This window comes from Pan paniscus, chromosome 4 (assembly GCF_029289425.2).
Source record: "Pan paniscus chromosome 4, NHGRI_mPanPan1-v2.0_pri, whole genome shotgun sequence".
NCBI lineage: Eukaryota > Metazoa > Chordata > Mammalia > Primates > Hominidae > Pan > Pan paniscus.
This window is the reverse complement of record NC_073253.2, coordinates 56,795,672-56,867,760: the sequence shown is the minus strand read 5'-3', so window position 1 is coordinate 56,867,760 and position 72,089 is coordinate 56,795,672. Positions and strand designations below refer to the sequence as shown.

Sequence of the window (72,089 nt, the reverse complement as noted above, 5' to 3'; positions counted from 1 at the left end):
GGACTACAGGTGCGCACCATCACACCCAGCTAATTTTTGTATTTTTAGTAGAGATGGGGTTTCACCATATTGACCAGGCTGGTCTGTAACTCCTGACCTTGTGATCCTCCTGCCTCGTCCTCCCAAAGTGCTGGGATTACAGGTGTGAGCCACCGCGCCCGGCCGTAGTGTGCATTTAAGAAGTTTCCCAGCTGCATCTTGATTTTTAACTACTATGGTTTATTGTTATACAACCCTTAATTTTGAGACAATGGTGCCTGTTTTACTTGTTTGTTTTGAGAAATTTTATTTCTTCATTGTTACAAAAAGTTCAATCTGAATTTCCTCATCTACATTATAACCAATCTTTATTGTAATCCAAACTCAACAAGTGTAAAGCAATTGTCAGATTCTCTTGGAATTGGGAAAAATACATCTGTTTTCTTCCTTTCATAGGCTGCAGTTGTAAAATATGTGGTGATTATACCTAATTCCTTTTTCAGTATTTATCGTGAAAAAACATTAACCTACACAAAAATAGAGAAACATCATCCCAAAACCATCCCCCACTACCCGGTCTGTGGAAAAATTGTCTTCCATAAAATCAGTCCCTGGTGCCAAAAAGGTTGGAGACTGCTGCTTTAGTCTATAAATGGGTAAATTATTTAAAAAACTACCGGATGTGCAACAATCTTGCACTCCTGGGCTTAAATGTTAAGATTTTCACATGTGTGCTTATAATTATATTAACCTTCTTAGGCTGACCAACTGTCCTTGTTGGCCCAGAACCATCCATCCTAGTTTTAAAACAGAGGTCTGGGCCGGGCCTGATGGCTCACATCCATAATCCCAGCACTTTGGGAGGCTGAGGCAGGTGGATCACTTGAGGTCAAGAGTTTGAGACCAGCCTGACTAACATGGTGAAACCCTGTCTCTACTAAAAATACAAAAGATTAGCCGGGCATGGTGGTGCAGGCCCATAATCCCAGCTACTTGGGAGGCTGAGGCAGGAGAATCGCTTGAACCTGGGAGGTAGAGGTTGCGGTGAGCCGAGATCACGCCATTGCACTCCACCCTGGGAAACAAGCATGAAACTCCGTCTCAAACAAACAAACAAAAAGAAGGTCCCACATCCCAGAAAACCCTCAGTCAAACCAGGATAGTTACTCACCTACCTATGATTATTTTTTCTTATACTGTTTCTGTTAGGCAGAATAATCATCCCCTAAAGATGTCCACGATGTAATCCCTGGAACCTGTGAATATGTTATGTTACATGGAAGGGGGAATTACATTTGCAGATGAAATTATGTTTACTAATTAGCTGACTTTAAAATAGAAAGATATTTTTGTATTACCTGGATGGGCCCAGTGTAAGCACAAGCGCTTCAATGTGGAAGAAGGAGATGGAAGAGTCAGGGTCAGAATAGCGCATGTGAGAAAAATTCTGCCAGCCATTGCTGGCTTTGAAGAGGAAAGGAGGCTAGCAGCCAAGGAATGCAGGAAGATTCTAGAAGCTGGAAAATACAAGAAAATGGATTGTCCCCTAGAGCCTTCAGAAAGAACACAGCCCTGCCAATGCCTTGATTTGAACCCAGTGAAACTCATTTCAGATTTCTGACCTCCAGAACTATAAGATAATAGATTTGTGTATTTAAGCCACTAAGTATGTGGTAATCTGCTATAGCAACAAAAGGCAACTAACTAATACACTGGGCTTACTCAGTTTAGGCATTAGTGTTATATTTATCTCACAAAATAAGTCAAATATCTTCCCACCCACCTAATATCATACTTTAAAAAATTACTTTTCTGAGTCAGCTTGATAAGAGAATAATTTATTTCTTAATAAAAGTGACAGTATTATAGAAATCACAAGAATTGTCTAGGCCTAGTGCTTTTATGGAAGGTGGTGAAATGAAAGATATTTTTGAGTATATTTCAATCTTACTCTTAGGTATTGGTTTACTAAAGTTTATGTTTCTTTCCATCTGGTTTATCTAACTTTCTTCTAAATTGTTAGCAGATTATGCCAGTACCATTTATTATATAAAAGGTCCTTTTCCCACTTAACTGAAATGTAATCTAACATTAGGTTGGTACAGAAACAACTGGCAAAAACCACAGTTCCTTTTGCATCAACCTAGTAATACCCTATGTACACTTAGATAATTTCTATACTCTTTATACATATTTCTCTATTTCTTTACTGTTTTGATTACAGATACTTTACAATAAGTTTTACTCTCTGATAGGACAAATTCTCCTCCATAGTCTTTTATTCAAATATTTCCTAATTATTCTGGCATATAACACTCTATACAAAATTTTAAATAATTTTTTTGAGGCAGGGTCTCTGTCTGTCACCCAGGCTGGAGTGCAGCGGCAGAAACATGACTCACTGCAGACTTGACCTCCTGGGCTCAAACAATCCTCCTGCCTCAGTGTCCCCAAGTAGCTGAGACTACAAGTGTGTGCCACCATGACTGGCTTATTTATTTATTTATTTATTTATTTTGAGACGGAGTCTCACTCTGTCGCCCAGGCTGGAGTGCAGTGGCGCGATCTCGGCTCGCTGCAAGCTCCACCTCCCAGGTGCATGCTATTCTCCTGCCTCAGTCTCCTGAGTAGCTGAGACTACAGGCACCAGCCACCACGCCCGGCTAATTTTTTGTATTTTTAGTAGAGATGGAGTTTCACCGTGTTAGCCAGGATGGTCTTGATCTCCTGACCTCGTGATCTGCCCGTCTCAGCCTCCCAAAGTGCTGGGATTACAGGCGTGAGCCACTGCACCCGGCCTAACTTTTTTTTTTGAATAGAGATAGCATTTCACCATATTGCTCAGGCTGGTCTTCAACTGCTGGGCTCAAGCAATCCTTCCACCTTGGCCTCCTAAAGTGCTGAGGTTACATGAGCCCCTACACCTGACCAAATATTTTTAATTAATATAATTTTGCTTAGCTTCATTAAAAAAACAAGATTCCAATTAGAAGTCCATTAAATTTATATGTTAATTAAAGAAGGATTGGCATTTTTATAATATCGACCCTCACAGCCATTATTAAGCTGTATCTGACACTCCATTTTTATGCCTTTAAATAAAGTTTTAGTCTTTTAAAATTGTCCCTATTTAATTTGTTCCCTTGTATTTTATAATTTTTGTCTCTATTGTGAATGTTTTTCTTCATCTTTAATTTTCAAGTGATTATTCCTAGTGTAAAGGTAATAATAGATTTTTATATACCTCATTTGTATTTAACTACATTACTCAGCAGCCTCTAGTTAGTTTTAATAGTTTTTAAATTGAGTTATATTTTCTGGATGCATAATCATATTATCTTCAAATTCTGTGTCTTCTTTTTGAACATTTTTATTTTAATATTATTTATTTTATGCCTTACTCCCTTAGCTAAAACCTCCAAAACAATGCTGAATAATAATTGTGCTGGCAAGTATCTCCAGCCTGTTTCTGATATTTCTGGCAACAGCTTTCATTATTCTTTTCTTTCTTCCTTTCTTTTTTTCTTCTTTTTTTTTTTTTTTTTTTTTTTTTTTGAGACAGGGTCTCCCTCCCATCACCCAGGCTGGAGTGCAGTGGAGCACTCTTGGTTCATTGCAACCTCCAGCTCCTGGGCTCAAGTGATGCTCCCATCTCAGCCTCCTGAGTAGCTAGGATCACAGGCACACGCCATAACACCCAGCTAATTTTTAAATATTTTGTAGAGATGAGGTCTCCCTGTGTTGTTCAGGCTGGTCTCAAACTCCTAGGCTCAAGCAATCCTCCTGCCTCAGCTTCCCAAAGTGCTGGGATTACAGGAGTGACCCAGTGCACACAGCCTAAACAGTTTTTTTTACGTAGTCAAATATGTTTACATTTTCTGTTGTTGCTTCTGGGTTTCCAGTCTGGGTCAAGATCCCTCACACCCTTAGATGGTTCAGGTAGACTCTTACATTTTCTTGCAAGACTCTTCAGATTTTATTGTTTATAATTATGCCTTTGATCCAACCAGTTTATTTTTTAATATTATAAAATACAGGATTAGTTTTATTTTCCCCCAATTGTACCAACACTACTTATTATATAAACTATCACCTTTGCCATATATTAAATTTTCATTTTATACTGCATCTATTTCTAAATTTTTCTACTTTCTTCCTTCACCAGTGCCATATGAATTTAGTTTTATATTAGCTTTATAGTATATTCCCAATACCTGGGTAGGCAAGCTCTCCCACAATGTTGCTGTCTTTCTGTTTCTTTGTTTTTTTAGAGACAGGGTCACTCTATGTTGCCCAGACTGGAGTGCAGCAGCTATTCACAGGTGTGGTCATTGTGCACTACAGCCTGGAACACCCAAGCAAAAGCAATCCCTCTGCCTCAGCCTCCCAATAGCCGGGACTATGAGTTACGCCTTAGTCACATACCACTGTGCCCAGCATAGTTCCTCTTAAGTAAAAAAATTTTTTCGCATGCCATTTATTTGTTTAAAAATCAGGTTGCTTGTCCTACAGAATATTCCAGATTCTGAATTTGATTGATCATTTCCTTGTAGAGTTGTTTAACTTATTCCTCTTTTCTTCTCATTTTTTGTAGACTGAAAGATAGAGGCCTGATATTTGTTTAATTTTTTTGTTGTTGAGTATTTTTCATAGGTGGTGTGATGTATTTCATATTGTATCACATCATGATGTTCTTAATTTCTGGTTGTTCCACTTATAGTGATATTGAGATTGATGGATGAATTCAGGTATTGTTATACCTGATCAACTCATTATAAAATTCCCCTCCCGGCTGGACATGGTGGCTCACACCTGTAATCCCAGCATGTTGGAAGGACGAGGTGGGTGGATCATCAGAGGTCAGGAGATCGAGACCAACCTGGCCAACAGAGTGAAACTCCGTCTCTATTAAAAATACAAAAAAATCATGGTGGTGCGTGTCTGTAGTCCCAGCTACTCAGGAGGCTGAGGCAGGAGAATCATTTGAACCCGGGAGGCAGAGTTTGCAGTGAGATGAGATTGTGCCACTGCACTTCAGCCTGGGTGACAGAGTGAGACTCCATCTCTAAATAAATAAATAAACAAATTTCCCTTCCAGCCTTTCACCTAATGGCTTTAGCAGCCATTTGTGAGCATTCCTTATAGCCCATGTTCACCAGAGTTTGCAAAATGGTGACTTTATGTTTTATTTTTATTTTTTAGAAACGGGGTCTTGCTCCATCACCTAGGCTGGAGTGCAGTGGTGCCATTATAGCTCACTGCAGCCACAAACTCCTGGGCTCAAGCAATTCTCCTGCCACGGCCTTACAAGTAGCTGGGACCACAGGTGCATGTGACCACACCTGGCTAATTTTTTTAAAACTTCCTGTAAAGATGGAGTCTCACTATGTTGCCCAATCTGGTCTCAAACTCCTGGCCTCAAGCGATCCTCCTGCTTCCACCTCCCAAAGTACTGGGGTTAAGGTGTGGGCCACCACGCCCTACCTCAAAATGACCTTTCTAAACTACCCATTGCGGCCGGACATGGTGTCTCATGCCTGTAATCCCAGCACTTTGGGAGGCCAAGGCGTGTGAATCACTTGAGGTCAGGAGTTGGAGACCAGCTTGGCCAACATGGAGAAACCCCATCTCTACTAAAAATACAAAAATTAGCCATGCCTGGTGGCACATGCCGGTAATCCCAGCTACTTGGGAGGTTGAGGCATGAGCATGGCTTGAATCTGGGAGGCAGAGGTTGCAGTGAGCTGAGATCATGCCACTGTACTCCAGCCTGGGCGACACAGCAAGACTCTCTCTCTCAAAAAAAAAAAAGAAAGTACTCATTTGATGTCACTTTTTTCCTTAAAAGAGTAATACATGTCATAGGATACATGAGTATCTACAAATCTGCTCAAACTCCTTAATATGATTGTACTAGTTTCTAAGGGCTGCCATAACAAATTACCACAGAGACAACATAGTAGAAATTTATTCTTTCACAGTTCTGGAGGCTAGAGGTCTGAAATTAAGGTGTTCGGCAGAGCCATCCTCCCTCCAAAGGCTCTGGGGAAGACTCCTTCCTTACTCCTTCCTAGTTTCTCATGGCTCCCTGAAATCCTTGGCATTCTTTAGTTTGTAGCTGCATTGCTGTAGTCTCTGATTTAGTCTTAACATGGCCTCCTCTGTGTCTCTTTGAGGCTTTTTTTCTTTTTTCTTTTTTTCTGAGACATAGTCTCACTCTGTCTCCCAGGCTGGAGTGCAGTGGTGCGATCTTGACTCACTGCAACTTGCGACGCCCAGATTCAAGTGATTCTTCTGCCTCAGCCTCCAGAGTAGCTGGGATTACAGGTGCTTGCCACCATGCCTGGCTAATTTTTGTATTTTTAGTAGAGACAGGGTTTCACCATGTTGGCCAGGCTGGTCTCAAACTCCTGACCTCAAGTGATCCACCCGCCTCAGCCTCCTAAAGTGCTGGGATTACAGGCATGAACATCGCACCCAGCCAGAGTCTTTTCTTCTTATAAAATCAGGAATCACTGGATTTAGGACCCACCTTAAGATGACTTTTATCTTGAGATTCTCAATTAATTACATCTGCAAAGACTATTTCCAAATAAGGTCGCATTCTGAGATTCCAAGGGGATGTGAATTTTGGAGGGACAATATTCAACCCATTACAATTGCCTACAGGTCTTTTATGATGTGGTACCAACTCACTTCTCCAGCCTCATCTCTTACCACTCTCCACCTGTCATTCCAAGCTAGTTGTATTAAGCCACTTGCAGTTCAGGGACCATAAGGTGCTCTTTCTCATTTCTAGATCTTTGCTTTTTCTGCCCACCTCTGTTTGAAATGTCTTTGCCATATCCTTTTGCTTGGTTCTTACTATTTTGCAGATTCAGCTGCTCAAGGAAATTTTCCCAAATCCCACCTAGCATTGCTGTATTCCTTCCCCCTCCCATCTCTCTCTTGCATCCTAGGTTTAGCTCTATTACAGCATGTATCTCACTATTTAATAATTTTAGTTGATGTCCCGCTTCTTTCCTAAGTCTCTTTCTCCAACTCTTTGCCATCCAAATAATCAATAAGGGACAAATCATTTTTTGTCTTATTTTGATTTACTTTTGTATTCTTAGTGCTTAACATGGTTCCTAACAGGCAGTCTACAAATGATTATAGAATACGCGAAAAAATGAATGTCTTTGAAATGTAGTTCACATGTGGTAAGAATTTCCAGGTGTTAAAATTGATAGGCAGCAGCATCTGTGGTGGTTTTTTTATTCATATTTGTCCTTTATAGAGAAGAATAACTTTGAAGAAATTGAGGGAAGTATTCCATGACTGTTGAATATTATATTAGACAGTATTAAATTACCTCATTTAGTTTTGGTGTCGCATGTGTTGAAAACTCACTTTGATCTGACCATAGCTCTATTCATTTTTATTATCCTTAGATCAAATAATGTAAGATTCTCAATACAGCCATAAATTTGAATGATGGAATTACCATATGAATGGATTTGAATTTCATATTAATATTAACTTTAAAGAAAATGATGTGGGTTTTTTTTTGAAGAGAGAAAAGCCTCTATTGAAATCAGAAAATGTATATAGCTATAAGTGAAAGAACTAGAAATAAGAAAAGAGAAAAGTTAAGGTAGATAGTGTTGATTATCTTCAGATAACTTGCCATTCTCATCACCAATAGAATTTAAATTATGCACCTTGAATAAAATGAGGACAGAAAGCTGTTGTTAGAAAGACCACATTTCTTTTAGTGAATCATTTTTGGAATAAAAGGCTTCCAAGATTCCTGAATGTTTTCCTTTTTGGTTGACACAACATCAAGGACTATAGAAGTATGTAGCATGCTGGCTGGGTTGACTGGAAGAAAAGGACCTGCAAGCTAGTGGGTTGAAGCACATCAACAAGAAGGACATCAATTGTGGGGACAGTCCTGGAGGTTCTTGGCCTCTGGAGCAGCTCTGTGGCCCAGTCAGTAGAATGGATAAATAAATGGTAGTATGCAGCAATCAAGATGGATAAGCTTTCAGCTACATGGAGCAATAAGGATGAATCTTAGGCTGTTGCACAACAGAAACAGGACACAAAAGAACATGGACAGTATGGCTGCATCTACATAAAATTCAAAAGCAAGCAAAACTAAGCTATATTATTTAAGGGATGCATACATAGAGAGTATGTATCCATATCCTGGGTGCGGTGGCTCACGCTTGTAATCCCAGCAACTTGGGGGGCTGAGGCGGGTGGATCGCCTGAGGTTAGGAGTTCAAGACTAGCCTGGTCAACACGGTGAAACCCTGTCTCTACTAAAAATACAAAAATTAGCCAGGTGTGGTGGTGCATGCCTGTTATCCTAGCTACTTGGGAGGCTGAAGCATGAGAATCCCTTGAACCTGGGAAGCGGAGATTGCAGTGAACAGTGATTGCACCGTTGTGCTCCAGCCTGGGAGACAGTGAGACTCAAAAAAAAAAAAAAAAAAAAAAGTATGTATCTATACTTTTTTAGATAGCTAAAGTGAAAAAGTAGTGATTACTTTAAAATCAGGAGAGAAGTTAGCTCTGGGAGAGATGAGAGGGGATGTCATGGGGAAGAGTTACAAAGCTGGTGGATACTTCAGGGGTGTTACCATTGTCTTATTTCTTGCTTTGGAGGACGATTACACTACTGTTTGTTTTTTCTTTTCCTAGTTGAATGCTTATACTTGTATTTGCTTTACAATTATGGGGTGTACATTTGTATTTCACATCACACAATATACATTTGTGTTTCTGTAATACTTCACAGTTGTTTAAATAGCTAAGCAAACTAAATACCATTGCTGTATGCAGGGTGGCCAAGAGGTGAAGGGATCGATTTTGACAGTCTTGGAGTCTCTAGCTCCTGGCACAGTATCTAGTCCCAGGCAGCGGATCTATAAATGTTGGCTGAACTAAATTGGCCCAGGCAATGTGGCATGATTCAAAGGAAGAAACATCATGCAGAGCCCACAGTCTGCATCTAAAATTCTCATATTCACTCCATGTCAGACAAGATGCTGTTGGGGTTCTGTGGTTCTGATGATCTTACTATGCATCATTAATTTCTACTGAGAAAAAATAATTACTATTCCCTTTGGGGACACGAAGTGTTTTTAATCGGTTTGTTTATTTAACTTAGTATTGACTTTTAATTTCTTTTTTTCATAAAAATTGTATATATTTAAGGTATACAACATGAGGTTTTGATATACATATATATAGTGAGTGGTTATTACAGTCAAGCAAATTACATATCTGATATGGTTTGGATCTGTGTCCCCACCAAATTTCATGTTGAATTGTAATCCTCAGTGTTGCAGGTGGGGCCTGGTGGGAGGTGGTTGGATCATGAGGGTGGATTCTCATGAATGGATTAGCACCATCCCCTCAGTGCCATTGTCATGATAGTGAGTGAGTTCTCAAGAGATCTGGTCATTTAAAAGTGTGCTGCCCTCGCTCTCTCTTGCTCCTGCTCCCACCATGTGAGATGTTTTGCTCCACATTTGTCTTCTGCCATGATTGGAAGCTTCCTGAGGCCTCCCCAGAAACAGAAACCGCTATGCTTCCTGTACATCCTTCAGAGCTGTGAGCCAATTAAACCTCTTTTCTTTATAAATTACCCAGTTTCAGGTATTTCTTTATAGCAGAGCAAGAACAAACTAATACAGTATCCATCTCCTCATGTAGTTGCCTTCTGTGTGTGTGTATAGTTATCTTCTGTTACTTTCTGTGTGTGTGCGGTAAGAGCACCTGAAACCTACTTCTAGCAAATTCCCAATATAGTGTTACTAACTATACAGAATGATTATGATGCAACATCAGTAACTGTACTCCTCATGCTGTTTATTAGATCTCTAGACTGATTCATCCTAACTGCAACCTTGTACCCTTTGACCAACATCTCCCCATTCTGTTCTACTTTGTTTCTATGTATTCAACTTTTTTAGAGTTCACATATAAGTGAGATCATACAGTATTTTTCTTTCTGTGTCTGGCTTATTTCACTTTGCATAGTGTCCTCTAGGTTCACCCATGTTGTCAAAAATGGCAGGATCTAGCCCGGCGCAATGGCTCACTCCCGTAATCCCAGCACTTTGGGAGGCCAAGGCCGGTGGATCACCTGAGGTTGGGAGTTCAAGACCAGCTTAGCCAACATGGTGAAACCCCATCTCTACTAAAAATACAAAAATTACCCAGGCGTGGTGGCACACACCTGTAGTCCCAGCTACTGGGGAGGCTGAGACAGGAGAATCACTTGAACCCAGGAGGTGGAGGCTGTCATGAGCCGAGATCGTGCCACTGCACTCCAGCCTGGGCAACAGAGCAAGACTCCATCTCAAAAAACAAACAAAAAAAAGACAGGATCTACTCCTCTTTTAAGGCTGAATAATATGCCATTGTGTATATGTACCACAATTTCTTTTTCCATTCATCTGTCAATGGACACTTAGGTTGATTCCTCATCTTGGCTATCATGATTAATGTTGCAATGAATATGAGAGCACAGATACCTCCTTAAGGTACTAATTTTGTTTCCTACGGGTACACTTGGAAGACGAATTGCTGGATCACACGGTAGTACTATTTTTAATTTTTTTGAGGAACTTCTGCACTGTTTTCTATAATGGCCATACCAGTTTAAATATCCACCAACAGTGTACAAGGGTTTCCCTTCCTTCCTCCCTCCTCCTCCTTTTCTTTCCTTCTTTTTCCTTCTTTCTTTTCTTTTTCTTTGTTTTCTTTGCTTTCCTTTCTTTCTTTTCTTTCTTTCTTTTTTTCTTTCTTTCTTTCTTTCTTTCTTTCTTTCTTTCTTTCTTTCTTAGGTATGGCTCTCTCATCCAGGTTAGAGTGCAGTGGCACAATCACAGCTCACTGCAGCCTCAATCTCCCAGCCTCAACAATCCTCCCACCTCAGCCTCCTGCAGAGCTGGAACTACAGGCACACACCACCACACCCAGCTATTTTTTAATTATTATTTGTTGTAGAAACAAGGTCTCACTGTGTTGCCCAGACTGGTCTCAAGTTCCAGTGATCCTCCTGCCTTGGCCTCCCAAAGTGCTGAGATTACAGGGTGAGCCACTGTGCCCAGCCAAGGGTTCCTTGTTCTTCACACCCTCACCAACAACTATTTTTTTTTTGTCTCTTTGATAATAGCTATTTTTTTTTAGACCAAGTTTCACTCTTGTTGCCCAGGCTGGAGCACAATGGCATGATCTTGGCTCACTGCAACGTCTGCCTCTCAGGTTCAAGCGATTCTCCTGCCTCAGCCTCCCTAGTAGCTGGGATTACAGGCACCTGCCACCACACCCGGCTAATTTTTGTATTTTTAGTAGAGACGGGGTTTCTTCATGTTGGTCAGGCTGATCTCAAACTCCCAACCTCAGGTGATCTGCCCACCTCAGCCTCCCAAAGTGCTGGGATTACAGGTGTGAGCCACTGCACCTGGCCTGAAAATAGTTATTCTAACAGGTATGAGGTGATAGCTCATTGTGGTTTTGATTTGCATTTTCCTGATGATAGTTGACGTTGAGCACCTCTTCATATACTTGTTGGTCATTTGTATGTCTTCTTTGGAAAAACGTCTATTCATTTCTTTTGCCCATTTTTCAATCATGTTATTTGATTTTTTTGTGGTTAAGTTGTAGGAGTTCTGTATGTATTTTGGTGATTAACACCTGATCCAAAATATTTTTAGTTTGCAAATATTTTTTCCAGTCCATAGGTTACTTTTTCATTTTGTTGGTTGTTTTCTTTGCTGTGCAGAGACTTTTCAGTTTGATGTAATTCCACTTGTTTATTTTTACTTTTGTTACCAGAGCTCTTGGTGTTAAAGTAGTCCCTCTTTATCTGTTGTTTCTCTTTTCATTCAGTTACCCATGGTCCACCGGGGTCCAAACATATTAAATGGAAAATTCCAGAGATGCGCAATTCATAAGTTTTAAATTGTATACTATTCTGAGTAGCATAATGAAATCTCGTGTTGTCCCACCCAGGCCGTAAATCATCCCTTTGTCCAACCGATTCACACTGTCTGTGTGACCCACCCAAAAGTCATTTCGTAGCCTTCTCAGTTATTAGATCTACTGAGGTATCAGAGTGCTTGTGTTCAAGTCACCCTTATTTTACTTAAAAATGGACCAAAGCACAAGAGGAGTGATGTTGCCAATTCAGATATGCCAAAGAGCAAAAATAAAGTATTTCCTTAAGTGAAAAGGTGAAAGTTCTCAACCTAATAAGGAAAGCCAAAAAAAAAAAATTGTATGCTGAGGTTGCTAAGATCTATAGTTGGAACAAACAGCAGCTTGGCGGGAATCACATCTCAAACTCCAAAAGTTACATCCAATGTGTGATAAGTGCTTAACTAAGATAGAAAAGGCATTAAATTTATCCGTGAAATACATAAACAGAAATGTGTTCCTGTTTATGGCAATTGGGTTTGGTACTATCCATGGTTTCAGGCGTCCACTGGTGAAAGGAGTTAGCTAGCTTACTTTAGGAAGATAGTAAGGGAAGGGCCCCCAGAGACTCTCCAACCTGCCCCACAAGTGTTTATACCAGATGTTTTATGCAGATAAGGGAAGCTGCACAAGGGGCTTGCCTAAACATGTCCACAGTGGAAAATTCCATTCCTTAACAAACATACAGTAAGGGGAAATACATCAATATGGAGTGGCTCAGATTAAAACCCCCCATGCACACTGGAAGGACAAGGTGGAGCCACCAGGAATTCATGCCTTATACAAATAGGGAACTCAGCCCCATGAGCTTGGATAAAAAAAAGCTCTTGTATTCAACTGTGAAGGGGGGCAACTAGAAACCTGCTTTCAGGACCCTGTTCTTTACTGAGAATTCTCCTTTTGGTTAATAAATTCTACTCCACTCACTCTTCAATGTCCGCATGCCCAATTTTTCCTGGTCATGAGAAAAGAACCTGGGTTTAGCTGAGCTAAGGAGCAGAAAAATCCTACATTACTAGGAGTCTTGGAACATCTTCCACAGATGAGTGGGGACTACTTTATATCCAAGAAATCATTGCCAGTGACAGTGTCAAGGAGCTTTTCCTCTGTGTTTTCTTCTAGGAGTTTTACAGTTTCAGTATTGACCTTTAATTTCAAACCTCATAGAAAATTTTCTAGATTGAGATAGAATAATGGACTTGAATCTCTAGCAGAGCCAAACACTGAAAGTTTGGGAATATAGACACATAGTATATGTATGCTACGGATTTTTCCTGTTTCTCCCAAAAGAGATCAACCAAAGAACACTCTATCTGTAGATTTATTTTCTTCTAATTGAGAATTTACTATTAATGTATTCTGTGGCATGCAACTATATTAAAATTTTTATTATTCACTTTAGATAATAACTGTATCTTTCTCATAGTCAACAACCAATATGATTTTTACCTGCTTTAATTCTATCTATGTTAATAACCAATTCTCTGAAAATTATAGCCTCAGATGCAATTACAAAAATGTTGAGACCGGCTGGGCGCGGTGTCTCACGCCATAATCCCAGCACTTTGGGAGGCTGAGGCAGGTGGATCACGAGGTCAGGAGATCAAGACCATCCTGGGTAACATGGTGAAACCCCGTCTCTACTAAAAATACAAAAAATTAGCCTGGCATGGTGGCAGGCACCTGTAGTCCCAGCTACTTGGGAGGCTGAGGCAGGAGAATGGCATGAACCCGGGAGGCAGAGCTTGCTGTGAGCCAAGATAGCACCACTGCACTCCGGTCTGGGTGAAATTGTGAGACTCCGTCTCAAAAAAAAATTGTTGAGACATTATACTAGTTTTCAATGCTTTTAAACATGGAACTAATTGACGAAAATCTTTTAATTTACATATACACTATAATGTAGTTTTTTTAATAGCTAAATTTTATTCATTTATTGTACATGATAGCTATAACAGCCTTAACATAAATTGAAATAAAAGAAAATTTCACCCATAATTCTAATATCACCATAAATCAAACTGTTCTCAGTTTTAATTATACTGTAGACAAAATTTGATTTTCTACTTTTTAAATTAATGTTATTTTAACCTATGCTCTTTTATAAACTAGAAAAAAAGTTTCATATTTTTCATTTTCCTATTTAGTTCAAGTTAACTGTGTTATAAATAAATTTTTGGTGCCACCAAAGAAATAGCACTCAAAGATAAATTTAATTTTCTCAGCAAGGCAATTTTTACTTCTATAGAAGGGTGCAACTTGAGGATGGAGCAATGGTGAGAGCACACGTGAACAAGGGAGGGGAAGGGGTTCTTATTCCTGATGCAGGTAGCCCCTGCTGCTGTGTCATTTCCCCATTGGCTAGGGTTGGACTGCACAGTCCAGGCTAATCCCAACTGGCTATTTTAAAGAGAGCAGGGGTATGAGCCAGAGTGGTGGGGTGAGCAGTTTGGAGGGAAAGACGGTTACAGAACAGGTAACTAAAGGTGACTTAAATCATAGCAGGTGACCAGGGGTGACTCAGGTCAAAGCAGGTGACCAGGATGAGTCAGCACAGAGCAGGTGACCCGGGGAACAGATGTGAACTGCTGATTAAAACTGGTGGAAAAGGTTGTTTACTGAAACTATGAGGAAGTTAAACTTTAAAATGGAGGACAAAGAACTGAACATAGTGACATACTGCTTCTTTGAAGAGAAATTTAGAACTCACAGTATCCAACACCTGAAGGATTCCCAACAAATGCTAAAAACTATGCATTCTCTTTTACCCCAGTGTAAAAATTGTTCTAAGTGCATTCACCTGTATGAAAAAATATGAAATAAAACATATCAAATATAAACTAAAATGAATAAGTGACTATATTTATCTCATGTAAACTCTAGAAACAATATGTATATTCTAAGTTGTAGAGTGCTCTCATAATGTATCCTTGTATCTTCTATTCAATTATTGAATATAAATAACATTTATTTAACATTATAGAAGGCACTAGGATTTGAACCCTGGCAATCTAACTCCAGAGCTTATCTTCTTAATGTCTCAGGTACCTGAGTGTCCATCACCTGTTTTTAGGAACTGGGTTCTTAGAGGGGGTCTGTAGGATCATGATCTGCTTTAATCAGATAGCTCTGTAGACAAGGAGGAAGGGTCAGAACTTTGGGGAGTGTGAGTATGGGTCAAGCCTAAGAAACCAAGGTGACCAAGATGACTAAAAAGCTTCCGTATTGAATCCTGGACAATGCAATCCTTTTCTTTATAAGGTGTCCTAAACTAGTTTTCCTACAGAGTGAGAAGAACAAATGTGAGTGTGAAGCCACCCAATCAGAAAGTCTTTGGAGAGAGCAATGGATTAATGCATCTGGATTAATGCATCAGACTAAGGAGTGAAGGAACCGTCCTCGAATACAAGCTCTGATTGATCAGTGAAGACAAAATCAGCCCCTCCACAATAAAAGACAGCAAATGGTGGCATTGAGAGAATGAGAGTTGAAGTCTCAGTCAAATGGTGAATCATTTTTTTCCATTTATTGTGTTTTATTTTTTCTAGAGACAAGGCCTCACTATGTTGCCCAGGCTGATCTCAAACTCCTGGCCTCAAGTGATCTTCCCACCTCAGCCTCCCAAGGTGCTGAGATTACAGGTGTGAGCCACTGTACCTGACCTAGACAAAGGAGTTTCTATATCATTTTAATAAAGGATGATAAATTGTAGAGAAGTGACTAGATAAAGGAAAGGAAGTTTTGGCTTCTAGGGGTGGAAAATTGTGGAAAAGTGACTAGGCAATATATGGGGGAAACTAATGAAAGGTAAGAGTTATTTGAGTAAGGTTTGTTTCTGCAAACTTATCTCAGTGTTAGTTCTCTGTTTGATGATAAAGGTTTTTCTCTTCATCCTGGTACAGGAATGCTGGGGGAGATTTATGCCAGCTTCGCAAAAGAAAATGTATGCCCTGCTTTTAGGCAGATGGAGGAAGGGCAGAGTCTCTTCCTGCATCTGTTATTTCTCAATTGCTTTCAGCTCAAAATAATACCTATGCTAAAGTGGCATATTTGGGGGTGGTATATTCTGGACCCATTCATCTACAAAATAGATGGTATCCCAGACTACATTGTAGGGTTATTTTCAGGGTTAAATGAGTTATTGTATGTAAAATACTTGGAATAGTGCCTACCAAGTGTTAGCTATTATTATTTCTTCTCAAATATTGTCACTAATTGTTGGTCATTCTTCACTATTGTCATAATCCCTCCCCAGAGGTTTACCTTGTGATAATGAAGTATCTGCAGCCTCTTGCACATTATCAGAGGTTGCTCTTAACCCCCAGCTTTGGGTTGTGCTGACCAGTGGATCAAGGTCTTTAGCTGGTCAGTCAAATCCAATTTCATTTTGTCTCCTCCTTTCTCTCTAGCTTTGTGGTTTTCCAAAGTTTTCATCTTGTTGAGTAGTTTGTTATCTTCATAGATAACCCACCTCCCATCCCCAGACATTTATCTTTATGTTTGATTTCTTTGGTACTTAGAACCATACTTTCTCCAGTCTTTTCTTTTAAGATGGAGTCTCGCTCTGTCACCCAGGCTGGAGTGCAGTGGTGTGATCTCAGCTCACTGCAACCTCCGCCTCCCAGGTTCAAGCGATTCTCCTGCCTCAGCCTCCTGAGTAGCTGGGATTACAGGCGTGCGCCACCATGCCTGGCTAATTTTGGTATTTTTAGTAGAGATGGGGTTTCACCATGTTGGTCAGGCTGGTCTTCAACTCCTGACCTTGTGATCCACCTGCCTTGGCCTCCCAAAGTTCTGGGATTTCAGGTGTGAGCCACCATGCCCAGCCACCACCAGTCTTTTTATATTTGTTACCTGTCTTGTTTTTCCTAACTTCTTTTTGACACCGTCTTAGGCATTATAATAGTATTTTCTAAAGGCTCCTCAAGTGTAGCCAGGGTTGACAACCTGTGAAAGAAACTGACTCTTACACATGCATAAATTGGAATGCAGATTCAAGTGTTTCATGAAAATAATTATCTCTGATGAAAATAGAAGAATCATTAAGAACCATTAAGCTCTGACATTGGTCATTGATGAAAGCAATCAACTTTCTTTCCCAGAAAATACTTAAACAGAATTAGATTTACAACTATTTAGGAATCTAAGTAGTAAAGATACAGTTAGAGAGTCTAAAGCTAGGAGGAAGGTCTAAATGGTCAGTGGTCTTTGATGAATCTAACATATTTTTTAACTTTTCGTTGAGATATAACATTGATGTAACATTGATGCAGCTTGATGTATTTGTTTGCTTTTGAGATAGGTGTTTCACTATGTCGTTCAGGCTGGCTCAAACTCCTGGGCTCAAGCAATTCTTTCACCTCAGCCTCCCAAGTAGCTGGGACTACAGTCATGCACCACCACGTCCAGTCTAATTTTAAAGACTGATGTCAGTCTGGATGAGAAATATCTGCATCCAGTGTAATGTTTCTGTATGCATTCCTCACCTGCTTATTCCTATCAAGAAATAAAGGAACATTTTCTCTGGACTTTATTTCTTTCAGGCTTGACCTGACCTGGGATGGAAAGAATGGGAGGAATTTAGGGAATCTTTGTCAGAGTACAGGGAAGAGGAAGAGGGAGGAAAGGAGGGGTCACTGAGGGTAGGAATACCTAGGTCTTCCTCAATAGCAGAAGTGGAGCCAGAAGGACACACAAGTTGAGGGAGGTGCTTGCTGGGTGGGATCATATAGAATTTTCCTTGAGAGGCTTCCATCAGCACACTCATATCTCAGAAGGAAGAGCTGTCTGCCTTATCTTGCAAAAAACTTTGGTCATGAATGTAAGTAACTAGAAAATATACTTTCAAGTTATGTTATGTTAAAACAATGAATAGGTCTCTGAGAAGGAAATATAATAATTGGTGTGGGCCAGATGCAGTGGCTCACACCTGTAATCCCAGCACTTTGGGAGGCCGAGGTGGTCAGATCACCTGAGGTCAGGAGTTCGAGAACAACCTGACTAACATGGTGAAACCCTGTCTCTACTAAAAATACAAAAAATTAGCCGGGTGTGGTGGCACACGCCTGTAATCCCAGATACTCAGGAGGCTGAGGCAAGAGAATTGCTTGAACCTGGGAGGTGGAGGTTGCAGTGAGCCAAGATTGCACCACTGTACCCCAGCCTGGGCAATAGAGCAAGATTCCATTTCAAAAATAAATAAATAAATAGTGTGTGAGAGACATGGTGAAGAGAGGAGGGAGAGAGAGGCAAGGAGAGAGAGAGAAAAGAAGGAGGAGGAGGAGAAGCAGGAGAAGGAGGAGAAGGAGAAGCAGGAGAAGGAGGAGGAGGAGAAGCAGGAGAAGGAGGAGGAGGAGAAGCAGGAGAAGGAGGAGGAGGAGAAGCAGGAGAAGGAGGAGGAGGAGAAGCAGGAGAAGGAAGAGGAGGAGAAGCAGGAGAAGGAGGAGGAGGAGAAGCAGGAGAAGGAGGAGGAGGAGAAGCAGGAGAAGGAGGAGGAGGAGAAGCAGGAGAAGGAGGAGAAGGAGAAGCAGGAGAAGGGGGAGGAGGACGAGGAGGAGGAGGAATCCTTTAGGAACTCTACCAGAAAAAAATACTAATGAAATGAAAGACCAAATTCAGTGTCATCTATACTACAACATATTGGAGCATAAAATACATCATTATCAGTCCCTAGATATTTTTACACAACGAATAACTCATCTAAGGCCATGCATATTAAATAGAAAAGGCTTAAGTTGAAGCACTGAAGTAATTTAGAATGAACATAAACAGCTTCTGATACTAGGTGCACTGAGTGTGACGTGTTTTGGGAACACAGCGATCTTTGTTTTTGACAAGTACTACATCTGAGATGACATCTGAATAATTAATATGTTTAGCCCAGTTGATATATTTTCAAAAGTAATGTGCTACTCTGGATACAGATTTTCAAATTACAATCAGCACTTCTTGTTGCCACCTCCCATTATGTGTCTTTCATCACCTGTTTAGCCAGCTGTGCTGCTAGGTAGGCAAAATCAAACATTAAACAGATGTTCCTTGAACTGAAAGTAGGAGGTGTTTTCAAACATGGCTAGCTACATTGATTAGGGATGAAATATATCAACTGGAAAGCAGATTAATTTACCTATTAAGAATAACAGATTGTGGGCCGGGTGCAGTGGCTCACACCTGTAATCCCAACACTTTGGGAGGCTGAGGCAGGCAGATCACCTGAGGTCAGGAGTTCAAGACCAGCCCGGCCAACATGGTGAAACCTCGTCTCTACTAAAAATACAAAAATTAGCCGTGCATGGTGGCAGGCGCCTGTAATCCTACCTACTTGGGAGGCTGAGGCAGGAGAATCACTTGAACCAGGGAGTCCGAGGTTGCAGTGAGTTGAGATTGCGCCATTGCGCTCCAGCCTGGACAAGAGCAAAACTCCATCTCAAAAAAAAAAAAAAAAAGAATAACAGATTGTGGAATCAAAGTCATCCCCTGCTATCCATGTGGTCTTGGGCTAAGTTAACTTAAACTTTTTAAGCCTCACTCTTCTCATCTATAAAATGATAAATTATCTGAATTAATGGCATCTACTAGGATGGTTATCTGTAATCTCAACACTTTGGGAGGCCGAGGCAGGTGGACCACCTGAAGTCCAGAGTTTGAGACCAGCCTGGCCAACATGGTGAAACCTCATCTCTACTAAAAATACACAAATTAGTCATGCGTGGTTGCAGGCGCCTGTAATCCCAGCTACTCTGGAGGCTGAGGCAGGAGAATTGCTTGAACTAGGGAGGCTGAGGTTGCAGTGAGTCGAGATCGCGCCATTGCGCTCCAGCCTGGACAAGAGCAAAACTCCATCTCAAAAAAAAAAAAAAATAGAATAACAGATTGTGGAATCAAGTCATCCCCTGCTATCCATGTGATCTTGGGCTAAGTTAACTTAAACTTTTTAAGCCTCACTCTTCTCATCTATAAAATGATAAATTATCTGAATTAATGGCATCTACTAGGATGGTTATCTGTAATCTCAACACTTTGGGAGGCCGAGGCAGGTGGACCACCTGAAGTCCAGAGTTTGAGACCAGCCTGGCCAACATGGTGAAACCTCATCTCTACTAAAAATACACAAATTAGTCATGCGTGGTTGCAGGCGCCTGTAATCCCAGCTACTCTGGAGGCTGAGGCAGGAGAATTGCTTGAACCAGGGAGGCTGAGGTTGCAGTGAGTCGAGATCGCGCCATTGCGCTCCAGCCTGGGCAAGAGCAAAACTCCATCTCAAAAAAAAAAAAAAAAAAAGAATAACAGATTGTGGAATCAAAGTCACCCCCTGCTAGCTATGTGGTCTTGGGCTAAGTTAACTTAAACTTTTCAAACTTCACTCTTCTCATCTACAAAATGAAAAATTATCTGATTAATGGCATCGTCTAGGATGGTCATGATGATTAAATGAGATTGTCCATATACCCTTAAGAGTATATCTGGCACAGAGTAAATGGTCAATCTATTTTAGCTATTTATTATTTCACTTTTATCGAATTGCATACTTAAGAGCTTTGGAAAGTAAAGAAATGGTTTAAAGTAAGGAGGTTGGTTTGGTGCACTGGTTTTCAAACTATGTTCTCACAAAGAGCTGCTTCCAAGGCTGCGGCTTGGGGGCAAAAAAGAGGCTGTAGGTGGAGCTTTAAAACCCTCACTTAATTTTAAAGCACAGCAGTTCATTTTGTATGCTCTGTATATTGAGGTTCTGTGTGAGTCTTGCCACAGGCCGGCGGTCAGAGCCTGGGACCGTGCCAATCATGCCCCCTCCACACTCCCTGCACCACTGGCCTTGCCGCTGTCTCAGTACACCTCCCGCCTGGACTTCAAGAGAGCATTGGACAGAGCTCCCGAAACCAACACTGAGGATGACAAACCGAGGAGGGTGTGCCCATGCCCAAGAACTACCTGTGGCTACCATTGTCTATATAAAATTCTAATTTAAAAAAAAGTATTACATAAGCTGAGCATGGTGTCTCACGCCTCTAACCCCAGCAATTTTGGAGGCTGAGGCAAAGGATTGTTTGAGGCCAGGAGTTTGAGAACAGCCTGGGACAACATAGCAAGACATCCTTTCTATAAGAAATAAAAAACCTGGCCAAGAAAGATGGCTCACGCCTATAATCCCAGCACTTTGGGAGACCGAGGCAGGTGGATTACTGGAGGTCAGGAGTTCAAAACCAGCCTGGCCAACATGGTGAAACCCCGTCTCTACTAAAAATACAAAAATTAGCCAGGTGTGGTGGCGGGCACCTGTAATCCCAGCTACTTGGGAGGCTGAGGCAGGAGAATCGCTTGAACCCTGGAGGTGGAGGTTGCAGTGAGTCGAGATCCCGCCATTGCACTCCAACCTGGGCAAAAAGAGTGAAACTCCATCTCAAAAAAAAATAAATAAATAAATAAATAAAGGCTGGGCACAGTGGTTCACATCTGTAATCCTAGCACTTTGGGAGGCAGAGGCGGGTGGATCCCTTGAGTCCAGAAGTTAGAGATGAGACTGGCTAACATAGTGAAACCCTGTCTCTACTAAAAATACAAAATGTACAGGTGGTGCACACCTGTACCCCAGCTACTTGGGAGGCTGAGGCATGACAGACTCACTTGAACCTGGGAGGCGGAAGTTGTAGTGAGCCAAGATGGCACCACTGAACTCCAGCCTGGGTGACAGAGCAATATTTTGTCTCAAAAAAAAAAAAAAAGAGCTGCCTATGGTAACACACCTGCAGTCTCATCTACTGAGGAGATCAAGGCAGGAGGCTCACTCAAGCCCAGGAGGTCAAGGCAGCAGACAGCCGAGATTGTGCCACTGCACATCAACCTGGATGATAGAGTGAGACCCTGCCTAAAAACAAACAAACAAGCAAAAAGTATTACTATTTTTAAAATAAATTAAAATAATTGACAATGAGTAGAGCATCTGATTACAAATGTGTACACTACATGATAAAACTCTTTAAAAGCTAGGGATAATAGAAAACTTACATAATATGATAAATAGCACCTACAAAAGATCTACAGTAACCATATACTTAACAGTAAAATGTTGAGATTTCCCTTGAATAATAAAAGGATATCTGCTTTTCATTCAATATGGTACTAGCCAGTGCAATAAAGCAAAAAATCGAAAATTGAGTAGAGATTGGAAATAAAACAATGAAAGTATCATTAACTTCAGGTAATATGCTTTTAAACCTAAAAATCCAAAATAAGCTATGGATAAATCATTAGATTTAATGAGTTATTTAAACTTGATGGATTGCAAAGTCAATTTTAGTTGTTTATACCAGCAACAAATAGAAAATAAGCATTTAAAAAGACACCATTTTGATAATTTCAAAAACATCAAATATATGGTAATGAATCCAGTAAGTATATATTATTGAAATAAATTAAAGACAACCTAAATAAATAGGGGGATATAACATATTCTTTGTTTGGAAGACTCAATGTTAAAAGGATGTCAATTCTTGGCTGGGCATGGTTGCTCACGCCTGTAATCCCAGCACTTTAGGAGGCCAAGTAGGGTGGATCACTTGAGGCCAAGAGTTTGAGACCAGCCTGGCCAACATGGCAAAACCTGTCACTACTAAAAATGCAAAAAATTAGCTGGGTGTGGTGGCCCACACCCATAATCCCAGCTACTTGGGAGGCTGAGGCACGATAATCACTTGAGCCCAGGAGGCAGAGGTTGCAGTGAGTCGAGATCATGCCACTGCACTCCAGCCAGGACTCTGTCTCAAAAAAAAAAAAAAAAAAAAGCTGTACAATTTTTCAATTTTACTGATTTCAGCTTTAATTCTTATTATTTCTTTTCTTTTGTTTACTTTTGGATTTAATTTACTCTATTTTTCTAGTTTCCTAAGGTGAAAACTCAGGTTATTGATTTTAGGTCTCTCTTCTTGTCTAATACAGACATTCAATGCTATACATTTCCCTCTAAGCACTGCTTTTGCTGCATCTTACCAATTTTGATAAGTGGTATTTTCATTTTCATTCAGTTCAAAATATTTTTTCATTTAATCTTTGACCCATTTATTATTTAGAAGTCTGTTGTTTAATCTCCACAGATTTTGGGATTTCTCCAGTTACCTTTCTGTTGTTGATTTCTCATTTAATTCTACTGTGACCTGAAATCAGAAATTGTGTGATTTGTATTCTTTTAAATGTGTTAAGGTGTATTTTATGGCCCAGAATGTGGTCTTAGTGAATGTTCCATGAGAGCTTGAAAAGAGTGTGTATTCTGCTGTTATTGGATGAAGTTGTCTATAGATGTTAATTTTATCCAGTTTCTTGGTAGTGTTTTTTGGGAGTTGTTTGTTTGGTTTCTTTTTTTGCTTTTTTGTGTTTTGTTTTGTTTTGTTTTGTTTTTGAGACAGAGTTTCTCTCTGTCTCCCAGGCTGGAGTGCAGTGGCCAGTGGTGCGATCTCGGCTTACTGCAACCACTGCCTCCCGGGTTCTCCTGTCTCAGCCTCCCAAGTAGCTAGGATTACAGGCGCACGCCACCAGCTAATTTTTGTCTTTTTAGTAGGGACAGGGTTTCACCATGTTGGCCAGGCTCGTCACGAACTCCTGACCTCAAGTGATCCGCCCACCTTGGCCTCCCAAAATGCTGGGATTACAGGCGTGAGCCACCGTGCCCAGCCTTGGTAGTGTTTTTGAGTTCAATTATGTCCGTAATGATTTTCTGCCTACTGGATCTGTCCATTTCTGATAGAGGAGTGTTGAAATCTCCACTGATGGTGGGATTCATTGCTTTCTCCTTGCAATTCTGTTTATCTCACATATATTGACACTCTGTTGTTAGATGCTACATGTTAAGAATTGTTGTCTTCTTTGAGAATTGACTGCTTTATTATTATGTGATGTCCCTCTTTATTCTTGATAACTCTCCTTGTTTGAAGTCTGTTTTGTCTGAAATTAGTATACAGTGAACAACATAGGAGTTGAACAAATAGAGGTTAAGAACTCTGACCCCTTGCATAGTTGAAAATCCATATAAAACTTATATTTTATTTATTTTACGTTTTGTTTTTATTTTATTTTTTAGAAACAGAGTCTTGTTATATTACCCAGGCTGGTCTCCTGGCCTCAAGCGCTTCTCCCACCTCAGGCCCCGAGTTGCTGGGGTTATAGGTATACTCCACTGTGCCTGGCAAACTGTGTGTAACTTTTGACTCCCCAAAAACTTAACTACTAATCGTCTGCTATTGACCAGAAGCCTTACTGATAACATAGTTGATTAACACATCTTTGGTGTTATATGTATTACATACTGTTTTATTACAATAAAGTAACCTAGAGAAAAAATGTTATTAAGAAAATCATAACTCATCACTAAAGAACTTATTCATGTAACCAAATACCACCTGTTCACCAAAAACCTATTGATATAATAAATAAATAAATAAAAGGGAAAAAAAGAAAATCATAAGTAAGAGAAAATATATTTACTATTCATTAAGTGGAGTGGATCATCATAAAGTTCTTCATCTTCATCGTCTTCATGGCAAGCAGGCTGAGGAGAAGGAGGAAGAGGAGGGGTTGGTCTTGCTGTCTTGTGGGTGGCCAAGGCAGAAGAAAATCTGTGTCTAAGTGGACCCCACCATTCAAGCCCATGTTTTTTAGGGGTTAGCTGTAGTTATTCCTGCTTTCTTTTGATTACTGGTTAGCACAGTATATTTTTCTACATAAATTTGCTTTTTTTTTTTTTTTTGACAAGAGTCTCGCTCTGTCCCCCAGGCTGAGGTGCAGTGGCACGATCTCGGCTCACTGTGACCTCCGTCTCTGAGGTTCAAGCGAGTCTCCTGCCTCAGCCTCCTGAGTAGCTGGGGTCACAAGCACCCGCCACCACGTCCGGGTAATTTTTGTATTTTTAGTTGAGACAGGGTTTCACCATGTTGGCTAGGCTGGTCTCGAATTCCTGACCTCAGGTGATCCACCTGCCTCGGCCTCCTAAAGTGCTGGGATTACAGGCGTGAGCCATCACGCCCGGTCTACTTTTTGTTTTTAAGAGACAAGGTCTTGCTATGTTGTCCAGGCTGGACTCAAACTCCTGGGCTCAAATGACCCTCCTGCCAGCCTCCCAAGCAGCTGGAACTATAGGCATGAGTCACCAAACCCAGCTCATCCATTTATTTGTAATCTATATGCATCTTTATATTTAAAGTGGATTTCTTTTGTTGTTGTTCTGATTTAATTGGAATTAAAGTGGGTTTCTTATAGGCTATATATAGTTGGGTCTTGTTTTTTGATCCATTCTGACAATCTCTGTCTTTTAATGGGTGCATTCTGATCATTGATGTTCAAAGTGATTGTTGATATAGTTGGATTAATATCTACTATACATATTACTATTTTTTATTTGTAGCCCTTGTTCTTTGTTCCTATTTTTGTCTTAAATTTTTTACTGTGTTTTGTGGGTTTAATTGAGCATTTCATATGATTCCATGTTCTCTCTTAGAATATCAATTATACTTCTTTTTTTAAAATTTTTTAGTCATTGCCCTAGACTTTGCAAAATACATTTACAACTAATCCAGTCCACTTTCAATAACACTATACCACTTCACTGATAGTATGAATACTTTATAATAACAAAATAATACTAGGCCGGGCGCAGTGGCTCATGTCTGTAATCCCAGCACTTTAGGAGGCCAAGGCGGGCAGATCACAAGGTCAGGAGTTCAAGGCCAGCCTGGCCAACGTGATGAAACCCCGTCTCTACTAAAAAATACAAAAATTAGCTGGGCATGGTGGCGTGCACCTGTAATCCCAGCTACTTGGGAGGCTGAGGCAGGAGAATTGCTTGAACCCGGGAGGTGGAGGTTGCAGTGAGCTGAGATTGTGCCACCACACACCAGCCTGGGGGACAGAGCAAGGCTCTGTCTCAAATAATATAATAATACTAATAATTTCTCCCTCCTGTTCCTTGTACCATTGCTGCCATTCATTTACATATAAGCATACAGAAATATAGATGCATATATAACTGAATACATTATTGTTATTGTTTTTAACAAACTGATATCTGTTAGGTCAAGTAAGAAAAAGTTTTTATCTTCACTCACTCCTTCTTAAATGTTCTTCCTTTCTTTATACAGATCCAAGTATCTGACCTACATTATTTTCCTTCTCTCTAAAGAACTTACTTTAATATTTTTTGCAAGGCAAGTTTACTGATAACAAATTCCCTCAATTTCTGTTTGTCTGAGAAAGTCTTTATTTATCCTTCATTTTGGAAAAATAATTTTTCAGGGTACATAATTCTAGGATGAAAGCTTTTTTTTCACTCAACACTTTATTTCACTCCATTCTCTTCTTGCTTGCATGATTTCTGAGGAAAAATTGGATGTTATTCTTATCTTTGCTCCTCTGTAGCTAAGGTGCTTTTTCCTGTGGCTTCTTCCAGGACTTTTTCTTTATCTTTGATTTTCTTTCTTTTTTTTTTTCTTCTTTTTTTTCCTTTTTTTTAGGGACGAGGTCTCACTATGCTGCCCTGGCTGATCTTGAACTCCCTAGCTAAGGCGATCCTCCTGCCTTGGCTTTCTAAAGTGCTAGGATTACAGGTGTGAGCCACCATGCCTGGCTTGATTTTCTGTAATTTAAAAATTATATGCTTAGGTGTAGTTTTGTGAAATTTGGTTTTGTTTTTGGCATTTATCCTCCTGCATGTTCTCGGAGCTTCCTGGATCTGTGGTTTGGTGTCTAACATCACTTTGGGAAAATTCTCAGTCATTATTGTTTCAAATATGTCTTCTTATCCCTTCTCTTTTTCTTCTTCTTTTGGTGTTCCCATTATGCGTATTTACATTTTTTGTAGTTGTCGCCATGTTCTTGGATATTCTGTTCTTTTTTTTTTCTTTCTTCAGTCTGTATGCTGTTTGCTTTTCAGTTTTGGAGGTTTCTATTGGAATATCCCCAAACTCAGAGATTCTCTACTCTATCTTAGGATTTCCATCTCTGCTTGCATTGCCCACCTGGTTTGGGTTTTTGTTGTTGTTGTTGTTTGTCTGTTTTTTGAAATGGAATCTCACTCTGTCTCACAGGCTGGAGTGCAGTGGCACCATCTCAGCTCACCGCAACCTCTGCCTCCTGGGTTCAAGCAATTTTCCTGCCTCAGCCTCTGAGTAGCTGGGATTACAGGTGCATGCCACCATGCCCAGCCAATTTTTTGTATTTTTAGTAGAGACAGGGTTTCACCATGTTGGCCAGGCTGGTCTCAAACACCTGACCTCAGGTGATCCACCCGCCTGAGTCTCCCTACAGGCGTGAGCCACCGTGCCCAGCCAACCACCTGGTTTTGCATGTTATGTACTTTATCCATTAGAGTCCTTTGCATATTCATCATAGTTGTTTTATTTTTTTTAACTGTCCAAAGTATTTGATAATTGTTTATTTATCAAAGGAAACTATTTCTTAGCCCACATAATCATATTTCATAGTTCAGGAACACAGGTCAATGACAAACTTCTAGGTAATACAACACAAATAAATTCTTTATATTCTGAAATCACTTTGCACTTTCCTCCGCTCCACAAAATTTTTCATGGGATTACAATTTTTTTAGAAATCTATAGATGCTTTCTTTCTTGGTTCAGCCACAGCAAAGTTATAAAGAGCTACAACAAATACTCCAACAATATGAAATCACAGACACTTGGTCAGAAGGCCAAGCAACTGAGGTTCTGTCAAAGCTCTGGAAGCCCTGGTAGTTACTGTTCTTAATTGGTATGTCAGTCTCAACACCAATGCCCTTCCTGGTTGATGGAGAAATGGATGGCCCATAGTTGTTTTAAATTCCTGGTCTGATAATTCCAATATCCCTGTCATGTCTGGCTCTGATCCTTGCTCTGTCTCTTCAATTTGTGTTTTTGCCTTTTAGTATGCCTTGTAATTTTGCATTGATAGCCAGAAATGGTGTACTGAGTAAAAGGAACTCCTGTAAATAGGCCTTTAGTGATGTGGTAGGAAGGTGCGGAGAGCAGGGGAAGCATTCTCTATAGTGGGCTGGAATTAGGTATTTCCCTTTTCCTCAGCTAGTTAGGCTCTGTTAATGCCCCAGCAGGTTAGGATCTGGTTAACTAGTTTCTACTTATTAAGAAGAACAGGGTGCTCTGGCATATTTCAAAATGCCTCCTTTTCCCCTCCTCCTGCCAGAAGCATGAGAAGATTTTTCTCTGATACTTACTGTGAGAAGCTGGTCAAGCTCCTGGAGGTAAAACTCACAAAAGTTGGGGGAATGGGTTATGAGTAGGTCCCCCTAGGTTTTTTAAACTGTCAGACTTGTCTGTACTGAGCCTTTAGCAATCTGTCAATTTCAGTTCAAGTTTTCCTATCCTGGCTGGCAGTGATTTCCATTCATGAGTCTCTGCTGTGGTAAATTATGACTCCTACTGGTTCCTGGCAGTAATTTCCATTCATGAGTCTCTGCTCTGGTAAATCATGATTCCCTGGGATACCCTGTCTGTCTCTACAATCTTGGGGGAAGCAGTTTTCCCAGTGTTCCCAACTCTCTTGCAGATCCAAGAAGTGTTGCTGATTTTTCAGTCCATTCAGCTTTTCACTTGTTAGGATGAAGTGGCAACTTCTAGGCTCATTACATATGAAACTGAAACCTGGAAGTCCTCATTAAAAAAAAATCTCCGCTGGGCGTGGTGGTTCACACCTGTAATCCCAATACTTTGGGATGCCAAGGCGAGCAGATCACGAGGTCAGGAGATCAATACCATCCTGGCTAACACGGTGAAACCCTGTCTGTACTAAAAATACAAAAAATTAGCCAGGTACAGTGACACACACCTGTAGTCCCAGCTACTCTAGGAGGCCGAGGCAGGAGAATTGCATGAACCTGGGAGGCGGGAGGCGGAGGTTGCGGTGAGCCGATATTGTGCCATGGCACTCCAGCCTGGGTGACAGAGCGAGACTCAGTCTCAAAAAAACAAAACAACAACAACAAAATACTCTATAAATCTGAATGAAAAAATATGGATTATTTCTTCCATTGTTCAATAGACACATCTTTTTAAAAAAAAATGGGCAGGAGGCTTAAAGTGTCCCTTTATTTCACAAAAAAAATAATATTCAAATGGCTAATGACATAAAAATACGCTCAAACTCATTAATAAACAGAGAAATCCAAATTAAAGCCTTAACAAGACAGTACTACACATTTCAATATAGCTTAAATTGAAATAATTAACAATACCAAGTGTTGATGAGGATGTGGAGCAAGGAAAGCTTACATCCACTGCTGCAGGGAGTGTAAGTTGGTGTAAGTTTGGAAACTGGCTGGGCATGGTGGCTCACCCCAGTAATTTCAGCACTTTGGGAGGCTGAGGCGGGAGGATTGCTTGAGCTCAGGTGTTCCAGAGCAGCCTGGGCAGTATAGTGAGACCCTGTCTCTACAAAAAAGAAAAAATGTTTTTTAATTAACCAGGCACAGTGGTGGGTGCCTGTGGTCCCAGCTACTCGGGAGGCTGGGGTAGAAGGATCACTTGAGTCCAGGAGTTCGAGGCTGCAGTGAGCCATGATCGAGCCACTGCACTACTGCTTGAGAGACAGAGTGAGACTATGTCTCTTAAAAAAAAAAAAAAAAGGAAACTATTTGATATTCCCTACTAAAGCTAAATATGTGAATATGCACATATCCTATGATACAGTAATTCCAGTCTTAGATATATATCTAACAGACCAACAGAAATGTATCAAAATGTTTATTGCAATACATTTGTTATATCCAAAAACTAAGAATAGCAAAAATGCCCATCAACAATGGAATACATAAGTAAGTTGTAGTATATACATATAGTGGAATACTATACAGAAAGAAATAGCTATGTGGAGCAACATGTATGAATCTGAGAAGCACAACGATGAACAAGAGAAGCCACATGCTAACGATATACTACATGATTCCACTTACATAAAGTTTGAACAAGCATAGCTAAACTCTGGTGTTAAAGCCAAGAGGTTGCCTTTGGGGTAAGGGAGGATGCAATGATTGGGATTGGGCATGAGAGGGGTTTCTGGTGTGTTAGCAATATTTACTTTGTTGCCTTGAAAGGTGATCAAGGAATGTATTTTGTGATAATCCAGTAAACTTCACTTTTATGGTTTGTATATTTTTTTGTTCCTTGTTTATATTTTAATTTTTAAGGTTCAAAATAAAAAATGAAATAGCTTGGTTGTGAAAAGCAGTAGAGAGCTAGGAGTACTGGACAGACTTAATATGTTTAAATGTGGCCAGAGGCACCTGCCTTGAGCAGTGGAAAACACCTCAGTCTCAGGCTGATGATACAGGAGAGAAACAACAATGGGCGGACCAAGCTCATCACTTATGTTCAGGAACACATTGTTTTCATATTTGCCCTTCCAGGTCCTGTATGAAAAACTGCTTCCACTAAACTAAATGATCAATTCATTTACATTAACGTGTGATATGGTTTGGCTCTGTGTGCCCACCCAAATCTCATGTCGAATTGTAATCCTCACATGTCAGGGGAGGTGGGAGGTGATTGCCTCATGGCGGCAGATTTCCCCCATGCCGTTCTTGTGGTAGTGAGTGAGTTCTCATGAGATCTGATTGTTTAGAAGTGTGGCACTCCCCCTCTCTCTCTCTTTTGCCACCAAGTGAAGAAGGTTCTTGCTTCCCCTTCACTTTCCTCCATGATTGTAAGTTTCCCGAGACCTCCCAGTCATGCTTTTTGTTAAGCCTGTGGAACTGTGAGTCAATTAAACCTCTTTTCTTCATGAATTACCCAGTCTCAGGTAGTTCTTTATAGCAGTGTGAGAACGAACTAATACAACATGTAAATCCTGTAATTCTAGGGTTGTATGTGCTATTAGAGATCATATATTCCAATTACTCATCCAGGTTCATAAAAAAGACAGACAATAGCTTAACTAGTGACATCCCCAGGCTTAGATTGGACTGTAGACTAAATCTTCCACTATAGAAGTTAGGTGTCAGATTGCTAGGCTGGGGAGGAAATTTCAGTCCCCTGAAATCCTTTGTCTAGATTTGGGCTGTGCTTGAATTGTTTCACTTTGAAGGAGATATTTTGCTTGGAGCTTTGGATCATGTAAAGGTGAAAGATACTAAATCCTCAGAAGTTGTTCCAATTATCTTTTGCTGAACCATCCCAAGTTCAGTGGCATAAAACAGCAACCAGGATATTATGCTCACAGATCCTGTTGGTCAACAATCTTGAAAGGGCACAGCTTGAGCAATTGTCTCTGTTCCATGAGGTCTGGGGCCTCAGCTAGGAAGGCTCCAAAGCTAGTGTGGCAGGGGCAGAGGAGATAATGTGACTCAACACCTGGGTAGGATAATTGACTGTCTTTGTTTGCCCAGGACAGGAGGGAGTCAAGATAGTCCATCTAGACTGGGGACTGCAGTCATCTGAAGACTCACTTATTAGATGTCCGGTCATTAATGTTGACTGTTGGCTGAGCACCTAATTGGAGTTATTGACAGGAATACCTTCACATGGGCCCTCCATGTGGCATCTTGGGCATCCTCACAGCATGTTGGCCAGGTTCCAAAAGTAAGTGCCCCAAGGGAACCAGGCAGAGTTCATCACCACTTTCTGTGGTCTATTGTCAGAAGTCACATAGTGTCACCCAGTCACATTCAAGGGAAGGGATCATAGATACCACCTCTCTATAACAGAAGAGTCAAAGGCACAGCACGTCATAAGAAGAGCATGTGGGCTTGGAGATATTGTTGTGGCCATCTTTTGAAAATACAATCTGCCACAGTTGTATACAGAGCCCACTGAGACACTTCGGGGACTTGAGCATACATAGGTGGTGGGCATGGGGGAGAGGGAGCAAAAGAAATTCATTCTCTCAAATTCTTCTCACTATATTCCACATGTAATAAGTCAGCTTCTATCCCGTGGGTTTAATTTTTTTTTTTCAGACGGAGTCTCGCTCTGTCACCCAGGCTGGAGTGCAGTGCCACAATCTTGGCTCACTGCAGCCTCTGCCTCCGGGGTTCAAGTGATTCTCCTGCCTCAACCTCCTGAGTAGCTGGAATTATAGGCACCTGCAACCACAGCCAGCTAATTTTTTGTCACTTTTAGTAGAGATGGGGTTTCACCATGTTGACCAGGCTAGTCTCGAACTCCCGACCTCAAGTGATCCACCTGCCTCGACCTCCCAAAGTGCTGGGATTACAGACGTGAGCCACCGTGCTCAGCCCTGTGGGTTTAAATTTTTAACTATGGGCTAGAATTCAACAAAATGATGGGCAAAAATGGGGGCAATGTGGCTAGCAAGGTCACATATTCAAATTTCAGGTATGCTTTATACCTTTGGGTGACACTATATGAGCATCAAGTGGCATCTGATGTTGTAAGACTATCAGCTTAGGAGTCAGAGATTCTGTCTCTGCCTCCTCTGCTAGCACCTCCATTGATTCATCTTGTGACATTTGTCAACTCACTTTGCATCTCAGGTGCCTCATTTCTTGAAATGAGAATGATAGCAGAACTTGAACTATCCACTTCACAGCCGTAGGAATCAAATAAGTATGAAAAACTGCCGCAGAAACATAAGGCATCACAGTATTACAGGCGTACCTCATTTTATTGCACTTTGTGGATTTTCTTTTGCAATGCTTTCATTATAGATACTGTATTTTTTACAAATTGAAGGTTTGTGGCAATCCTGGATTGACCAAGTCCACTGGCACCATTTTTAACAGCATGTGCTCACTTGGTGTCACTGCATCCACATTTTGGTAATTCTCACAAGATTTCCAACTTTTTTATTATTATTGTACCTGTTATGGTGATCTGTGATCAGTGATCTTTGAAGTTACCATTGTAACTGTTTTGGGCTGCTATGAACCATGCTCATATGAGACAGTGAACTTGATAAATGTTGTGTATCCTCTGACTGCTCCTCTGACTTGGCTGTTCCCCTTGTCTCTTTCCCTCTCCTCAGCCTCCCTATTCTCTGAGACACAATATTAAAATTAGGCCAATTAGTAACCCCACCATGGCCTCCATGTGTTCAAGTGAAAGGAGGAATAACACATCTCTCACATTAAAACAAAAACTAGAAATGATTAAGCTTCGTGAAGAAGGCACATCTAAACCCAAGGCAGGGCTGGGTGTGGTGGCTCACACCTGTAATACCAGCACCTTGGGAGGCCAAGGCAGGTGGATCACCTGAGGTCAGGAGTTCGAGACCAGCCTGGCTAACATGGTAAAACCCTGTCTCTACTAATAATACAAAAATTAGCCGGGTGTAGTAGCACATGCCTGTAATCCCAGCTACTCAGGAGGCTGAGGCACAAGAATTGCTTGAACCCAGGAGGTGGAGGTTGCAGTGAGCTGAGATCACACCATTGCACTCCAGCCTGGGTGACAGAGTGAAACTGTGTTTGTTTTTGTTTTTAAAAAAGAAAAAGAAAAAACAAAAAACCCAAGGTAGGCCAAAAGCTAGGCCTCTCCAACAAACATATGAAAAAAAGCTCATCATCACTGGTCATTAGACAAATGCAGATCAAAACCACAATGATACACCATCTCACACCAGTTAGAATGGCGATCATTAAAAAGTCAGGAAACAACAGGTGCTGGAGAGGATGTGGAGAAATAGGAACTCTTTTACACTGTTTATGGGAGTGTAAATTAGTTCGACTACTGTGGAAGACAGTGTGGTGATTCCTCAAGGATCTAGAACCAGAAATACCATTTGACCCAGCAATCACATTACTGGGTATATACCCAAAGGATTATAAATCATTCTACTATAAAGACACATGCAAATGTATGTTTATTGAAGCACTATTCACAAGAGCAAAGACTTGCAACCAACCCAAATGCCCATCAATGATAGACTGGGTAAAGAAAATGTGGCACGTATACACCATGGAATACTATGCAGCCATAAAAAAGGATGAGTTCATGTCCTTTGCAGGGACATGGATGAAGCTGGAAACCATCATTCTCAGCAAACTAACACAGGAACAGAAAACCAAACACCACATCTTCTCACTCATAAGTGGAAATTGAACAATGAGAACACATGGACACAGGGAGGGGAACATCACACACTGGGGCCTGTCGGGGGTGAGGGGGCTAGGGGAGGAATAGCATTAGGAGAAATACCTAATGTAGATGATGGGTTAATGGGTGCAGCAAACCACCATGGCACGTGTATACCTATGTAACAAACCTGCACACTCTGCACATGTATCCCAGAACTTAAAGTATAATTTAAAAAAAATTTTTTTAATAATAAAATATACAAACTTGGAATATATAAAAAAAAAAGCCAGACCTCTTGTGCCAAACAGCCAAGTTGTGAATGCAAAGGAAAAGTCCTTTTTTTTTTTTTTGAAAAGTTCTTGAAAAAAATTAAAAGTGCTACTCCAGTGAACAAATGAGTGATAAGAAAGCAAAACAGATACATTGCTGATTTGGAGAAAGTTTTAATAGATTAAACATCAAACCAGCCACAACATTCCTGTAAACCAAACCTAATCCAGAACAAGGCCCTAACTCTTCAATTCTATGAAGGCTGAGAGAAGTGAAGAAGCTGCAGAAGAAAAGTTTGATGCTGAATGGTAATGCCTAGGTTTTCTTCTAGGGTTTTTATGGTTTTAGGTCTAATGTTTAAATCTTTAATCCATCTTGAATTGATTTTTGTATAAGGTGTAAGGAAGGGATCCAGTTTCAGCTTTCTACATATGGCTAGCCAGTTTTCCCAGCACCATTTATTAAATAGGGAATCCTTTCCCCATTGCTTGTTTTTCTCAGGTTTGTCAAAGATCAGATAGTTGTAGGTAAGTGGCGTTATTTCTGAGGGCTCTGTTCTGTTCCATTGATCTATATCTCTGTTTTGGTACCAGTACCATGCTGTTTTGGTTACTGTAGCCTTGTAGTATAGTTTGAAGTCAGGTAGTGTGATGCCTCCAGCTTTGTTCTTTTGGCTTAGGATTGACTTGGCGATGCGGGCTCTTTTTTGGTTCCATATGAACTTTAAAGTAGTTTTTTCCAATTCTGTGAAGAAAGTCATTGGTAGCTTGATGGGGATGGCATTGAATCTGTAAATTACCTTGGGCAGTATGGCCATTTTCACGATATTGATTCTTCCTACCCATGAGCATGGAATGTTCTTCCATTTGTTTGTATCCTCTTTTATTTCCTTGAGCAGTGGTTTGTTACCATTCAGGACATAGGCGTGGGCAAGGACTTCATGTCCAAAACACCAAAAGCAATGGCAACAAAAGACAAAATTGACAAATGGGATCTAATTAAACTAAAGAGCTTCTGCACAGCAAAAGAAACTACCATCAGAGTGAACAGGCAACCTACAACATGGGAGAAAATTTTCGCAACCTACTCATCTGACAAAGGGCTAATATCCAGAATCTACAATGAACTCAAACAAATTTACAAGAAAAAAACAAACAACCCCATCAAAAAGTGGGCGAGGGACATGAACAGACACTTCTCAAAAGAAGACATTTATGCAGCCAAAAAACACATGAAAAAATGCTCATCATCACTGGCCATCAGAGAAATGCAAATCAAAACCACTATGAGATATCATCTCACACAGTTAGAATGGCAATCATTAAAAAGTCAGGAAACAACAGGTGCTGGAGAGGATGTGGAGAAATAGGAACACTTTTACACTGTTGGTGGGACTGTAAACTAGTTCAACCATTGTGGAAGTCAGTGTGGCGATTCCTCAGGGATCTAGAACTAGAAATACCATTTGACCCAGCCATCCCATTACTGGGTATATACCCAAATGACTATAAATCATGCTGCTATAAAGACACATGCACACGTATGTTTATTGCGGCATTATTCACAATAGCAAAGACTTGGAACCAACCCAAATGTCCAACAATGATAGACTGGATTAAGAAAATGTGGCACATATACACCATGGAATACTATGCAGCCATAAAAAATGATGAGTTCATGTCCTTTGTAGGGACATGGATGAAACTGGAAACCATCATTCTCAGTAAACTATCGCAAGAACAAAAAACCAAACACCGCATATTCTCACTCATAGGTGGGAATTGAACAATGAGATCACATGGACACAGGAAGGGGAATATCACACTCTGGGGACTGTGGTGGGGAGGGGGGAGGGGGGAGGGATAACATTGGGAGATATACCTAATGCTAGATGACGAGTTAGTGGGTGCAGCGCACCAGCATGGCACATGTATACATATGTAACTAACCTGCACAATGTGCACATGTACCCTAAAACTTAAAGTATAATAAAAAAAAAAAAAAGAAAACCTGATTTGGGGGACAGCAAACCACAAAAAAAAAAAAAAAAGAAAGAAAAGTTTGATGCTAGCAAAAGTTTAAGGAAAGAAGCCATCTTTATAACATCAAAGGCAAAGTGAAGCAACAAGAGCTGATGTAGAAGCTGCAAGTTATTCTGAAGATCTAGCTAAGACCATTGATGAAGTTGGCTATTATAAGCAGCACATTTTCAATGTAGATGAAACAGCCTTCTATTGGAAGAAGATGCCATCTAGGACTTTCATAGCTAGGCAGGAGAAGTCAACGCCTGGCTTCAAAGTTTCAAAGGACATGCTGACTTTCTTGTTAGGGGCTTATGCAGCTGATGACTTGAAGTTGAAGCTGGTGCACACTTACCATTCCAAAAATCCTGGGTTCCTTAAGAATTATGATAAATCTACTCTGCCTGTGCTCCATAAATGGAACAAAAGAGCCTGTATGATAGCACGCCTGTTTACAGGATTGTTCATTGAATATTTTAAGCCCACTGTTGAGACCTATTGCTTAGAAAAAATGATTCATTTCAAAATATTACTGCTCATTGACAATGTACCTGGTCACCCAAGAGCTCTGATGGAGATCGTGAGAAACAAACTTACCTCTCCAAACCCAAAGAATGGACTCAGAGACACAGGGAATAGTGGGAGCAAGACTTTTAATGACATTCTTGCAAGATCGGGTGTCTGATGCGCAGACACACACAGCATGGTTACAACAAGCCATTTATCCCCTAGTATACAGATCCCTCACCTGGTTCCTCATAGGCTGAGTACTATGGGGTCACAATCTTTCCAGACATCGCCTATTGGTTGTTAGGTAGGCGCTTTTAGGTGTCTTATTTAGGGTTATCTCACTGCATTTTGTTGCAGCCTACAATGCATTGCAATCATAGTCAGCTGAGGGGCTTTTCAAGTATTTGACTTATGACCTAGGTAGTCAGGCGAGCTGATAGGAATAGATAAAGTGAGGTATTTTGCAGTCTAGTAAATTTTATTCTAGATTAAACTTCTTTGGTTCTGATGAGGGCAACTAAGTGGGGCCCCAACAAGTAGGTACAGGCTATTAAAGCAGGGGCCTAGTATATTCTGTCTTTCTGTAGTTTGCGGACCCAAGCCTATTCAAGGCACTTTGTCTTGGAAATGGACCATCATATACATTATTTCCTTCATGATGTACAGGAGATTAATGTTGTTTTAATGCCTGCCAACACAGCATTCATTCTGTAACCCCTGGATCAGCAGTAATTTTGACTTTCAAGACTTATTTCTTAAGAAGTATATTTCCAGGCCAGGCATGGTGGCTCACACCTGTAATTCCAGCACTTTAGGAGGCTGAGGTGGGTGGATCACAAGGTCAGGAGTTCTAGACCAGCCTGGCCAATATGGTGAAACCCCTTCTCAACTAAAAATACAAAAATTAGCTGGGCGTGGTGGCACATGCCTGTAGTCCCAGCTACTCGGGAGGCTGAGGCAGGAGAATTGCTTGAACCTGGGAGGCAGAGGCAAGATTGTGCCACTGCAATCCAGCCTGGATGACAGAGCGAGACTCCATCTCAAAAAAAAAAAAAAAAAAAAAGTACATTTCCCAGCCTGAGCAACATGGTAAAACCCCATCTCAACCAAAAATACAAAAAATTACCTGAGTGTGGCATGCACCTGTGGTCCCAGACACTCGGGAGGCTGAGGTAGGAGGACCACTTGAGCATGGGAGGTGGAGACTGCAGTGAGCTGAGATTGCACCGCTGCACTCCAACTTGGGTGACAGAGTGAGACCCCATCTCAAAAAAATAAATAAAGTACATTTCATAATGCTATAGTTGCCACAGAGTGATGCTTCTGATGGATCTGGGCAAAGTAAATTGAAAATCTTCTGGAAAGGATTCACCACTCTAGATGCCATTAGGAACATTTTAGTCCTTCAGTGTAAATAAGGTTAAAAAAAGAGTAAAAATAAAAAAAGAATCTTCATTATTCAAGGGAAAAGTCAAAATATCAACATTAACAGGCATTCGGAAGGAGTTGATTCCAATCCTCATGGATAATTTTGAAAGGTTTAAAACTGCAGCAGAGGAAGTAACTGCAGATGTGCTGGAGATAGCAAGAGAATTAGAACTAGAAATTGATCCTGAAGATGTGACTGAATTACTGTAATCTCATGATAGAACTTGAACAGATGAGGAGTTGCTTCTTATGAATGAGCAAAAAAAATGTGGTTTCTTGAGATGAAATCCACTCCTGGTGATGATGCCATGAACGTTGTTGAAACAACAACAAAAGATTTAGAATATTACATAAATGTAGTTGATAAAGCAGCAGCAGAGTTTGAAAGGACAAACTCCAATTTTGAAAGATTTACTGTGGGTAAAATGCTATCAAACAGCATTGTATGCTACAGAGAAATCTTTTACAAAAGAGTCAATCAACGTGGCAAACTTCATTGTTGTCTTATTTTAAGAAATTGCAGCTGGTTACAGTGGTTCACACTTGTAATCCCAGCAATTTTGAAGGCCAAGGAGGGAGGATCATTAGAGGCCAGCAGTTTGAGATTGTAATAAACTATGACTGCACTGCTGTATTCCAGCTTGGGCAACAGAGTGAGACTCTGTCTCAAAAAAAAAAAAAAAAAAAAAAAAAAAAAAAATTACCACAGCTATTCCAACGTTCAGCAACCACCAACATTATCAGTCAACAACCACCAACACTGAGATAAGACCCTCCATGAGCAAAAAGATTATGACTTGTTGGAGGCTCAGATGATCATTTTTAAGTAACAACGTATTTTTAAATTAAAGTGTTTTTTTTAACATAATGATTTACACATTTAATAGACTACAGTATAGTGCAAACATAACTTTTATATGCACTGGAAAACCAGAAAATTTGTGTTACTCACTTTATTGCAATATTGGCTTTATTGCAATAGTCTGGGACCAAACTCGCAATATCTCTGAGGTATGCCTGTATATGGATGTGTCAAGTTTAGCATCTGCTGTCATCAGGAAAGCTAAGTATAGAAGCAACAGCAGGAACAGCCCTGGATGGGAGTGCAGTAAAAATGACTTCGGATCCCTGTAAGACCTGTAATTAAGACCTTGAGCCAAACTAATTACTTATGCTTGACTTAATAAGTTAAAACATTTTTGACAAAACAAGGACAAACAATTAGATGAAAAAAACTGAGTGTAACTTATTAATACAATGAAGCTATACATCAACTGGAGTCTAAGTATATTCCTTATTTTGGGGAAATAATATAGAAAAAGTACAGTTCCTATGATTTTTACAAGATCCATAGCTGAACAAACTTTAAAATTTATTCCTATTTTATCTATCTAAAGATCTATTCTGCTGAAACTCATGATGCAGAAAATGGAGCATATTGCAGAAAAGGCTATACTGGGAAATAATTCAGAATGGAAAGGTAATAATCACAAGCAGCTGTGGAAAGTGGTTGTAAATAATTAAATGAAAAAAAATGAGATCAGGCGCAGTGCCTCACACCTGTAATCCCAGCACTTTGGGAGGCCAAGGTGGGTGGATCACCTGAGGTCAGGAGTTTGAGACCAGCCTGGCCAACATGGTGAAACCCCATCTCTATTAAAAAAACAAAAATTAGCCAGGCATGGTGATAGGCACCTGTAATCCCAGCTACTCGGGAGGCTGAGGCAGGAGAATCACTTGAACCTAGGAGGCAGAGGTTGCAATGAGCTGAGATCATGCCACTGCACTCCAGCCTGGGTGACAGAGCAGGACTCCATCTCAGAAAAAAAAAAAAATGAGTAACACTAAAAAAGAAATTAAATATCTCAAATTAATAACGAGTCTAGTAAAGAAATCACAGATTGAAGGAATGATAGCAACCACCTAGATGGATAAGGAATTTTATTTCATTTCTGTTCCTAAGACAGTAAGTTTATGAACAGCTCACAGTGGTATAAAGAATAATTTAAGGCAGGGGGTGGTGGCTCACTCCTGTAATCCCAGCACTTTGGGAGGCTGAGGTGGGTGGATCACTTAAGTTCAGGAGTTCGAGGCCAGCCTGGCCAACATGGTGAAACCCCATCTCTACTAAAAATACAAAAATTACCCGGACATGGTGGTGTACACCTGTAATCTCAGCTACTTGGGAGGCTGAGGCAGGAGACTCCCTGGAACCTGGGAGGCAGAGGTTGCAGTGATCCAAGATTGTGCTACTGCACTCCAGCCTGGGCAACAGAGCTAGACTCCGTCTCAAAAAACAAAAACAAAAACAAAACTTAAAAGGCATTGTAGGTAAGTTAATCCTTGCTTTATTATCGTTAGGCTAGGAAAATTGCTTGCCCAAAAAGAGATGCTTTGGGTCTCAGCTTCTAGTTAATCCTTTGAGGCGTTCTCACCTGGATTTTTGTCCCTGAGTTGTGACAATGTCTCCCAAAGTTTCAATGATCACCTTTACACAGATGTCTCTGTCTCTCTAACTTCACCATTCTAGGGGCCTCACATTCATGTCACTAATGGTCTACTGATTATAGTGTAATTAATTCTCCCATTTTGCCCAGAAATAGAGGGTTTCTGGGTGGACTTTCAGTGCCAAAGCTGGGAAAGGGCTATCTAAAAGTGCTGGGATTACAGGCATGAGCCAACATGCCCAGCGAGACCACGCCACTGCACTCCAGCCTGACGACAGAGTGAGACTCCGTCTCAAAAAAAAAAAAAAAAAAATTGGTCAGGTTGCCTGTAATCCCAGCTACTCAGGAGGCTGAGGCAGGAGAATCGCTTGAACCCAGGAGGCGGAGGTTGCATTGAGCCGAGATTGCGCCATTGCACTCCAGCCTGGGCAACAAGAGCATAACTCTGTCTCAAAAAAAAAAAAAAAAAAAAAAAAAAGAATTGTTCTCGGCCAGGCATAGTGGCTCACGCCTGTAATCCCAGCAATTTGGGAGGCCGAGGTGGGTGGATCACCTGAGGTCAGGAGTTCAGGAGCAGCCTGGCCAATATGGCGAAACCTCATCTCTACTAAAAACACAAAAATTAGCTGGGCATTGTGGCACATGCCTGTAATCCCACCTACTTGGGAGGCTGAGGCACAAGAATCACTTGAACCCAGGAGGCGGAGGTTGCGGTGAGCCAAGATCATGCTATTGCACTCTAGCCTGGGTGATAAGAGAAAGACTCCATCTCAGAAAAAAAAGAAAAGAAAATGGTTCTCATTTTTTCACACATGAACTATTGCAAAGGCCTCCTGTTATAAAATGAAATGATATTTAAAATATTCACCCCCTAGCATATGTCTCATGACTTGTATTTATGTATTTGTTTTTCTTTCTTTCTTTCTTTCTTTTTTTAATGGAGACAGAGTCTCGCTCTATTGCCCAGGCTGGAGTGCAGTGGCACCATCTCGGCTCACTGTAACCTCTGCCTCCTGGGCTCAAGCGGTTCTCCCTCCTCAGCCTCCTGAGTAGCTGGGACTATAGGCACGTGCCACCATGCCCAGCTAATTTTTTGTAGTTTTTAGTAGAAACGGGGTTTTGCCATGTTGGCCAGGCTGGTCTCAAACCCCTGACCTCAAGTGATCTGCCCACCTCAGCCTCCCAGTGTGCTGGGATTAGAAGTGAGCCACCGCACCTGGCCTTATGTTTCCTGATTAATAAAAATTAATATGTCTTAGTTTCAGTGAAAGGCTGAGTAAGTGTTCTAGAGTAAAGGAACTAAAGGGACAAAATAGAATCTTGGTTCTGGCGGGATAATGTTGCTACAAAGGATAACATTGAGATAATCAGTGAAAACTGAGTATGGACTGTGTATCGGGTGATAGTATTTTTTTCTCTTTTTTTAAAGTAGAGGCAGCACATGGAAGCTGACATCGTGAATTTTTGCCCCAGAACAACTGCAGGAATAAATCAGGTCCTCTCAGGAGAGGACCCACAGACCTCCTGAAGGAAGCAGATTGCTCCTGCAGGACCAGGGAGACACCTCAAATACTGTGAGTGCCAAAACTGTGGAAGCGGGAAAGGGAGATGGTCCACCCCAAACACCCCCACTGGGGAAACTGAAGGCCTAGATTATGGGAGAAGATTTTGACCCTATCTGGAACTGAGTCAATTTAGAGAGCTGAGTGAAATACAGGGGTAGAGGAAGCAGCAGGAAAACCCCTGGGAGCTCCCTGGGTCCCCTAGCAACCTGTTTCTGCCTGGTCTCACAGAGGTCCTCCAGGAGAGCGGCCAGAGGTGCTGGGCCAAGGCCACAGGGAGAAGGAAATCTCCAGCTGAACTCTGTAACAATTTGAACTGATAGAGAAGCCTCCTGGCCAGAACTCAGGGGAGGGTGTGAATCCAGTGTGCAGACTCCACAGGCTGGGGTAGAAGGAAAGGCATATTTGCTTTCACAGCTAGGAGGCGGGTAGCCTGGGGCAAGTTTTTAGCTCTGCTCTCCCACTGCCTGGAAACAGACTAGGTGCTGTTGTAGGGTTGCACAGTGGGAGTGAGACCAGCCCTTTGGATTGCGTGGGAGCTGGGTGAGGCCTGTGACTGCCAGCTTTCCCCAACTTCTCTGACAACGTGCATGACACAAAAGAGGCAGCCATAATCCTCCTAGGTACACAACTCCATTGACCTGGGAACCTCAGCCCCATCCCCTACAGCAGCCACAGCAAGACCCGCCCAAGGAGAGTCTGAGCTCAGACACGCCTAGCCCTGCCCCATCTGATGGTCCTTCCCTACCCACCCTGGTAACTGAAGACAAAGGGCATATATTCTTGGGAGTTCTAGGGCCCCACCCACTGCCTGTTCCTCTCCATACTACCACAGCTGATGCTCTCTGGAAAGCGCCACCTCCTGGCAGGAGGCAACCAGCATAAAAGTAGGGCATTAAACTATCAAAGCTAAGAACCCTCAGAGTCCATTTCACCCCTCTGCCACCTCCACTAGAACAGGTGCTGATATCCACAGCTGAGAGACCCACAGACGGTTCACATCACAGAACTCTGTGCAGACAGCCTCCAGTACTGGCCCAGAGCCTGGTAGACTTGCTGGGTCGCTAGATCCAGAAAAGAGTTATAATAATCACTGCAGCTCAGCTCTCAGGAAGCCACATACATAGGAAAAGGGGGAGAGTACTACATCAAGGGAACACCCCATGGGACAAAAGAATCTGAACAACAGCCTTCAGCCCTAGACCTTCCCTCTGACAGAACCTACCAAAATGAGAAGGAACCAGAAAACCAACTCTGGTAATATGACAAAAAGAGGTTGTTTAACACCCCCCAAAAAAATCATACTAGCTCACCAGCAATGGACCCAAACCAAGAAGAAATCCAGATTACCCGAAAAAGAATTCAGGAGGTTAGTTGTTAAGCTAATCAGGGAGGCAGCAGAGAAAGGTGAAGCCCAGTGTAAGCAAATCCAAAATATGATACAAGAAGTGAAGAGAGAAATATTCAAGGAAATAGATAGCATAAAGAAAAAACAATCAAAACTTTTGGAAACAATGGACACACTTATAGAAATGCAAAATGCCCTGGAAAGTCTCAGCAATAGAATTGAACAAGTAGAAGAAAGCAATTCAGAGCTCAAAGACAAGGTCTTCAAATTAACCCAATCCAATAAAAACAAAGAAAAAAGAATAAGAAAATATAAACAAAGCCTCCAAGAAGTCTGGGATTATGTTAAATGACCAAATATAAGAATAATTGCTGTTCTTGAGAAAGGAGAGAAATTTAAAAGTTTGGAAAACATATTTGGGGGAATAATTGAGGAAAACTTACCCAACCTTGCTAGAGACCTAGACATCCAAATGCAAGAAGCACAAAAACACCTGGAAAATTCATCACAAAAAGATCATCGTCTAGACACACTGCCATCAGGTTATCTAAAGTTAAGATGAAGGAAAGAATCTTAACAGCTGAGAGACAAAAGCACCAGGTAACATATAAAGGAAAATCTATCAGATTAACAGCAGATTTCTCAGCAGAAAACCTACAAGCTAGAAGGGACTGAGGCCATATCTTCAGCCTCCTCAAACAAAACAATTATCAGCCAAGAATTTTGTATCCAGCAAAATTAAGCTTCATATATGAAGAAAAGTTACAGTCTTTTTCAGACAAACAAATGCTGAGAGAATTTACCACTACCAACCCATCAGTACAAGAACTGTTAAAAGGAGCTCTAAATCTTGAAACAAATCCTGGAAACACATCAAAACAGAACCTCTTTAGAGCATAAATCACACAAGACCTATAAAACAAAAATACAATAAAAAAAAACATCAAGGTATACAGGCAACAAATAACATGATGAATGGAATGGTACCTCACATCTCAATACTAACATTGAATGTAAGTGGTCTAAATGCTCCACTTAAAAGATAAAGAATTGCAGAATGAATAAGAATTCACCAACCAACTATCTTATATGGGTATGAGGACTCACACAAACTTAAGGTAAAGGGGTGGAAAAAGATATTTCATGCAAATGGATACAAAAAGCACGCAGGAATAGCTATTCTTATATCAGACAAAACAAACTTTAAAGCAACAGCAGTTTAAAAAGACAAAGAGGGACATTATATAATGATAAAAGGCCTTGCCTAACAAGAAAAATATCATAAAACTAAACATATATGCACCTAACACTGGAGCTCCCAAATTTATAAAACAATTACTAATAAATCTAAGAAAAGAGATAGACAGCAACATAATGTTAAATACAGTGAGTTCTAAGTTTCTCTTCAAAGAATCAGTATGTCAGTATGTTCAGTTCTTTGTTCTCCATTTTAAAGTTTAACTTCCTCATTCTCTTCTTCTCCTCGCCCCTAGTTTCAGTAAACAACCTTCCCACCAGTTCCAATCAGTAGTTCACATCTGTTCCCCTGGTCACCTGCTCCATCCTGAGTCACCCTTGGTCACCTGCTCTGACCTGAGTCACCTTTACTCACCTGTTCCGTAACTGTCTTTCCTGCCGAAACTGCTCACCCCGCCTCTCTGGCTCATACCCCTGCTCTCTTTAAAATAGTCAGTCGGAATTAGCTTAGACTGTGTGGTTCAACACTAGCCAATAGGGGACTGACACAGCAGTAGGGACTACTTCCATCGAAGATAAGAACCCCTTCCCCTCCATTGTTCAGGTGTGCTCTCGCCATTGCTCCATCTGCAAGACACACCCCTCTATAGAAGTAAAATTGCCTTGCTGAGAAAATTTATGTTTGAGTGCTATTCCTTCTGCAGCAACAAAATTTATTTCTGACAATAATAATAGTGGGGAACTTCAATACTCCGCTGACAGCACTAGATAGGTCATCAAGACAGAAAGTCAATAAAGAAACAATAGATTTAAAGATTTAAACTATACCCTAGAACAGATGGACTTAACAGATATATACAGAACATTCCATCCAACAACCACAGAATATACATTCTATTCAATAGCGCATGGAACTTTCTCCAAGATAGAACATATGATAGGCCACAAAACGAGCCTCAATAAATTTTTAAAAACTGTAATTACATCAAACACTCTCTGAGACCACAGTGGAATAAAACTGGAAATCAACTCCAAAAGGAACCTCCAAAACCATGCAAATACATGGAAATTAAATAACCTGCTCCTGAATGATCAATGGGTCAAAAATGAAATAAAGATGAAAATTTAAAAATTATTCGAACTGAACAACAATAGTGACACAACCTATCAAAACCTCTGGGACACAGCAAAGGCAGTGCTAAGAGGAAAGTTCATAGCCCTAAATGCCTACATCAAAAAGTCTGAAAGAACACAAACAGACAATCTAAGGTCACACCTCAAAGACCAAGAGAAACAAGAACAAACCAAACCCAAACCCAGCAGAAGAAAGGAAATAACCAAAATCAGAGCAGAACTAAATGAAATTGAAACAACAACAAATATAAAAGATAAATAAAGCAAAAACTGGTTCTTTGAAAAGATAAATAAAATTGATAGACCATTAGCAAGACCAACCAAGAAAAAAAGAGAGAAAATCCAAATAAGCTCAATAAGAAAAGAAACAGGAGATATTAAAATTGACACCACAGAAATACAAAAGATAATTCAAGGCTACTGTGAACATCTTTATGCACATAAATTAGAAAACCTAGAAGAGATGGATGAATTCTTGGAAAGATACAACCCTCCTAGCTTAAATCAGGAAGAATTAGATACCCTGAACAGACCAATAACAAGCAGCAAGGTTGAAATGGTAATTTAAAAATTACCAGCCCAGCACAGTGGCTCGTGCCTGTAATCCTAGCACTTTGGGAGGCCAAGGCGGGCAGATCACCTGAGGTCAGGAGTTCGAGACCAGCCTGAGCAACATGGAGAAAACTCATCTCTACTAAAAATACAAAATTAGCCAGGCATGGTGGTGCATGCCTGTAATCCCAGCTACTTGGGAGGCTGAGGCAGAAGAATCACTTGAACCCGGGAGGCAGAGGTTGTGGTGAACTGAGATCGCACAATTGCACTCCAGCCAGGTCAACGAGCAAAACTCCGACTCAAAAAAAAAAAAAAAAAGTTACCAACAGGCCAGCCATGATGGCTCATGTCTATAATCCCAGCATTTTGGGAGGCTGAGGCAGGTGGATCACCCAAGGTCAGGAGTTCAAGACCATCCTAGCCAACATGGTGTCTCAACTAAAAATACAAAAATTAGCCAGGCATGGAGGCACGTGCTGAGGTGGGAGAATTGCTTGAACCCAGGAGGCAGAGGTCGCAGTGAGCTGAGATAATGTCACCGCACTCCAGCCAGGGCAACAGAGAGAGACTCCCTCTCAAAAAAAAAAAGAAAAAAAAATTACCAACACAAAAAAGTCCAGGATCAGACGGATTTACAGCAGAATTCTATGAGACTTTCAAAGAAGAATTGGTACCAATCCTATTGACACTATTCCACAAGATTAAAAGAAAAAAAAAGGGAAACTTCCCTGAATCATTCTATGAAGCCAGTATCACCCTAATACCAAAACCAGGAAAGGACATAACCAAAAAAGAAAACTACGGACCAATATCCCTGATGAACACAGATGGTAAAATCCTTAACAAAATACTAGCTAACTGAATCCAACAACATATCAAAAGGATAATTCACCATGATCAAGTGGGTTTTATACGAGGGATGCAGGGATGGTTTAACATATGCAAGTCAATAAATGTGATACACCACATAAACAGAATTAAAAGCCAAATTCACATGATCATCTCGAAGGATGCAGAAAAAGCATTTGACAAAATCCAGCATCCCTTTATGATTAAAACTTTCAGCAAAATCAGTATAAAAGGGACATACCTCAATATAATAAAAGCCATCTATGGCAAACCCACAGCCAACATAATACTGAATGGGGAAAAGTTGAAAGTATTCCCTCTGAGAACTGTAACAAGACAAGAATGCCCATTCTCACTATTCCTCTTCAGTATACTACTGGAAGTCCTAACCAGAGCAATCAGACAAGAGAAAGAAATAAAGGGCATCCAAATTGGTAAAGAGGAAGTCAAACCATTACTGTTTACTGATGATATGATTGTTTACCTAGAAAACCCTAAAGACTCCTCCAGAAAGCTCCTAGAACTGATAAAAGAATTCAGCAGGCTGGGCGCGGTGGCTCACTCCTGTAATCCCAGCACTTTGAGAGGCCAAGGTGGGTGGATCACGAGATCAAGAGATGGAGACCATCCTGGCCAACATGGCAAAAGCCCATCTCTACTAAAAATACAAAAATTAGCCGGGCATGGTGGCACGTGCCTGTAATCCCAGCTACTCGGGAGGCCGAGGCAGGAGAATCGCTTGAACTCAGGAGGCAGAGGTTGCAGTCAGCCGATATCGTGCCACTGCACTCCAGCCTAGTGACAAAGCAAGATTCCATCTCAAAAAAAAAAAAAAAAAAAAAAAAAGAAGAAGAATTCAGCAAAGTTTCTGGATACAAAACTAACGTACACAAATCAGTAGCTCTTCTATACACCAACAGCGACCAAGCTGAGACTCAAATCAAGAACTCAACCCCTTTTAAAATAGCTGCAAAAATAAAATAAAATACTTAGGGATATACCTAATCAAGAAGGTGAAAGACCTCTACAAGGAAAACTACAAAACACTGCTGAAAGAAATCATAGATGACACAAACAAATGGAAACACATCCCATGCTCATGGATGGGTAGAATCAATATTGTGAAAATGACCATACTGCCAAAAGCAATCTACAAATTCAATGCAATTCCCATCAAAATACCATCATCATTCTTCACAGAATTAGAAAAAACAATTCTAAAAATCATATGGAACTGAAAAAAAGCCCACATAGCCAAAGCAAGACTAAGCAAAAAGAACAAATCTGGAAGCATCACATTGCCTAATTTCAAACTATACTATAAGGCCATAGTCACCAAAACAGCATGTTACTGGTATAAAAATAGGCACATAGATCGATGGAACAGAATAGAGAACCCAGAAATAAACCCGAATACTTACAGCCAACTGATCTTTGACAAAGCCAAAAAACATGAAGTGGGGAAAGGACACCCTTTTCAACAAATGGTGCTGGAATAATTGGCTAGCTACAGGTAGGAGAATGAAACTGGATCCTCATCTCTCACCCTACACAAAAATCAACTCAAGATGGATTAAGGACTTAAATCTAAGACCTGAAACTATCGAAATTCTAGAACATAATGTTGGAAAAACCCTTCTAGACATTGTCTTAGGCAAGGATTTCATGACCAAGAACCCAAAAGCAAATAAAATAAAAGCAAAGATAAATTGCTGGGACTTAATTAAACTAAAGAGCTTTTGCATGGCAAAAGGAACAATCAGCAGAGTAAACAGACAACCTACAGAGTAGGAAAATATCTTTACAATCTATACATCTGACAAAGGACTAATATCTAGAATCTACAATGAACTCAAACAAATCAACAAGAAAAAAACAAACTATCTTGGCTGGGTGTAGTGGCTCACACCTGTAATCCCAGGACTTTGGGAGGCCAAGGCAGATGGATCACCTGAGGTCGGGAGTTTGAGACCAGCCTGACCAACATGGAGAAAACCCATCTCTACTAAAAATACAAAATTAGCCAGGCATGGTGGTGGGTGCCTGTAATCCCAGCTACTCGGGAGGCTGAGGTAGGAGAATCCCTTGAACCTGGGAGGCAGAGGTTGCGGTGAGCCAAGATCACACCATTGCACTCCAGCCTGGGCAACAAGAGCTAAACTCCATCTCAAAAACAGCAACAACAACAATAACAAGCCATCAAAAAGTGGTCTAAGGACATGAATAGACAATTCTCAAAAGATATACAAGTGGCCAAAAAACATGAAAAAATGTATGATCAGGGAAATGTAAATCGAAACCACAATGCGATACCACCTTACTCTTGCAAGAATGGCCACAGTCAAATGAATGAGACTCCGTCTCAAAAAAAAAAAAAGAAAAAAAAGGAAAGAGAAGAAACTGTGATATATATATATGATGGAATACTACTTGGCCACAAAAAGGAATGGATTAATGGCATTCACAGTGATCTGGATGAGACTGGAGACTATTATTCTAAGTGAAGTAACTCAGGAACTGAAAACCAAACGTCATGTGTTTTCATAAGCAGGAGCTAAGCTATGAGGATACAAAGACCTAACAATGACACAATGGACTTTCAGGACTCAGAGGGAAAGGGTGGGAAGGGGGTGAAGGATAAAAGACTACAAATAGGGTGCAGTGTATACTGCTCAGGTGATGAGTGCACCAAAATCTCACAAATCACTAAAGATCTTACTCATGTAACCGAACACCACCTATTCCCCCAGTAAGCTATGGAAATAAAAAATTAAAAAACAAAATAAAATGAAGCAGTCTTGCTATTGGTGCCCAGGCTGGTCTCAAACTCTTGGGCTCAAGCATTCCTCCCACCTTGGCCTCTCAAAGTGTTGGAATTATAGGCATGAGCCACCACACCTGGCCCAGGCAATAGTATTTTATCAGCATTAAATTTACTGAGTTAGATTATCACTCTGTAGTTATTATCCTAACGTCCTTGTTCTTAAGATTATTTGCTATAGAGATGATGGGCCATAATCTCAACCACTTACTTTCATGTTTTCACGAAGAAAAGTTGTTTTAAAAATAAGAATAAGAAAGAAGTAAAATGAAAAATGAAACAGGTATCTTAGATATGTGTAAGTATTTGGCAATTTTGGTGAAACATTAACTAATCACTGACTACTCAGTGCCCAAATGTCTGTTTCAAGCAGTGTGTTCAAAGGTCCCGTTCAAGGCAAATGCAATGAAGATCTGAGGTCTAGTGTCAGGTCAACATGAGTTGTAAAGTCAAAAGCATTCCAGAAGCCCCTTTCTCCACTAAATGCAGAGTTTAAGGGTTTCTATGAGCCAAAGTTTTGTGGAAGAACAAAGGGATTTGCAAAGCAAGTGCTTATCAAAGTAAAGTTTAGAGGGACTCTAATAAAGACAAAAGCACTGGATGGTCTGTCCCAACCCTGCTTTCCACTTTTTACTGCAACCCGGCCCTCTAATTTCTAAATTTTTTGTATCTCTGACATTAAGAAATGAAGTCTTGAAAAGGTAAATCTATAATGCAGGGTCAACTGGCTTTATGTCTTTTTTCTTTTCTTTTCTTTTCTTTTTTTTTTTTTTTTTTTGAGATACCATCGGGCTCTGTTACCTAGGCTGGTATACAGTGGTGTGATCACAGCTCACTGTAACCTTGACCTTCTGGGCCCAAGTGATCCTTCCACCTCAGCCTCCAGAGTAGCTGCGACTACAGGCACATGCCACTACTCTAGGCCAAGTTTTGTATTTTTTGTAGAAATAGAGTTTCACTGTATTTCCCAGGCTAATCTCAGACTCCTGGGCTCAAGCAATCAGCCGACCTCAGCCTGCCAAAGTGCTGGCATTACAGGTATGAGCCACCATGCCTGGTTACTGGCTTTACGTCTTAAAGACACCATATCAGAGCTGACCTCACTGGCTCTGAGTTTTTGAACTGGTGATTGGAGACCAAGTAACGGGCAGGTATACGAGGTTGGTCTAGGGAAAAAACACCTGTTTTGTGAATTTCTGGTCTCTGACAGCTTCCTCTACAAAGAGTCACCTCCTGAGATGTGGGAAAGGAGTGACAATGTGTTGTACTGACACTGCATCTAAGTTTCAAAGCCAGGGTGGTATTTCTCCAAAGCCCAAATTCCTAGCCTAAATGTCCTGCTGCCACATCAATGCCCCATACAATCTGGCCCTGTACTTTTGTCCCTTATCCAACCTACATGCATACTATTCCTTCAAACGTAGCTTAATTTTTAGCTATATCTAAATTACGTACCCCTCACTTAACCCATAATGCTTCTTTATGCCTCCATATATTTGCTTATGTTTTGCTTCTACTCAGATCACCCTTACCCCCCAGGGCATGCAAGAAACATCATCTTGCGTCAAGTTTATCCCAAATTTCTTTTTATCTTTCAAACCTTCAATAAATTCTTTTTTTTTTTTTTTTTTTTTTGAGACAGAGTCTCGCTCTGTCGCCCAGGCTGGAGTGTAGTGGCGCAATCTCGGCTCACTGAAAGCTCCGCCTCCCAGGTTCACGCCATTCTCCTGCCTCAGCCTCCCGAGTAGCTGGGACTGCAGGCACCTGCCACCACGCCTGGCTGATTTTTTTGTATTTTTAGTAGAGACGGGGTTTCACGTTGTTAGCCAGGATGGTCTCGATCTCCTGACCTCGTGATCTGCCCGCCTTGGCCTCGCAAAGTGCTGGGATTACAGGCGTGAGCCACCGCGCCCGGCGCAACTCTTTTTTTTCTAATTCCTCCAAGCAGAGGTTGTTCTCCCACATTAAGACCTTATACAGACTTTTATTATAATTTGTATTATTTTCCTTTTTATTTTGGATTAGTTTTCATGTCTGTCCTTTTGATTAGATGTAAACTCCTTCAAAGCCAAAACTGAGTCATAGCAATTGTTTTTTTTTTTCTGTGGTCCACTATTTCAATTCCTTTCCTGTCAGCACAGGTTTCTCCTTATACAATACCAGCCCCGCAAAGTGTCTTCTCCTTTTCAATTTCAACACCCACACCCAACTTTTTCATGGAATTTGCTCCCTTCCTATTCAGGTGTGTACTCTTTTAATTACTGATCCCTAAACACTTGGAGCAACAAGAGGTCTAACTCCATCACCTTGCAGTAGAATGCTGACAGGTAGCCAGGGCATCAGTGGAGGTGCACTTCCTTTCTGGATCACTCAGCCTGATGTTTCTTTCCATTCACTGGCTATTGTATGACGTATCTGTGGTGCTTACAGCCCAGGTTGGTCTGGTACACATCCATTTCCCTACTTATGATGGTAGAATGGATAGTTTGGGTATGGAAGGAAGCCCCTCAGTTGGATGAGGCCGTGAAGAAACAAGGGCAGGGATGCAAATAGAAGTGGAGACTGGAGTGGAAGGCCATTATGTTAATTAGCTTGATTGCTGAGAAGATACAAAAAAATGAGTGACTGGGAAGAGGCAAGAGCCCCACCTGGCCCCACCTGTTGCATGTTACTTATTGGGTTAGCCTTGTTTCTCTCTCTCTCTCACACACACACACACACACACACACACACACACACACACACACAGTCACCTGAAAGGTGGTCCATGAGGTGTATTGTCCAGCCTGAGTTTTCCCCAGGAATAGGTAGGAGTGTGGAGCCCTATAGAATGGAAAATATGGATATATGCCCTAGTTACAGTTGAAGGAGTGTCTGGGTGGGGGTGTAAACTATAAAGCAATTCTGTCATGGGAAGATGGATAACCAGTTTTCCTGGTAATAGGTAGAGTAAAAGAGTGATCTCAGTTGGTTATTAATTCTTATACTATGCCAGATCTTTTGCATTCATTATCTACTCAAATCCTCAAAACAGTCCAATGAACTATGTATTATTCCAACTTCACAAATGTGGAAAGTAGCTCTTAGACCAAATTATTAACCGGTCTAACAGCAAATTAGTGACAGAGCCAACACTGAGTCAATATTGAAATTCAAATGTGTCTAATTCCAAAATCATCATGACATAACACCTACAAGATATCCAAAACACAGTTCATTCATTTAGCTAACAGATGTTTATTGTGCACCCGCTGGAGGCAAGCACCCACTGGGAATATAATAATAAGGTAAAATAAAAACATGCTTCTCCTCGTGGAGCTTACAGCCTCATGGAAGAGATAAGCATCAATCAAATCATCAAGCAAGTAAGTGCAATATTGCAGCTGTGACTTGTACCATGAAGGAAAAGTACATAGTGCTATAAGAATGTATTAGTATGGGGCCAGGTACAGTGGCTTACACCTATAATCCCAGCACTTTAGGAGGCCAAGGTGGGAGGATCCCTTGAAGTCAGGAGTTTGAAAACAGCCTGGGTAATACAGTGAGACCCTGTCTCCAGTAATTCTAGCTACTTGGGATGCTGAGGTGGGAGAATCACTTGAGCCCAGGAGTGCAAGGCACAGTGAGATATGATTGCAACACTGCACTCCAGCCTGGGGGAAAGAATAAGGACCTGTCTCTTAACAAAAAAAAAAGAAGAAGAAAGAAGAAGGAGGAGGAGGAGGAGAAAAAGAATATACCTATCCAACATTTCCTCTTCTAAAAACTTCACTTCTGGCCAGGTATAGTGGCTCATACCTGTAATTCCAACACTTTGGGAGGCCAAGGTGGGAGGATTGCTTGAGCCCAGGAGTTCAATACCAGCCTGAGCAACATAGTGAGACCCCACCTCTAAAAAAAAAAGAAATTATAAGTTAGCCAGGTATGGTAGCATGCACCTGTGGTCCTAGCTACTCGGGAGGCTGAGGTGGGAGGATTGCTTGAGCCCAAGAGTTCAAGGTCACCGGAGCCAAGATTGCACCACTGCACTCCAGCCTGGGCAACAAAGCAAGACTCTGTCTCAAAAACAAAACTTCAGTTTTCCTTTGGGAACCACCCCTTCCTCATTCTCTCACAATGCAGTTCAGGTAAAGCTAACATTGCCCCACTCACTAATCACAGCCTCTCCCCACTGACTTCATTGAAGGTCACATGACTTAGCCCTGGCTAATGAAAGTACTACTTCCCTAGGACCACAGTGATTGGTTCAAGAAAGTTTCATGTGACTCAAGCCAGGCCAATGAGAAAGATGCAGAGATTTTCCTGGCACCATTAAGAATGAGATGTTCTTCTTCAATTGAGCAGCAAAGCTAATAGAATGTACTTGGAGCTGCTGGTGGCCGTGACACAAGGAGAGTATACCTGAGGATGAAGCTAACAGAGAAGAGGAGAGGCAAGAAATACAGATCCCCGCAGATATTAATTAAATACATGCACCCAGGTTCATATCAGCAACCGATAAACATTTTGGTTATATGAGCCAGTTAATTCGCCTCTTTCTGCTTAAGCCAGTTTGACTGATTGTTTGGTTGGTTGATTGATTTTTTTTTTATCACTTGCAGTTAAAAGAGAAAAGCATCCCGACTGAGAGATTTATTTTTTATTTATCTTTTTTTTTTTTTTTTGAGGTAGACTTTTGCTCTTGTTGCCCAGGCTGGAGTGCAGTGGCACAATCTCCGCTCACTGCAAGCTCTGCCTCCCCGATTCAAGCGATTCTCGTGCCTTAGCCTCCTGAGTAGCTGGAACTACAGGCACGTGCCACCATGCCTGGCTAATTTTGTATTTTTAGTAGAGATGGGGTTTTACCATGTTGGCCAGGCTGGTCTCGAACTGCTGACCTCAGGTGATCCACCAGCCTCGGTTTCCCAAAGTGCTGGGATTACAGGCGTGAGCCACCATGCCCGGCCTGACTGAGAGATTTATCTGCACAGTCAGGGAAGGCTTCCATGAAGAACTAAGGTGATCTGAATTCTGAAAGATAAGTAGCAGTTAATTTGGCAAAGAGAAGAAGGAGGAGTGTTCCAGTCAAAGAGACTAGCAAGTGCTAGAGCTTTGTATGAAGAAGGAGCATGATTGAGAGGGATGGAGAGAAGGCCAGTGTGAGTGGACAGGGCTGATGTAGTACAAGATGAAAATGGAAAGACAGCTTCCTGCCTTTAGCATAGTAAACTGTGCTAAGGATTCTGATCTTTGGATTTAGAGCCAGAGGACACATTTAAGGGCTTTTAAGTATGATGGATAAGGTAGTGGTGATACTACCAGACTTGTATACAGGTTGTTTTTTCCTTTAATGAGACAGGGTCTCACAGTGTTACTCAGGCTAGAGTGCAGTGGCTATCCAGAGGCATAATCACAGTGCACTCTAGCCTTGAACTCCTGACCTCAAAGATCCTCTGGTCTCAGCCTCCCTAGTAGCTGGGACTACAGGTGCACTCCGCTGTGCCCAGCATCTACATACAGGGTTTTTTTTTTTTTTAATTCGCAGGCTGTTATATGAATAGATTGAAGATTATCAAGAGTGGATAAAAGAGAGGAAGTATATAGCCCCATCTATGCCAAAAGATGCATCTTGAATCTAATCAAGATAATAAATCTAACCACCAGTTTATGGGAAATATGGGAGCCAGAGGAACATGTTAAACAATGCCACAAGGATACAATCAGCCAAATCCAGGATACAAGATATTAAATGGGATGAATGAACTGGCTTCTGCAAAAACTAACTGAGATTAAGAATTTTAGGCCAGGTGCGGCGGCCCATGCCTGTAATCCCAGCACTTTGGGAGGCTGAGGTGGGTGGATCACGAGGTCAAGAGTTTGAGACCAGCCTGGCCAACATGGTGAAATCCCATCTCCACTAAAAATACAAAAATTAGCTGGGTGTGGTGGTGGGCACCTGTAATCCCAGCTACTCAGGAGGCTGAGGCAGAAAAATTGCTTGAACCTGGGAGGCAGAGGTTGCAGGGAGCCAAGATCGCACCACTGCACTTCAGCCTGGGTGACAGAGCAAGACTCCATCTCAAAAAAAAAAAAAAGAAGAAGAAGAAGACGAAGAAGAAGAATTTTAGAGCAGGACCCTCTAGCATGCACTTGTAGTCCCTTCTACTTGGGAGGCTGAGGCAGGAGGTCTGAGCCCAGAAGTTTGAGACCATCCTGCACAATATAGTAAGATCTATCCAGTTTGGCGGGTGGAGAATAAAAATAATTTTTTTGTAAGGGATGTGGTCTTGCTAGGTCATCTAGGCTAGTCTCAAATTCTTGGCTTCAAGTGATTCTCTAGCTTTGGCTTCCCAAAGTGCTGGGATTACAGAAATATGCCACTGCACCTAGCCAGAAGAAGAATGTTTAAAAAGGAAGTGATTGGATATTATTTGGATCCTGATGTAAACAAACTGCAAAGGATATTTTGACACAATCAGGCAAATGTGAACATCTGTTGGGTATAAGGTGATATTAAGAAATAATTGGAGGCCAGGCGTGGAGGCTCATACCTGTAATCCCAGCACTTTGGGAGGCCGAGGCGGGTGGATCACCTGAGATCAGGAGTTCGAGACCAGCCTGATTAACATGGAGGAACCCAGTCTCTACCAAAAATACAAAATTAGCCGGGAGTGGTGGCGCATGCCTGTAATCCCAGCTACTTGAGAGGCTGAGACAGGCGAATCACTTGAACCCAGGAGGCAGAGGTTGTGGTGAGCCGAGATCGTGCCATTGCATTCCAGCCTGGGCAACAGAGCAAGACTCTGTCAAAAAAAAAAAGAAAGAAAGAGAGAGAGAGAAGGAAGGAAGGAAGGAAGGAAGGAAGGAAGGAAGGAAGGAAGGAAAGAAAACGAAAGAAAGAAAGAAAGAAAAAAGAAAGAAAGAAAAAGAATTGGGGCTGGGAGCAGTGGTTCATGCCTGGTGACAGAAACAGACTCCATCTCAAAAAAAAAAAAAAAAGAAAAGAAAAGAAAAAGAAATAACGGGCTGGTGCGGTGTCTCATGCCTGTAATCCCAGCACTTTGGGAGGCTGAGACAGGTGGATCAGCTGAGGTCAGGAGTTCAAGACCAGCCTGGCCAACATGGCGAAACCCTGTCTCTACTAAAAGCACAAAAATTAGCTGGGCGCAGAGGTGGGCACCTATAATCCCAGCTACTCAGGAGGCTGAGACAGGAGAATTGCTTGAACCCAGGAGGCGGAGGTTGCAGTGAGCTGAGATTGTGTCACTGCACTCCAGCCTTGGTGACAGAACGAGGCTCTGTCTCAAAAACAATAATAACAATTGAGATGAGGCAGACTAAAATGCTTAGCACAAAGACTCAGCGTTAATTCACTGGACAAATATTTTTTGACTAGCCACTATGTTTCAGGTACTGTGCCAGATGGTAGGAAAAACCTGGTTTCTAGTGTGCCTGGGAAGAAAAAATTAGCCGGGCATGGTGGCATGTGCTTGTAATCTCAGTTACTCGGGAGGCTGAGGCAGGAGAATCGCTTGAACCCAGGAGGTGGAGGTTGCAGTGAGCCACGATCGCACCACTGCACTCTAGCCTGGCGACAGAGGGAGATTCTGTCTCAAAGGAAAAAAAGAAAGAAAGAAAAAAAGAAAAGAAATATTTGGGCCGGGCGTGGTGACTCACGCCTGTAATCCCAGCACTTTGGGAGGCCGAGGCAGATGGATCACCTGAGGTTAGGAGTTTGAGACCAGCCTGGCCAGGTGAAACCCTGTCTCTACTAAAAGTACAAAAATTAGCTGGGCACAGTGGTGGACACCTGTAATCCCAGCTACTCAGGAGGCTGAGGCAGGAAAATTGCTTGAACCTGGGAGGCAGAGGTTGCAGTGAGCCGAGATTGCACCACTACACTCCAGCCTGGGTGACAGAACGAGACTCTGTCTCAAAAATAACAATAATAATAATAATAATTGTTCTCTTAGGTGTGGTAATGGCACTGGAATTTGTTTTTTTTTTTTTAAAAAAAAAACACTGACTTTATATGTTAGTTATATACACACTGAAGAATTTACAGGTAAAATGACATGACATTTGAGATTTGGTTTAAAATAATTTAGAGAAAAGGAAAAAGAAAGGTAGAATAGCTGGCAAAATGCCAACAATTGGCTGGGTGCAGTGGTTCATGCCTGTAAACCTAGCACTTTAGGAGGCCAAGGTGGGAAGATTGCTTGAGCGCAGCAGCTCAAGGCTGCAGTGAGCTGTGATCATGCCACTGCATTCCAGCCTTAGCAAGACCCTGTCTGAAAAAAAAATAAAAAAGTTAGCAATTGGCTGGGTGTGGTGGCTCACGCCTGTAATACCAGCACTTTGGGAGGCCAAGGTGGGTGGATCACCTAAGGCCAGGAGTTCAGGACCAGCCTGACCAATATGGTGAAACCCCATCTCTACTAAAAATACAAAAATTAGCCAGGCATGGTGGTGTGTGCCTGTAGTTCCAGTTACTGGGGAGGCTGAGACAGGAGAATTGCTTGAACCTGGGAGGCAGAGGTTGCAGTGAGCCAAGATCATGCCACTGCACTCCAGCTGGGGCAACAGAGGAGACTCCATCTCAAAAAAAAAACAACTTTAACAATTATCAAAGCAGGGTAATTAGGTGTAGGGAGAAAGTTATTATATTATTGTGTTTCTACTTTGGTATATGTATATTTGAATTTTTTCATTATAAAAAGAATTTTTAATAAATTATTAAAACATAAATAAAATTAGGGATTAATGCTAACTGAATTTTAATAACTGAAGGTAGAGCTGTGAAATCTACCCAAGATATTGAGGGGAAAAAAAGCAAGTTTCACCCCCACCGCCATCACCCACAACCAACCACAAAAAAGCAATAGAGAAGAATAAAACCATTTTAATGTTATGCCCTTCCGTCCACCCTCTTCCCCCTCAAAAAAAGTGGATGCAGAAAAACAAATTGGAATGTTACCCAGTCATCTAGTCCAAGGACAGCTTGGGAGGGGGAAATGGCAGTGGAAATGGATTAAAAAGTGTATGTGTTTAGGGGCCAGGCGCAGTGGCTCATGCCTGTAATGCCAGCACTTTGGGAGGCTGAGGCAGGTCGATTACTTGAGTCCAGGAGTTTGAGATGACTCTGGGCAACATAGGGAGACCCTCATCTTTAAAATAATAATAATAAAATAAATAAACAAAAAGAAAAAGTGTATGGGTTTTTTCACAAAGGTACTATTTAATGTTGTAGATGTAGGGATCCCACAGGGATGCTACAGTGATCCACTGCTGGTAGCAGCCTGGATTTTAGCTCCCCCAAGTGTAAAGATTTGAAGGGAGGGAGAATTAACTAAAATCCAGAGGGAAGAGTCATGTGGACTTGGCCTCCTGTAGAAGGGAAGTGGCTTTCAGTTGGGACAGAGTCAGCTCCAGGCAACCTGACAGAGAGGGAGCCAGGGGAATCAATACCCTGGCCTCACGTTCCTCCCTCTGACCTCTGCAGAGATAATCAGTGGGTGAACCTCAGTGGAAGGCAGGGTGCAGCAGCCTTTGATACAGTCCTTACAGGCCTGACTCCTGGGGCCTTCAGCAGGGCAGAGCAGGGTGGAGAGAGGACTGGGAGGGGCAAACACAAGCTATCCAGGACAGGCTTCACAGTTTTTGCATGACCTGTGTTATGAGGTTCCTTGTGATCTTAACACTGCCTACCCGTCTCAGTTCCTGTCTGCCTACTCCCCCTGTAAAGTGGAGGCATAGAGGATAATAGTGTCTAATCCATCACACGAGGATGAAATGAGTTAACCTGTATAAAGCATTCAACTTGATATGTCAAGTGTTTTACAACAGCTAGCACTCAAAAATATTATGAAGAAGACTTTCTGGACATAGTTTCCTCTTTTTGCTTTTTCCTACTTTATTTTCTTTTTTTAATTGATGCATAATACAAATACATAGTTTCAAAGTATATGTGATAATTTAATACGTTCATACAGTTTGTAAATATCAAAGCAGTGTACTTGGAATATCCGTTACCTTAAATATTTGTCTTTATGCTGGAACCATTTTATTTACTTATTTATTTGGAGACAGGGTCTTGCTCTGTCACTCAGGCTAGAATGCAGTGGTGCAGTCATAGTTCACTGTAACCTGGGCTCAAACAATCCTCCTGCCTCAGCCTCCTGAGTAGCTAGAACTACAGTCATGTGCCACCACATCCTGCCTAAGCTAGAACCATTTTACTTTTTCTCTCCTAGCTATTTTGAAATGTACAATAAATTATTGTAAAGTAGTCACCTTACTGACCCAACTTACTAGATCTTATATATTTCCATCTTTCTGAACATTTTTTCTTTCCAGGGACACTAGAAACCAGGTTTTTCCTACCACCTGGCACAGTACCTGAAACATAGTGGGTAGTCTATAAATATTTGTCCAGCGAATTAATGCTGAGTCTTTGTGCAAAGCATTTTAGTCCGCCTCATCTCAATTGTTACAGCAACCTTATAAGGTAAGTATCATTCTGTTTTAGAGATGAGGGTAGTAGAGGCTCAGCAGGACTCAATGACTTGTCCAGAGCAGACCAGGATTCAAAGTCAGGCCGATCTTACTCTAAAACTTGTGCTCTTTGCCCTGTGCCAGAGGCTGCAGGCAGTGAGGGCTTTCTGCAAAGGTGACCACTGGCCACCGAAGTGTCACCCTGACACTTCACTGTGACTCCCAAAGGGTGGGTCTCCATTCAACAGGAGCCAGATGACCATGTAGTCTGTATCTGACAATAGGCTCTTGGGGCGTAGACCTCTGAATCATCTTTGTGTCCCTATAAGATACCTTTTTACTGGGTGCTAACTAATGTCCATTGACTTAAATAATATAATAAAAGATAGACTATCTTCTTTTGCTCTTGTTAATGCTGCTTCCAATGCACTGTGGCCATTCCTGGCATTGAGGGTAGGGTTGGTTTGTGGGCACAAAGCCCAACCTTTAATTCCTAGTGTAGAGGATCAGGCCTAACATTTATTAAGCAATTGTATTGTCAGGCATTGTTCCAGATGCTTAACATGTAATATCACCATGACAAATCTATGGGGTAAGAATTATCATTAATCCTATTTTATGCTTGAGAAAACTGAAGTTCAGAATAGTTAAGTGAACTTTTTCAAGGACACACAGCTAGAAAGCAAGCAAGGATTTTGAATCCAAGCATCTGATCCAGGATCTGTGCTCTTGACTTTTCAATGGACCACACTTACCTTTCTTGTCCTCTCCCCTCCTCTTCTGCATCTCTGCAGCCTCCCGTCCTGACCTGCAAAACTTCCCTGCTTGCTGGCAGCCTAAGGGGCCACCTTCCAGTTCTCTTGAATGTTACTGCTCACAGTCAAAAGCAAACAAAATGAAAGTGTCAGCCAGTACCTTGGTTGTCCACCTGCTTGATACAGATGTGCCTCACTGTCTTATTTTTATCAAGCACATTTAGGGATTCACTTCAGCTTTTTGTTTCTCCCTCATGGAAGATGTTTGGTCTGGATGCTTCTAGTAACAAACAGAAACCCAAACCTTCATGGCAAAATGCTGCTGAAGAAAACTGAAGTGAGGGCCAGGCGCGGTGGCTCATGCCTGTAGTCCCAGCACTTTCGGGAGGCCAAGGTAGGCGGATCACGAGGTCAGTTCAAGACCAGCCTGGCCAACATGGTGAAACCCCATCTCTACTAAAGATACAACAAATTAGCCGGGCATGGTGGCGTACACCTGTAATCCTAGCTACTCGGGAGGCTGAAGCAGGACAATCTCTTGAACCCGGGAGGTGGAGGTTGCAGTGAGCCAAGATCATGCCATTGTACTCCAGCCTGGGTGACAGGGCGAGACTCCGTCTCAAAAAATAAAAAATAAAAAAAAAGAAAGTAAATTGAGGTGAGAGCAAACAGCACAAAAGCGAGACCAGTCTTCAAATCTTTGCTGGCACAAAGTTAATTTATTGAAATAATGGCTAGCACACCAAATTATGTATGTATTTATTTACTTACTTACTTACTTACTGAGACAGGGTCTTGCTATGTAGCCCATACTGGCCTCAACCTTCTGGGCTTAAGTGATCCTCCCACCTTAGCCTCCCGAATAGCTGGAACTATAGGCGTGTGCCAGCACGCCTGGCTCACCAGGTTATTTAATGTAGCTGAAATAGTAATAAACTTCTTTTGAAATTAATAACATTAATTTATGTTCTGTTACAATTCGGTAATTACTACCTATTTTCCCACCCTATGCAATCATTTTTTCTTCCCTTTTATTGCTTCATGGAATTTATACTACAAAATAAACATAATTAACATGGATTTGACACATACCTTCTGTTGTCTGTATGAACAGCCATAAATTTACAAGAAAATACTAATTAATTGATATGAAACCCTTTCTGGGTTGGGTTTCCCAGAAATGGGCTCTGACAGAAGTTAACATGCAAGGCCTTTATTAGGCAGTGCTCTTAGGATCAACACATGAGGAAGGAGGGGAGGAAGCAGGACTAGGAAGAAGTCTAGCTCCCATGCTGGCCCAGCAAAGACCTCAGGACCACAAAGGGTTGTCCTTCATGTTGATGGCTCTTCAGAATTGCTCAGAGTTGGGGATAGGAAGCCAAGCCTTTATACTCCCACAGGCCAGCCCTGAAAGGACAGGTGATCTTAGATCAACCAGACAATGTTCTTCAAGTCCAGGGGATCACCAAAGACAGCTGAGTGCTGTCTTCCTGCAGCATTCCTGGGAGGTAGGGGAATAAGTCTTTCATTCCTACTAGGGGATCTAGGTGGTGTGTGACATAGTCCACCACAGAAACAAGTTAATTGTAACTCATTTTGTTTCCAAACTCTAAGAAAAGTTATACCACTGCATCTCCTAAGCCACAGCACGTTTCATCATTTCAGTCAAGGTATCAGTCATTTTCTCAGCCGATCTTGAATTATCCTGAGACTATGGCAGAAGCAAAGGTCATAGATGAGGCTCATCCCTAAGCTGAAAGGAAGCTGGCAGTGGGTGCTCCTGTCCACAGATCAGAACCCAAGGATACCAAGGGCCAGCTGAGGGTTTGGGTATCAATGGGGGTTTCGGGAACCAATCGCCCACAGATCCAAAGGGATGACTGTGTTTACAACTAAGTGTCGTGCAAGGCTGCTGCACAAAGAGCAACAGAACAGGCAAGGCAAAGTGCATCTGAAGAACAAAAGTGAAGAAGGTCCTATTTGCTAGGGTCCCCACAACAAAGTACCATAGACTGGGCCATTTAAACAACAGAATTCTTGAGGCCACGCCTGAGATCAAGATGTTGGCAGGATCTGTTTCTTCTGAGGCCTCTCTCCTGGACTGTAGATGGCCATCTTCTCCCAGGGTCTTTCCATGGTCTTCTTTCTATATCTGTCTGTGTCCAGATCTCCTCTTCTTCTAAAGACACCAGTCATATTGGATTAGGGCCCACCCTCATGACCTCATTTTAACATAATTACCACTTTCAATTTCCTATCTATCTCCACATAGAGTCGCATTCTGAGATACTGGGGTTTAGAAGTTCAACACATGAATTGTGTTGAAGGGAATACAATTCAGCCCACAGAAGGGGCTTTGAATTGGGTTTCTTCAAAAGGTGATTCAATTTTGACAGGCAGAAATGAGACTACAGAAGGGCATTCCCAAGGAGGGAAGAGGAAGCAAGCCCTGAGAGGAATGTGAGGGTACAGATAGGAATAGATTACGTTCTGCCCCTGGGAGCTCTGTAATGAAAGAATGCAGAGTGACTAAGTCCAGTTGGGCTGTGGGTGGACTGTAGTGGAGAAGAAGGTGTAAGGTAGGACACAGGCCTGATAATGGAGGTGTTAGATGCCTTTGTGTAACAGTCCACAAAGTCGCGCCTAAAAGATATGTCACAATCTATGATTTCCTATAAATAAATTTAATTTCTCCTTCAAGTCCTATCCTCCTGCATTGATAGAAAATGAACCTCAGGCTGGGTGCAGTGGCTTATGCCTTGTAATCCCAGCACTTTGGGAGGCCAAGGCAGGCAGATCACCTGAGGCCAGGTGTTTGAGACCAGCCTGGCTAACATGGCGAAACCCTGTCTCTACTAAAAATACAAAAATTAGTAGCCAGGCTTTGGTGATGCATGCCTATAGTAGTCCCAGCTACTTGGGAGGCTGAGGCACAAGAACTGCTTGAACCCAGGAGGCAGAGGTTGCAGTGAGCCAAGATCGTGCCATTGCACTCCAGCCTGGGCAACAGAAAAAAAAAAAGTCTCCAAAAAAAAAGAACCTCAGTCATTGTTTAGGCCCCACCTAGGGATGTGCCATCAAAGGAAACTCACAGAGTCAGAGGAGCACGGATGGGGTAGGGTCCTCTGGTCATTGACCATCTCTGCACACAGGCTACAGTGGAGTCAGCCCTTGTTCCTGTCTGTATAGCTCCTTCCAGTCTCGTGGCTCTGTACAGTCATGTCACACTCAGGCTACCAAGGTTTTTTTTTTTTTTTTTTTTTTTTTTGTCTATTTGTTTGTTTTTGAGATGAGGTCTCACTCTATCATTCAGGCTGGAGTGCAGTGACGCAAAATTGGCTCACTGCAACCTCTGCCTCCTGGGCTCATGGGAACCTCCTGCCTCAGCCTCCTGACTACAGATGCATGCCACCATGTCCAGATAATTATTGCATTTTTTGTAGAGATGGAGTTTCACCATGTTGCTCAGGCCAGTCTTGAACTCTTGGACTCAAGCAATCTACCCGCTTTGGCCCCACAAAGTGCTAGGATTATAGACGTGAGCCACCGCGCCTGGCCTGAATTCAGTTTTAGATGATTCCAATTTTGTTGGCAGTAACGAGTCCCAGTACTCAGGGGCCAGTCCAGTATATGCCTTCTTGCCTCCATTAGGCTTTCCTCCATCAGGGTACGCACCATGTCAATATCATACAGTTTTTCTCAAAGACTGCCTGTTTTGAGGCTTGTTGGCCTTGGCATCTACAGTAAAAACCAGTCTGTTGTTTTCTCCACCTTCTTTGAGGTCAAGGGGAACTTAATGATGGCACTGTGGTTTCACTTGTTCCTCCTGAAAACACATTTTCTAGGGCCCTTTGGAGTCTCAGTGTGCTACACCCCTGGAGGGTGACTCATGGGCCTTCATCAGGAGGCTGTGGCTGCCTTGTAGTGTGGCTTTCTTGGCCTACAAAGCCTTTGTTCTTGCCCTGATATTGTGATGGGCAGGAGGCTCCTCCTTTCCTTTGACATCATCTTTGTATAAAGGTCTTAACTCATTTAACTCACATTTATGATGCATGAAAGATCCTTGCCACGTTTATAAGAAATTTTCAGTGGGACTGGGTGCAGTCTGATGCTGTAATCCTAACACTTTGGGAGGCTGAGGAGGGAGGATTACATGAGGCCAGGAGTTTGAGACTGACATAGTGAGACCTCGTCTCTAAAAAAAAAAATTTTTTTTTTTAATTTGCTGGGTGTTGATGTGTCTCTGTAGTCCCAGCTACTCAGGAGGCTGAGGTGGGAGGATCCCTTGAGCCCAGGCGTTAGAGGCTGCAGTGAGCTATGATCATGCCACTGCACTCCTGCCTGGGCAACAGAGCAAGACCCTGTCTCAAAAACAAAACAAAAAGAAATATGCAGTGAGACAGAGAGATGCTACCTGAGGAAAGGACACACAAAATTGCAGAACTTTGTTGTATTCACCACAATCCAGAGTTGAGTCTTCAGGTCCAAAAACTCCACCTTTCTTCATTGTCCATGAAATGTACAAAAGTGTCCATGAAATGTACACTAGCCACAGAAAGGATCTGTACAGTGCAGATAGGCACGCCTGTCTTTCATAGATGATTGTATCTTCTTTCATAGCTAGGTGGACTGTCTTTTTATAACTTGATAACAATAGATATTAAAACCAGTATCCAAGGTGTTAATTTACAATGAGAAATATAACTGCCAAATAGGCAGAGCATGGTGAATCACACCTGTAATCCCAGCACTTTGGGAGGCCAAGGCAGGCAGATTACCTGAGGTCAGGAGTTTGAGACCAGCCTGGCCAACATGGTGAAACCCTGTCTCTACTGAAAATACAGAAATTATCTGGGTGTGGTGGCGAGCACCTGTAGTCCCAGCTACTCAGGAGGCTGAGGCAGGAGAATCGCTTGAACCCAGGAGAAGGAGGTTGCAGTGAGCCAAGATTGTGCCACTGCACTCCAGCCTGGGCGACAGAATAAGACTCCATCTCAAAAAATAAAAAAATTTAAAAACAGAAAGAAATATAACTGCCAAATGGAGAAGTCATTAATATTGTCTAGTCAGAGTATTCTGTATCTTGAAAAAATATGTACTTGGGTAAAATCAGAAGTTAACTAAATGTGGAATTAGAACAAATAAAATTAGATGGTTTTATTATTTTTTAATTTGTTTTTTTATTAAATTAGGCAGCCCTCAGAACCAGGACAGGTTCAGAGAGCTCCCTCAATGGCTTTAATATCTATTGTCATCAAGTTATAAAAAGACAGTGCACCTAGCTATGAAAGAAAGATACACTCATCTATGAAAGACAGGCGTGCCTATCTGCACTGTACAGATCCTTTCTGCAGCTAGTGTACTGCTCAGATATGGAGTCATCATGGTACCAACTTGGTTTGTTTTCTTTTTCTTTTCTTTTCTTTCTTTCTTTCTTTCTTTCTTTCTTTTTTTTTTTTTTTTGAGACTGGGTCTCTGTCACCGAGGCTGGAGTGCAACATCATGATCATGGCTCACTGCAACCTCAAACTCCCGGACTCAAGCCATCCTCCCACCTCAGCCTCCCAAGTCACTAGGACTACAGGCACACATTACTACGCCTGGCTAATTTTTTTTAATTAAAAATTAAAATATTTCAAAAAAAATTTTAAAGAGCAATCAAGGTGGGAGCAATCAAGCTTCCCAAGGTGCTGGGATTACAGGTGTGAGCCACTGTGCCTGGCCCCTACTTTAGTATTTAGGGAAGCAAAGATGTCCACATCCTAATCCCCAAAACCTATGAATATGTTAGGTTCTGTGTCTGGGGTGTTTTTTAACACCAAGCAATTCTCCAACATCAGCTGGATGTCAAACATTTCAATTAATTCAGACACAAACTACCTAGAGTTAGCTTGCTTCAGACTTAAGGGTTCAGTCCCACAAGACTGTCCCCACTTCAGACTGCACTTGCAAGTCTGATGCCATATGCATAGTTCTGGCTGATATAACTCAGGGGTTCCCATGACTCCTTCTTTAGGTCTATCTTAATAATTTGCTAGAATGGCTCACAGAACTCAGAAAAACTTTTCCTACTTTTACTGGTTTATTATAAAGCACACAACTCAGGAAGAGTCAGATGGAAGAGGTGCATAGGGCACGGTATTGGGCAGGGGTTGGTATGGGGCTCCCAAACCCTCTCCAGTAGTATGACCCTCCCAGTAAGTCAATGTGTTCATCAACTTGGAAGCTCTTTGAATCTTGTTGTTCAAGAGTTTATATAAAGCTCAATCCTCAATCCCCCTTTCCCTCCCAGAAGGTTGGTGAATAGAGCTGAAATTTCCAATCCTCTAAACGCTTGTTTTTTCTGGTGACCAGCCCCCATCTAGGCCCCACATCAACTCACCTCATTAGCATAAACTCAGGTGTGATCAAAGGGAGCTCATATGGAAATTGCGCCACTGAACTCTCCAGCCTGGGTGACAGAGTGAGATCAAAAAACAAAAAAACAAAAAAACAGAAAGGGGATGGAGGCTCACAGTTACTGCTGCAGGGCTTTCACCCTGCCTGGACCAGGTGCCATTTAAAAGCACACCCTTGGCTGGGCGCAATGGCTTATGCCTGTAATCCCAATGCTTTGGGAGGCCAAGGCAGGCAGATCACCTGAGGTCAGGAGTTTGAGACCAGCCTGGCCAACATGGCAAAACCCCGTTTCTACTAAAAATACGAAAATTAGCTGGGCATGGTGGCATGCACCTGCAATCCCAGCTACTTGGGAGGCTGAGACAGGAGAATCACTTGAGTCCAGGAGGCAGAGGTTGCAGTGAGCCAAGATCACACCACTGCACTCCAGCCTGGGTGAGAGAGCAAGACTCTGTCTCAAAAAAAAAAAAGTGCACCCTACACTCACCCTGCTTGTTGGGCTCACCAAGAAGTGCCTGGGCTCCATGCAGCAAAAAATACCATGTGTGTTTGTGATGGAGGTGAAAGAGGAGCCTTCTGCCAAAAGGGAGCAGCAGATTAGCCATACCTGTGGGCTCAACTAAATAGAAAACCCAACAAACAAGGCAAAAAAGATTTTAAATTTTTCTACATTCAAAAGAAAACACAAAATGATTTTTTGGGAACCTTGAGGAGGACTTCAAACAGGCTCCAGAGTGCTGGATACCAGCAAAGGAAATAGAACAATTAAATGGGAATCCAGTGCCTGATGAAAATGGACACATTCTTGGTTGAGTACCAGGAGAAAAAAACAACAAACAGTACTGCTGGCATTCCTCTGTAGTTCATTATGAATTTGAAATTGCCCTGGTACTAAAGCATCATCCTGATGAACCTGGGCTTTTGGAAATTAGTGTAGTGCCACTAATTTTAGAACAAACACTGGAGCTTATAGGAACAAATATCAACGGAAACCCATGTGGGTTAGGAAGCAAGAAGCATCCATTACATCTTCTTATACCACATGGAGCATTCCAAATAAGAAATCTACCCATGGCCGGGCGTGGTGGTTCAAGCCTGTAATCCCAGCACTTTGGGAGGCCGAGGTGGGCGGATCATGAGGTCAGGAGATCGAGACAATCCTGGCTAACACGGTGAAACCTCGTCTCTACTAAAAATACAAAAATTAGCCGGGCATGGTGGCAGGTGCCTGTAGTCCCAGCTACTCGAGAGGCTGAGGCAGGAGAATGGCGTGAACCCCGGAGGCGGAGCTTGCAGTGAGCCGAGATTGTGCCACTGCACTCCAGCCTGGGCAACAGAGTGAGACTCTGTCTCAAAAAAAAAAAAAACAACAAAAGAAATCTACCCGTTTGATGCCGGGCGTGGTGGCTCACACCTGTAATCCCAGCACTTTGGGAGGCTGAGGCGGGTGGATCACGAGGTCAGGAGTTCGAGACCAGACTGGCCAACATGGTGAAACACCTTCCCTACTAAAAATACAAAAATTACCCTGGCGTGGTGATGGGCACCTGTAGTCCCAGCTACTCGAGAGGCTGAGGCAGGAGAATCACTTGAACCTGGAAGGCAGAGGCTGTAGTGAGCTGAGATCGTGCCACTGCACTCTAGCCTGAGACAGTGAAACTCTATCTCAACAAAAAAAAAAAAAAAAAAAGAAAGAAAGACAAGAAAGAAATCTACCTGTTTGGAAATACAATGGTCTCTTGTCCTGCTTTGAAGTTTGCAAAGAGGGTAAAATTGAAAGAATAGTACTGCATTGCAGTGATGGTTGTTAGATTAAGGTCCATCACCATCATCTTGGTTAATGCTGGCCTATCCCAGATACTTACATTAACTCAAAACCAGTTATAGGTCAGGCATGGTGGCTCATGCCTATAATCCCAGCACATTGGGAGGCTGAGGTGGTCAGATCACTTCAGGTCAGGAGTTTGAGACCAGCCTGGCCAACATGGTGAAACCCTATCTCTACTAAACCAAAAATTAGCCAGACATAGTGGCAAGTGCCTGTAATACCAGCCACTTAGGAGGCTGAGGCACAAGAATCCCTTTAACCCCGGCAGAGGTTGCAGTGAACCAAGATTGTGCTACTGCACTCTAGCCTGGGTGACAGAGCGAGACTCTGTCTCAAAAACAACAACAACAACAACAAAAATCAAGCTCCAGTTATTATCAACATGAACCTGAACAAATATGATTCTGCCTTTGATATTAAGTGTTTGTTTAATCATTTTTCAAAAATAGATAGAAATAGGGTAGACTGAAATATATAATATGTGATGTATAAAATGCAAATAAAATTAAGATTCGTTTTATTGTTGTTACATTCTAAAAAACAAAAAAACAAACGGGGCTCATAATGAATAACAAAAGAAACTCCTATCACTCAGGAAATGCCAGGTGTTTCAGGAGCTCCATGACAGAAACTATGGACAAATATATTCTATCACACTGTGAAAAGGGGGACTTAAATATAGCAGAGAGTGTTAAGGTTGCTAATCAGCTGACTTTAAAAGAGAGGTTTTCCTGGATTATCTGGGGGGATCCAAAGTAATCACAGGATTCTTAAATGTGGAAGAAAGAAGTAGGAGTTTCACTGTCAGTGTCATAGTGATATGGTGATGCAAGAAAAACGTATAAAGAATGGCGCTGCAAGCCAAGGAATGCAGGCAGCCTATAGAAGCTAGAAAAGGCAAGGAAATGGATTCTCCCTGGATCCTCCAGAGGGAATGCTGCACTACCGAACACCTTGATTTCAGCTGAGTGAGTCTCATTTTGGACTTCTGACCTCCAGAAGTGTAACATGATAAATCATTGTTGTTTCTTTTTTTTTTTTTTTTTTTTTTTTTTGAGACAGAGTTTTTCTCTCACCCAGGCTATAGTGCAGTGGCGTGATCTCGGCGGACTGCAAGCTCCGCCTTCCAGGTTCACGCCATTCTCCTGCCTCAGCCTCCCGAGTAGCTGGGACTACAGGCGCCTGCCACCATGCCTGGCTAATTTTTTGTATTTTTAGTAAAGACGGAGTTTCACCACATTAGCCAGGATAGTCTCGATCTCCTGACCTCATGATCCACCCACCTCAGCCTCCCAAAGTGCTGGGATTACAGGCATGAAGCCATCACGCCCGGCAAATCATTGTTGTTTCAAGCCACTAAATGTACAGTAATTTGTTACAGAAGCCACAAAAGCTCTTTGTGAATTTAACTTCTATACAGGTGATACAAACCATTTTGTGTATGTATTTTGTTTGTTTGTTCGTTTTAATTTTTGTAGCAATGGAGTCTCATTATATTGGCCAGGCTGGTCTTGAACTCCTAGCTTCAAGTGATCCTCCTGCCTTGGCCTCTCAAAGTGCTGGGATTACAGGCATGAGCCACCATGCCTGGCCATTATGTGTTCCTTTGTTTGTTTGTTTTTGAGACAGGGTCTTGCTCTGTTACCTAGGCTAGAGTGCAATAGTATGATCATGGCTCACTGCACCCTCCACCTCCCTGGGCTTCAGTGATCCTCCCACCTCAGCCTCCCAAGCAGCTGAGACTACAGGCACACACCACCATGTTCAGCTAAGTTTTTTTTCTTGTTGTGGAGGAAGGATCTCACTATGAACTCCTAGGCTCAAGCAATTCTTCCACCTAGGCCTCACAAAGTGCTGGGATTACAGGCATGAGTTGCTGTGGCTGGCCTCATTCTATATATGTGTATTAGTCCGTTTTCACGCTGCTAATAAAGACATAGCTGAGACTGGGCAACTTACAAAAAAGAAAGAGGTTTAATTGGACTTACAGTTCCACATGGCTGGGGAAGTCTCACAATCATGGCAGAAGGCAAGGAGGAACAAGTCACGTCTTACATGGATGGCAGCAGGCAAAGAGAGCAGCGGGAAAACTCCCCCTTACAATAATCATCAGATCTGGTGAGACTTACTCACTATCACAAGAACAGTACGTGAAAGACCTGCCCCCATGATTCAATTACCTCTCCACCCTGTCCCTCCCACAACACATGGGAATTCAAGATGAGATTTGGGTGGGGACACAGCCCAACCATATCAATATGTTAAAGTTTTCTTCAGAAAAATATACAGCACAATTATGCAGCAATAGCATTAAGTGCCTAACACAATGCCTAAGTGCTCAAAAAAGATGCATTTTCCTTCCTGTATTTATTATTTCCACAAATACTAATTGCATGCCTACTACATTCCCAGCACCATTCAAGGCACTAGGGAGAGATCTCTTCCTTCATAAAGCTTGTGTTCTTTTTTTCTTTTTTCTTTTTTTTTTTTTTTGAGATGGGGTCTTGCTTGT

The 72,089-nt window shown here is 41.7% G+C and overlaps 1 pseudogene; it reads left to right on the top strand.

Moving 5' to 3' along the window:
- The first annotated feature begins 38,302 nt into the window (after positions 1-38,302).
- Positions 38,303-69,882, top strand: LOC129397879 (RNA ligase 1-like; annotated as a pseudogene).
- The last annotated feature ends 2,207 nt before the right edge of the window (positions 69,883-72,089 follow it).